Source organism: Sorghum bicolor, unplaced genomic scaffold (genome assembly GCF_000003195.3).
Source record: "Sorghum bicolor cultivar BTx623 unplaced genomic scaffold, Sorghum_bicolor_NCBIv3 super_16, whole genome shotgun sequence".
NCBI lineage: Eukaryota > Viridiplantae > Streptophyta > Magnoliopsida > Poales > Poaceae > Sorghum > Sorghum bicolor.
Window position 1 is genome coordinate 989,864 of NW_018396397.1, and position 72,089 is coordinate 1,061,952.

Below are 72,089 nucleotides of genomic sequence, written 5' to 3' on the forward strand. Positions count from 1 at the left end.
ACCATATGCTTGGAAATCAATTTGGATGCACCCGATGGAACTCCTTGATGACGTGTGTCATATGGAATCTTACTTTGGTCTGTTTAGAAATAGTGTTAGTTTTGATGCAAGATATGTGCATGGTTTGCGCCTATTGCACCATAGTCTAAGAAACCATTTTGGAAGCACCTGTTGGTACTTCGGTGAAGAGGCTCAAGTGGAAGCTCGGTTTGATCTGTTTGGAGATAGTGCTAGTCTTGATGCAACATAGGTGTATGATTTGCAAGGAACATACCATATTCATAGAAATCAATTTGGACGCACCCAATGGAACTCCTAGATGACGTGTGTCATATGGAATCTCGCTTCGGTCTGTTTGGAGACAATGTTTGTTTAAGTGCAAGATAGGTGCATAGTTTGTGCCTAATGCACCATAGTCTAAGAAACCATTTTTGACACACCTGTTTGTACTCCTAGATTAAGAGGCTTAAGTGGAAGCTCGGTTCGGCTGTTTGGAGATAGTGCTAATCTTGATTCAAGATAGGTGCACTGTTTGCATGGAAAATACCATATACTTGGAAATCAATTTGGACACACCAAATGGAACTCCTTGATGACGTGTGTCATATGGAATCTCACTTTGGTCTGTTTAGAAACAGTGTTAGTTTCGGTGCAAGATATGTGCATGGTTTGTGCCTAATGCACCATAGTCTAAGAAACCATTTTGGACGCACTATTTGGTACTCCTAGGTGAAGAGGCTCAAGTGGAAGCTTGGTTCGGTCAGTTTGGAGATAGTGCTAATCCTTATGCAAGGTAGGTGCATGGTTTGCATGGAACATACCATATGCTAGGAAATCAATTTGGATACACCCGATGGAACTCCTTGATGACGTGTGTCATATGGAATCTCGCTTCGGTCCATTTGGAGACATTGTTAGTTTCAGTGCAAGATAGGTGCATAGTTTGCACCTAATGCACCATAGTCTAAGAAACCATTTTGGACACACCTGTTGGTACTCCTAGGTGAAGGGGATCAAGTGGATGCTCGGTTCGGTCTGTTTGGAGATAGTATCTTGATGCAAGATAGGTGCACAGTTTGCATGCAACATACCAAATGCTTAGAAATCAATCTGGACGCACATGATGGAACTCCTAGATGACGTGTGTCATACAAAATCTAGCTTTGGTCTGTTTGGAGACAGTGTTAGTTTCGGTGCAAGATAGGTGCCAGGTTTGCACATAATGCAGCATAGGCTAAGAAACCATTTTGGACGCACTCGAGGGCACTCCTAGGTAAAAGGCTCAAGTGAAAGCTCGGTTTGGTCTATTTGGAGACAGTGCTAATCTTGATGCAAGATAGATGCACGGTCTGTATAGAACGTACCATATGTGTCGAGGGTATCGGTAAGGGGTACCCTCAGCGATGCGCATTATGAGATTACCCGTACGAAGGTCGAGACCCTTAATTCGACGCCCTAGTCTTACGCATGCGCCGCCATCGACAGTCGCAGCCTCGAAGACGGAAATAGCGTCGAGCGAACCGGTCAGGGCTCGAGCAACGACTACCGTCGAAGACGGAAGCGGGCTCGAGCGAACCAAGAGACGTCGAGCGTTAGGACACTGTCCGCCGCCTGACGCGCGCACGCGGGCGGGAGCATTAAATGCACCTGACGCTTCCCCACCTAACACACAGGTCATGGGAGGCGTGATAGGGAGCGGGCTTCTGTCCCATCGTTCTTTTTGCAGCCTTCCCACCGAACGACCCAGGGCGTGTCAGGACGCGGGAAACAAGGATGGAACGTCTAATCGGGACCCCCTCGAGACACCCAAGGTCAGCGCTCCAGATATCAGCATATTACGCGGCGCCCGACCCTCGACCGAACAAGGTCCCTCCCCAGGGACAAGTCGGGCGTCGACTGACAACACCACAGCTGCTCCGCCGGATCCGCCACCATGCCATACGAGCATGCGACCTCAGAACCAGCACGAGACGGCTGGCAGGGCAGCTCGCAGGAGCACGCGTAATCATCACCAAGCTATCAGGATGGGACGGCTCGAGGCCATGCCGCACGGAAGCCTCGAGTAGGTCAGCGCTTCATGCAGCTATCGATCCCTACTCTAACATCTACGCATGTACCCTGTGTCTCTCCTTGGAGCTATAAAAGGAGGGACTCAGGAATAGAAGAGGGACATCCGAACACAAGAACACACTCGTGGTAGAGCTACACACTTCATATCACGCTTGTATTCGCCCCTGTACAAGCACTTAGGTGCAAGATAATACAAACTCTCTCCCCCCGCTGGACGTAGGGCCTTCTCTTGCCCGAACCAGGATAAATCTCTGTGTCTTCTTGCATCATCATCCGGAAAGGGGAGCACGCATACAAATTTACTCGTTGGTGTGACCCCCCCGGGGGAAAAACACCGACAGTTGGCGCGCCAGGTAGGGGTCCTGCGTGTTTTTCACCGATTTCCCACCACTTTCCGGATGACTACTCCTGCCTCGCCGCTTCCGCGCTCCACGGTGATTTGGTTTGGGAGTCTCGAGTTCATGTCTACGGGCTCCGGCTACGACATGATCTTGCTCTCAGTCAAAGGACTAGGAGAAGTCCGCGTTACGCCAGCACGGTCGAAGGCCCCAAGACGCCCTCACCACCACGCCTCTCCACCTAAGAAGAGGCGCGGGCTCAACCATTGCGGCCCCTCTGCTTCAGCGCGACCAGCAACTCGCGCAAGGCAGGACGTGGGCCACAAGGCAGCGACACCGCGTGACCAAGCAACGAGCACAACGACTCAGCACCACGCGACGACAGGAGGAGACGCGTCTCACGCGCCCTCCCCCACCGCAGCTAGGCTACTTCCACGCGGGTTGTTCTCTCCAAGGGCGGCATTGCCGTTCGGGTTGGACAACGCCGCGGCGTCGCTCGCCAAGACGATACGCCCAAATGCTCAGACGCACGTGGAAAGACCAATGGTCATCCCACGTAGCTCTGAAGAGCAGCGGCCGACGTCCGAACTGCCGGACCTTTCCCGAGTACGAGGCCTCCGCCGTCTAGGTCCCGGGCGATACTCGATCACCTCACTCAGGCAACGATGGTCGGAGGAAGGTCGTGAGTATTCCCACACTGCCGAACCAGACTCCGATTCCGAGACAGACAGCTACGACCCTACGAGGGAATGCTATCACCTCGACGGGGCGGCAGAAACCACCGACGAAACACGGGATGCCGCTGCGGGTGGTCGAGCCCCCGCGACGCAAGAAGACCCCAGGACGCCTGGGAATGACGGACGGCTCGACCCTCTTCCTCAGGAAGACAGAACTGCGTAGCTCGCGCAGCTGCGGGAGCTCAAGATGAAGCTCGACGAAGATCGCGAGCGCCTCGTCCTGCTCGAGCAGATCCTCGAACAAGACCTGCCCTACCCGCCGGGCGGAAGTGTCCGCAGACGCGCTCGAGATGTACATCGACAGATCGTCGGTGACACAGAGGCGGAGCAACCTCTCGGCCGTTTCCCTCGAGCGGGCCAGAATGTAGTAGCAGCAACGATGCTGCTACGTAACATGCCAGAGCCATCAAATTCCCAGGCCCGACGAATTCGAGATGAGGTTCAGACATTGCTCCAGGTGGCAGCAGTTCAACAAGCCGAAAGTTCGGCATCTCGACGACGAGGAGCTGCCACAGAGAAGCGCGGCGAACAGCCTCTAATCGAAGAGGAGGTGTCTGTCCAGCAACAACCTCCCCCTCGAGGTAGAAAGACCGCTCTCATCCTCCCTGCCGACAACCAACGACGACACGACGCGCGACACGACGTTAAAGAAAATAGACGCCGCCGGCACGGAGACGCGGAAGAACGTGGTTATAGCGCGCATCGCGGCGGGAGGTACGACAGCGATGAGGACCGGGTGGCCCCCGAGCCACCAGGCCCACGGGTGTTCAGCAGGGCGATCCGCAGCACGCCCCTGCCTAGTCCATTCCGACCCCCAACCAGCATCGCAAAGTACAATGGAGAAACCAAGCCAGAACTATGGCTGGCCGATTTCAGGCTGGCTTGTCAGCTAGGTGGCGCCCGGGGGGACGATCGAGCCATCATCAGACAGCTACCCCTTTTCCTCTCCGACACCGCCCGTCGATGGCTCGAGGAACTCCCAGCCAATCAGATTCACAACTGGGATGACCTGGTCAGAGTCTTCGAGGGCAATTTCAAGGGGACCTATGTACGGCCAGGGAACTCGTGGGACCTCAGCAAATGCAAGCAGAAGTCGGGAGAGACTCTTCGGGAGTACGCTCGACGCTTCTCGAAGCAGCGCACTGAGTTGCCACACATCCCCGACCACGACGTCATCTTGGCGTTTGTCTCGGGCACCACCAGTCGAGACTTGGTGCGGGAATTAGGCCGCAATCGACCTCAGACCGTCGACGAGCTGATGGACGTAGTAGCTAACTACGCGGCAGGGGAGGAGGCAGTCGGCGCTTTCTTCAGCTCAGAAGGAAGAAAGGGCAAGCAGCCCATCGACGAAGAAGGGACTTCCAGTCGAGGCCTCAAGAAAAATAAAAAGAAGCAGAAAGTACGGCAGTTCCACCAGGGAGACTCGGGTGACGACCTTGTCGCCACGATGGATCGAAAGAAGCCGCGAGGCCCTCCGGAGGGAGGCATCTTCGACAAGATGTTGGAGGAGCCGTGCCCTTACCATAAGGGAGGCGCTAACCACAAACTCAAGGATTGTCGCATGCTGAAAAAGCATTTCGATGGTCAGGGTCCCAAAAAAGATGCGCGTGATGACTCCAAGAAGGAGAAAGCTGGCGGCAAGGAGGACAACAAAGATGACGACGGCTTCCCCGCCGTCCACGACTGCTACATGATCTATGGCGGGCCTTCGACTCAGTTGACCACGAGGCAACGCAAGAGGGAGCGTCGCGAAGTCTTTGCGGCAAGGATGGCGGTGCCCCAGTATCTTAGCTGGTCAAGCACTCCCATCACCTTCGACCGAGAGGATCACCCCGACAAAGTGGTCGCCCCAGGCGTCTACCCGCTCGTCGTCGACCCCATCATCGTCAACACCCGACTCTCGAAAGTGCTAATGGACGGCGGTAGCAGCCTCAACATCATCTACCTCGAGACCCTCGATCTCCTCGGCATCGATAGAGAACGCCTCCAGCCAAGCGCCGGCGGTTTCCACGGCGTCGTACCCGGGAAAAAGGCACTGCCAGTAGGTCGAATCGACCTACCGGTTTGCTTCGGCACGGCGGCCAACTTCAGGAAGGAGACCCTCACTTTTGAGGTGGTTGGTTTCCGAGGCACGTACCACGCCATCATCGGGCGCCCGGGCTACGCTAAGTTCATGGCTATACCCAACTACACATACTTGAAGCTGAAGATGCCTGGTCCCAAAGGCGTCATCACCGTCAGTTCCTCCTTCGAGCACGCGTACGAGTGCGACGTCGAGTGCGTCGAGTACGGGGAGGCGGTCGAGAGCTCCACCGAGCTCGTTGCGAAGCTCGAAGCCATGGCCGCTGAGGCCCCAGAACCTAAACGACATGCGGGCAGCTTCGAGGCGGCGGAAGGAACTAAGAAGATTCCGCTCGACCCCAACAACTCCGACGGCAAGGTGCTGACGATCAGCACCGACCTCGACCCCAAATAGGAAGCCGTGCTCGTCGACTTTCTCCGTGCGAATGCTGATATGTTTGCATGGAGTCCCTCGGATATGCCGGGCATACCAAGGGAAGTCGCCGAGCACTCCTTGGAGATTCGAGCCGGTTCCAAGCCAGTGAAGCAGCGGTTGCGCCGATTCGACGAGGAAAAGCGCAAGATCATTGGCGAGGAAGTCCAAAAGCTTTTGACGGCCGGATTCATCAAGGAGGTTCATCATCCTGACTGGTTAGCGAACCCTGTATTAGTTAAGAAAAAGAATGGGAAAATGAGGATGTGTGTTGATTATACTAGTTTGAATAAAGCATGTCCAAAAGTTCCCTTTCCATTGCCACGCATTGATCAGATTGTCGATTCTACCGCGGGATGTGAAACCCTTTCTTTCCTTGATGCATATTCTGGTTATCACCAAATAAAAATGAAAGAGTCCGACCAGCTCGCGACCTCTTTCATCACGCCTTTCGGGATGTATTGCTACGTGACCATGCCATTTGGGCTTCGAAACGCGGGAGCCACGTATCAACGCTGCATGCTCCACGTATTTGGCGAACATATAGGTTCAACGGTCGAGGCCTACGTCGACGACATTGTTGTTAAGTCAAAGCAACGAGGAGACCTGATCCAGGACCTCGAGGTTGCTTTCAGCTGTTTACGCACCAGCCGGATCAAGCTTAATCCCGAGAAGTGCGTTTTCGGCGTGCCTCGAGGCATGCTCTTAGGATACATTGTTTCACAGCGCGGTATCGAGGCCAACCCCGAGAAAGTCTCGGCCATCACAAAAATGGGGCCAATCCGAGACATCAAGGGTGTCCAGAGAGTCACAGGATGCCTGGCGGCTCTGAGCCGTTTCATCTCGAGACTAGGAGAAAAGGCATTACCATTATATCGACTCCTGAAGAAGGTCGAGCGCTTTTCTTGGACCCCCGAGGCCGAGGAAGCGCTCGAAAAATTGAAAAAGACGCTGACCTCGGCACCAGTCCTGGTTCCACCTCAACCTGCGGAGCCGCTACTCCTCTACGTCGCGTCGACGACCCAGGTCGTCAGCGCGGCGGTGGTGGTCGAAAGACAAGAGGAGGGTCACGCGCTGCCGGTCCAAAGGCCAGTCTATTTCGTCAGCGAGGTGCTCTCGGAGACCAAGGCGCGTTACCCCCAAATCCAGAAGCTGATCTACGCCGTGATCCTCGCCCGCCGCAAACTGCAACATTACTTCCTTGGTCATCCTATCACGGTGGTCTCTTCTTTCCCCTTGGGCGAAATAATCCAGAGCAAGGAAGCCATGGGAAGAATAGCGAAGTGGTCGGTCGAGCTCATGAGCGAGACTCTCACTTATGCGCCTCGAAAGGCTATCAAATCGCAAGCCCTGGTAGACTTCGTCGCAGAATGGACGGACTCCCAGCTTCCCCCGACTCAGGTCCAGGCGGAGCTGTGGACGATGTATTTCGACGGGTCACTCATGAAAACTGGGGCCGAGGCCGGCCTATTGTTCATCTCACCCTTGGGCGTCCACATGAGGTACATAATCAGAATTCATTTCGCCGCGTCTAACAATGTCGCAGAATATGAGGCCCTCGTCAACGGCCTCAAGATCGCTATTGAGTTAGGAGTCCGACGCCTCGACGTCCGAGGCGACTCCCAACTCGTCATCGACCAGGTAATGAAAGCCTCAAGCTGCCATGACCCAAAAATGGAAGCATACTGCAAGGAGGTACGTCGACTCGAAGACAAATTCCACGGCCTCGAGCTCGTCCATGTCGCTCGACGCTACAACGAGGCAGCCGACGAACTCGCCAAGATTGCGTCTACCAGAGGCACAGTGCCGCCTGACGCATTCTCAAAGGATCTACACGAGCCGTCCGTCGACCTAGGCACGGGGGCTGGTGTCGACACCACCATCGCCCAACCAGCCAATGCTGTCGATGCGCTCTTGATGGAGGAAGAGGTGATGGAGATAGAACGACGACCGGGTCGACCATTCGATTGGCGCACACCGTTCCTCGACTGCCTCATCCGCGGTGAGTTGCCAGAAGACAGGACGGAAGCTCGCCGTATCGCTCGACGGGCCAAATCATATGTAATCTATGGTGAAGACGACGAGCTATATCGACGGAGCCCGACGGGAATCTTACAGCGTTGCGTCACCATAGAGGAAGGCCGAAAACTCCTCGACGACCTGCACTCGGGGGCTTGTGGCCACCACGCCGCCTCACGGACCCTTGTAGGAAACGCTTTTCGGCAAGGCTTTTACTGGCCAACAGCCGTGGCGGATGCCGTCGAGCTCGTACGCTCGTGTCACGGGTGCCAATTCTACGCCAAACAGACGCACCTGCCCGCGCATGCTCTTCAGATGATCCCCATCACCTGGCCGTTTGCGGTGTGGGGGCTCGACTTAGTAGGACCTCTACAAAAGGCGAAAGGAGGATATACACATTTGCTGGTGGCTATTGACAAGTTCTCTAAATGGATCGAGGCTCGACCCATCACTAACATTCGCTCCGAGCAGGCCGTCCTCTTCTTCTCCGACATCATCCATCGATTTGGGATCCCCAACGTCATCATCACCGACAACGGCACCCAGTTTACTGGCAGAAAATTCTTGGATTTCTGTGATCAGCACCACATCCGTGTGAATTGGTCCGCGGTTGCCCATCCTCGAACTAACGGCCAGGTCGAGCGTGCCAACGGCATGATTTTACAAGGACTCAAGCCAAGGATCTACAATCGATTGAAGAAATTCGGCAAGAGATGGGTCGAGGAGCTTTCCTCGGTCCTATGGAGCCTAAGGACAACGCCAAGCAGGGCCACCAAATACACCCCGTTCTTCATGGTCTACGGCTCTGAGGCTATCCTCCCCACAGACCTCGAGTATGGGTCACCTCGACTCAAGGCTTACAACGAGCAATCGAACAAAGAAGCTCAAGAAAACGCGGTCGACCAACTCGAGGAGGCTCGAGACATGGCCCTCCTCAACTCTGCTAGATATCAGCAGAGACTCCGACGCTACCACGACAAGCACGTGCGCAAGAGGGACCTCAACGTAGGCGACCTTGTCCTACGACGCCGGCAAAGCAACCAAGGACGCCACAAGTTAACCCCACCTTGGGAAGGCCCGTATGTGGTGGCCGAGGTCCTTAAGCCAGGAACGTACAAATTGGCGGACGAAAAGGGGGCAGTCTTCACCAACGCATGGAACATCGAACAGCTACGTCGATTCTACCCCTAGAAATCCTAGATTTACGATCCTACTTTTTGTACGAAGACTTTGTAAATGAACGCATGAATAAATAAAGTCTTTCCCTCGAGCGGCTTCTTTCTGTACCAAAAATAGTTACGAGTTATAGTCTCGACGTCAAAAGGGGATGCCGACCATGACCCATCATAGTCCGCACCCCCTCGGGGGCTACCAGAGGGACGACCCCTCCCCAAGCGTCGAAAAAGCCAAAAAGCCTCTCTCTTTCCTACTTAGTAAACCTTAAACGATCGAGTAGTCGAGGCGCCTCGAGCCCCTCAAGGACCGAAGGATAGCGAGCCTGAGAACACCTACGCCCCCGGGCTACGGAAACTCTACTCACTCCCTCATCCTCGAGGCGATCGAAGCTGCCTTTTACGAAAAATCGAACAAGGAACACGTGTGTAGGCGCAAAAAGAAATAAAAGAACCTCGAGTGGAAAGACAAACAAACATTTAACAACCACAAAAATACTGTATCACTTAAAAACAGGATTAACAGAGTCTTATACAAGGGGCCCCAGGCACCCCGAGCAGGCTCGCAGGCCTCAGTCCATGGTACGACCCTCGCCACCTTCACCTCCGCCCGAGCCAGTCTCAGGAGGAAGCACCTCAGGCTCGAAGAGCTTGGCCAACCTTTCCCCAGGGGCCTCCGCGTCGTCGATCAAGGCATGGAGCCTCTCCTCGTTCTCCGCGTCGGTCTTAGAGATGTCGGTGACGAAGCCGTGGGATACTACCTCCATGTCGTAGGAGAAGCCCGAGCAGACAACCGCCATCGCCCGCTTCACCCCGATGTGGAGGGCATCCCGCACCCGATCTCGCAGCGTCGCACCTAAGTAGCACAGCTGGTCGACCAGTGCGTCACCTCGAGAGTCCTCCCTCGACTCATCCATAGGCTCGACCTCCCAAGAGGTCGAGAGATCGCTTATCGCCGTCCGCACTCGACGGTTCAAAGCAACCTCAGCCTCGAGTTGAGCCTTGGCGTCGCGAGCCTCGACTTGGGCGGCCAGGAGTTCGTCCTTGAGCCCTACAAATACCAATACGAAGGAGCTTTAGAAAAAACACACCTCGAAAAGGAAATTCGACAAAGGGAACATACCTTTGATACTCTCCTCTAGAGCCGTGTTCTCGCCAACCAACCTGGTATTGGCACGCTCGATCTCTCTGTTGGAGCGCGTCAGCTCAGTATTGGCAACGCGGAGATCTTCGATCACCCTGCCAGCCTGAGCGACGGCTCCACTCTTCTCTAGCAGTTCTCCCTTCAGACGCTCAACGTCGTCAGAGAGACTGCGGGATCGAGCTCGCTCCATCTCGAGGTCTTCGAGGGCTTTCTTCTTTGCGTCCTTGGCGGCACCCCTGGCGACCTCACTGTCCACGAACGCCACCTTCATCTTCTGGAAGGTATCGCGGAGGGAGTCCAGGTCGGTATGGAGAAGGCCCTTCTCTTTATCCAGGTCCGCAATGATGCCCTTGTGGGACAGGACCTCCTCCCGAGCTCTGGACGCGGCCTCCTCGACCGTAAGAGCCCGCTCCCGTAACCGCACCGCCTCCTCCTCCGCCTTCTTCGAGACCTCTCGGGCCTCGGCCAAAGCAGCCTCCCTCACCTTCTTCTCCTCCTCGAGTGCTATAAGATCTTTATAAGCTTTAAGCAGCTTTTCCTGTGACTCGAGGAGTTGATCCTTGAGGAGGGGAAGCTGCTCCCATCCGCCCCTCGTGGCATGAATGAAGCTAGATTTGATGCGGGAGGTCTCTTTCATATCCTGCCAATCAGAGGTCAGGGGGGTTAGAACACAGAAACCCAAAAGCACCACCAAGATTGGAGCTCGAGAAACACTTACAAAATAAGCGGGCCCGAGCCCGTTGTTGATGACGTCCGATAGGAGCCCCACCACGTGTTTCATCCAAAGGCGGAGCTCCTCGACGTGTTCCCACTTCTCGACTTCCTTCTTGTCATCGAGGAAGATATTGGGCTCGGACGGGTCGCTGGAAGCTCGGATACGAATCCGATCGGGGCACCAGTTCTCCATCTCCCGATCGGCCCGCACCTTGACGCCGCGGAGGAAGTTCTCGACGGTCTCGAGGGAACCCCCGTGGCGCAAGAACAGATCGGCGAGGCAAGGGAACCGGCCGTCGTCGTCCACCGTTTTCCACGTACCGTCCTTACTCCCAGACGACCCGATCTCGTCCTCCTCAGAGGGGAAGCGGTCCTCCCACGCTCGACGTTCCCGGAGGAACCCTGGGGCGATCCCGTCCATGCCGTAGAGTGTCCTCTTGATCTCGGACTCAGGGTCGGTGGGGGTGCGCATCATGCAGGCGAGCGCCACCACTCCGTCCGCTCGCCCCGATTCTGCCCGGATCGCGGCAGGCGCCCCCGGGAGAAGCCACGCTGGGGTGGGAGGCCCGTACACCGGCAAGTCTCCCTCTTGATCGCCGGGCTCTTGCGACGCCTGTGGCGCCGGTCCGGCCAAAATCTGAGGCGGGGGCTCGAGTGGCTCGTTCTCTTGGCCCCCCAGCTGCTGTTGCCGCCCCAGCTGCTGATGCTGCTCGTCATGCTGAAGCTGCGGTTGCTTCTCCGGCTGGGGTTGCTGCTGCTGCTGCTCCAGTGACGGCTGTTCCGCCTCGCGATCCCGCGCCTCCTCCTCCTCCATCTTCCTCTGCGTCTCGAGGGCTCGAAGGCTTGCGGGCCAGGGGGTCCGTCCTGCGACGTTGGGAGTCGACGCCTCTTCCTCCATGGGTCGAACGCCCCCAGATGCGTCGTTACCATCAGACGTATCGCTGATGGTGATAGGCTCCCCCTCGACCCCCAATCGAGGGGGCTCGGGGGCTCCCTCCGACGCTCGTATCTGGGGGGTCGCATCATGAGTTGGTGGCGGCGGAGTAGGCGCGGGACGAGGCGAAGCTATCTCGACGCCGGCTGAAGGTCGGGTGCTTGACGGGCCTGCGAAACAAAGAGTAAGAGTCAGACGTTATGATAACCGACATAATAATATCGCGACACCCGGGAATTAACTACAAACCTGGTTCCGTCGAGGCGGCACCCGTTCTGAGCCTCTTGGCCATCGATGGTTGGGCCTGCTCGAGGGTCCGTTTCAGCCTGAGAAAAGGTCAGCATGTGAGGAAAGGCGAGAGAGTGAGGGGACAGAGACCACAATAACAAAAGGGTTTACCCCACGGGCAGAACGGCTCGCCTTCCGCCACCCCGACCAGCGGGCCTCGAGCCACCCCGCGTCGGGGCGCTAGGCCTCTCAAGGGCAGAAATTGGCCTAGGAACGTCGGATCCCGCTTGGCGGGCGCCGGGACTCGTGCTCCTACGACCGGCGTCTCCTTTCTCAGAGGCCGCAGCGCGACCGCGGGTCAGCGGCCCCGACGCCTGGGACCTCGCCGGACCGCTCTCCTTGGACGCCGGAGGAGGGCGCGGTGCGTCCTGGCCCGCCTTGAGCACGGGAGGAGCGTCGGGCCGGGGACGACGAGACCCACTCGGACCCTCCTCCGGCACCCCCGTACGGGGGGCGTCGACGTCATCTCGAGGCGGCCCCTCGAGGATCCGATCGAGACGCGACGCCATCCCCTCGGAGTCGTCGCTACTCTCGTCGTCATCGTCGTCGTCGTTAGGGGATTCCTCCTCAGGCTCCCCCCTCTGCCTGGATTTGGCTCGACGCGCCTCTAATGCTTGGCGGTCGAGATTCTTCTTCTTCTCCCCCTTTTTTGCGGAGTCCTTGGCAGACTTCGACTTCTCGGCGGATTGGCGCCGTTTGTCGCGGTCGGCCTCGTCCTCCTTTACTGGAGGCCTCGAGGACCGGACATCAATCCGACCCTGCCAAAACTAAGGTAGGCTTAGAGGAGGAACCTAGAATCGAGGATGCGCGCAAGAAGAAAGCGTACCAGATCGATCGAGCCTGTGTCGGGTCGCATGGGGAAGCCGTTGACGTGCTCCGGCTTAAAATCACCGGCAATTGCGGCCCTGACTCGGGCCGCGACTTCGTCGTCCGTCGGAGGCTCGCTGGACATCCGACATGCCTCGAGGTCCCGAGACGAGACGCCAGGGCCCATCTCGTCCATCCTCAGCGGTCGTGACATCAGAGGGAGAACTCTCCGATGATGGACGGCCGAGAGGACGAGGGCGGCGGTCAAACCTTCCTGGCGAAGCTTCTTCAGGGCGTCGAGGAGAGGGTCGAGCCGAGGCTGATGAGCTTGGACGACGCCGTACGTCCAGTCCGCTGGGCGCTCCAAGATCAGACGGCCCGAGTAGGGAGGTAGGAGGTTGTCGTCGTTCCGCAAGTAGAACCATTGAGAGTCCCAACCGGCATGGTTGGTCGACAACCCTACCGGTATGTACTCCCGCGGCCGGTCCGTCTTCCCCGTCTTCTGCACCAGATTGAGGCAACCCGCTCGCACGGGTTTCCTCACGCCCGTGGTTCCGGTGGAAGCGTGAAACAGCTCGCCCCTGTAGAGGTGGAGCCACAGCTCCCAGTGCGGCATCATCCCTAGGAAGCCCTCACAGACGGCGGCGAAGACCGCCGCCACGGTGATGGCGTTTGGGGAGAAGTGCTGCAGCTCCACCCCATAGTGGAAGCAGAGGGCCCGCATGAAGCGGCTTGGAGGCGCGCCCAGACCGTGGCGGTGGAACTTGGCGAACGACACCACGTAGCCCTCAGGTGGCTGAGGCGTCCTGTGGCTCGCTGGCGGCGCGATCCACTCTGGCGACGACAGCGAGGTGCGGCGGCGCAGCAGTCCCTCCTTCTCGAGCTCCAACAGCCGGCGCTCCGTCATCGACGACGGGCGCCAGTCATCGGCGGCGACGAGTCTTACAGGCATCTTGGCTAACGGGGCGGTGGGTTCGCTACGGCTCGAGGGGGCGTGTGCGCGTGAGATAACGAGAAAGCAAAGGCAGCGAAAGAACGAGAGCGAGAAGGCGGAAGGGAGAGGAACGGCGGTGACGCGACGACATATTTATAGGCAGCTGACCGCCAACGGACAGATCCGAGAAGTAAGGTAACTCCCCCCATAAATGCGCCGCCTGACAGCTCTCTCTCTCTCCTCACAGGCCGGACTCTCCGAATTCCTCGCCGATACGGTGTCACAACGTCATCCGCCTAAAAAGACGCGCCCAACGGGCAGAAAGGCGAACCGCCACGACCATTTCCTTCCCTCGTAAGCCAGGGGACATAACCGCAAAAGTCTCGAGAGGTCGATGGCTGGCCCGCCGAAAGGGTTCGACAGCCGATCTCGAGCGCCAGAGTCAGGGATCCCCAGCGAGCGGTCGAAGATCGAGGCCCGCCTCGAGGACTCGCTGGTGATGTTCAAGGTAGGGTCGAGACAGTCGAGAGGAATCCCCCCGAAGGGAGGCATCGAGCCGCTGGACTCTATCGAATGAGACCAGTATCTCCGACCACGTCGACCCTGCTTTATGAGGACGCCTCCGGGCTACAGCTGACCCCCTCGAAAGGGGCACAGGTTCTCACTTGGACTACCCGCTAGGAACTCAATTTGGGATGAAAGACGCTCGCTCTATCGAGAGTACGTCGAAACCCACAGGCAAAAACGAGCCGGTCAGAACCTTCCACCACTGGTGTCGAAAGCGTTTCTGCGAATTAGATAACATAACCCTCGAAGGAGTCAAAAACTCCTCCGAGGGCTCGGGGGCTACCCCGCGGGGTCGCTCGCGCGCCCCCACGAAAATTCGACCGAAAATCAAAACCTCCATTCGAGCGCTAGCGCTCAAATGAAGGCTCGGGGGCTACTGTCGAGGGTATCGGTAAGGGGTACCCTCAGCGATGCGCATTATGAGATTACCCGTACGAAGGTCGAGACCCTTAATTCGACGCCCTAGTCTTACGCATGCGCCGCCATCGACAGTCGCAGCCTCGAAGACGGAAATAGCGTCGAGCGAACCGGTCAGGGCTCGAGCAACGACTACCGTCGAAGACGGAAGCGGGCTCGAGCGAACCAAGAGACGTCGAGCGTTAGGACACTGTCCGCCGCCTGACGCGCGCACGCGGGCGGGAGCATTAAATGCACCTGACGCTTCCCCACCTAACACACAGGTCATGGGAGGCGTGATAGGGAGCGGGCTTCTGTCCCATCGTTCTTTTTGCAGCCTTCCCACCGAACGACCCAGGGCGTGTCAGGACGCGGGAAACAAGGATGGAACGTCTAATCGGGACCCCCTCGAGACACCCAAGGTCAGCGCTCCAGATATCAGCATATTACGCGGCGCCCGACCCTCGACCGAACAAGGTCCCTCCCCAGGGACAAGTCGGGCGTCGACTGACAACACCACAGCTGCTCCGCCGGATCCGCCACCATGCCATACGAGCATGCGACCTCAGAACCAGCACGAGACGGCTGGCAGGGCAGCTCGCAGGAGCACGCGTAATCATCACCAAGCTATCAGGATGGGACGGCTCGAGGCCATGCCGCACGGAAGCCTCGAGTAGGTCAGCGCTTCATGCAGCTATCGATCCCTACTCTAACATCTACGCATGTACCCTGTGTCTCTCCTTGGAGCTATAAAAGGAGGGACTCAGGAATAGAAGAGGGACATCCGAACATAAGAACACACTCGTGGTAGAGCTACACACTTCATATCACGCTTGTATTCGCCCCTGTACAAGCACTTAGGTGCAAGATAATACAAACTCTCTCCCCCCGCTGGACGTAGGGCCTTCTCTTGCCCGAACCAGGATAAATCTCTGTGTCTTCTTGCATCATCATCCGGAAAGGGGAGCACGCATACAAATTTACTCGTTGGTGTGACCCCCCCCCGGGGGAAAAACACCGACAATATGCTTAGAAATTAATTTAGACACACCCGATAGAACTCCTTGATGACGTGTGTCATATGGAATCTCGCTTTGGTGTGCTTAGAGACAGTATTAGTTTTGGTGCAAGATATGTGCTTGGTTTGCGCCTAATGCACCAAAGTCTAAAAAACCATTTTGGAGGCACCTGTTGGTACTCTTAGGTGAAGAGGCTCAAGTGGAGGCTTGGTTCGGTCTGTTTAGAGATAGTGCTAATCTAGATGCAAGATAGGTGCACGATTTTCATGGAAAGTACTATATGCTAAGAAATCAATTTGGACACACCAAATGGAACTCCTAGATGACATGTGTCGTATGGAATCTCACTTCAGTCCGTTTGGAGACATTGTTAGTTTCGGTGCAAGATAGGTAACCGGTTTGCACCTAATGCACCATAGGATAAGAAACCATTTTGGACGCACACGATGGTACTCCTAGGTCAAAGGGCTCAAGTGAAAGGTCGCTTTGGTCTATTTGGAGATAGTGCTAATCTTGATGCAAGATAGATGCACGGTTTTGCATGGAACATACGATATGCTTAGAAATCAATTAGGACGCACCTGATATAACTCCTTGATGATGTGTGTCATATGGAATCTTGCTTCAGTTCGTTTAGAGATAGTGTTAGTGTTGGTAGAAGATATGTGCACGGTTTACGCCTAATGCACCATAGGCTAAGAAACCATTTTAGACGCACCCGATGGTACTCGTAGTTGAAAAGGCTCAAGTAGAGGCTTGATTTGGTCTATTCGAATATAGTGCTAATCTTGATTCAAGATAGTTGCACAGTTTGCATTGAACGTACCATATGAAAGAAATCAATTTGGACGCACCCAATGGAACTCCTAGATGACGTGTGTCATATGGAATCTCGCTTCGGTCTGTTTGGAGATAATGTTAGTTTCGGTGCAAGATAGGTGCATAGTTTGTGCCTAATGCACCATAGTCTAAGAAACCATTTTTGACACACCTGTTTGTACTCCTAGATGAAGAGGCTCAAGTGGAAGCTCGGTTCGGTCTATTTGGAGATAGTGTTAATCTTGATGCAAGATAGGTGCACGGTTTGCATGGAACATACCATATGCTTGGAAATCAATTTGGATGCATCCGTTGGAACTCCTTGATGACGTGTGTCATATGGAATCTCACTTTGGTGTGTTTAGAAATAGTGTTAGTTTTGGTGCAAGATATGTGCATGGTTTGCGCCTAATGCACCATAGTCTAAGAAACCATTTTGGAAGCACGTGTTGGTACTTCGGTGAAGAGGCTCATGTGGAAGCTCGGTTTGATCTGTTTGGAGATAGTGCTAATCTTGGTGCAAGATACGTGTATGATTTGCAAGGAACATACCATATGCTTAGAAAATCAATTCGGACGCACCCAATGGAACTCCTAGATGACTTGTTTCATAAGGAATCTCGCTTCGGTCTGTTTGGAGACAATGTTAGTTTCGATGCAAGATAGGTGCATAGTTTGTGCCTAATGCACCATAGTTTAAGAAACCATTTTGACACACCTATTTGTACTCCTAGATGAAGAGGCTCAAGTGGAAGCTCGGTTCGGTCAGTTTGGAGATAGTGCTAATCTTCATGCAAGATAGGTGCTTGGTGCACGGTTTGCTTGGAACATACCATATGCTTGAAAATCAATTTGGATGCACCCGATGGAACTCCTTGATGACGTGTGTCATATGGAATCTCACTTTGGTCTGTTTAGAAACAGTGTTAGTTTCAGTGCAAGATATGTGCATGGTTTGCGCCTAATGCACCATAGTCTAAGAAACTATTTTGGACGCACTATTTGGTACTCCTAGGTGAAGAGGCTCAAGTGGAAGCTAGGTTCGGTCAGTTTGGAGATAGTGCTAATCCTTATGCAAGGTAGGTGCATGGTTTGCATGGAACATACCATATGCTTGGAAATCAATTTGGATACACCCGATGGAACTCCTTGATGACGTGTGTCATATGGAATCTCGCTTCGGTCCATTTGGAGACATTGTTAGTTTCAGTGTAAGATAGGTGCATAGTTTGCACCTAATGCACCATAGTCTAAGAAACCATTTTGGACGCACTTGTTGGTACTCCTAGGTGAAGGGGATCAAGTGGATGCTCGGTTCGGTCTGTTTAGAGATAGTGCTAATCTTGATGCAAGATAGGTGCACAGTTTGCATGCAACATACCAAATGCTTAGAAATCAATCTGGACGCACATAATGGAACTCCTAAATGACGTGTGTCATACAAAATCTTGCTTTGGTCTGTTTGGAGACAGTGTTAGTTTCGGTGCAAGATAGGTGCCAGGTTTGCACATAATGCAGCATAGGCTAAGAAACCATTTTGGACGCACCCGATGGTACTCCTAGGTAAAAGGCTCAAGTGAAAGCTCGGTTTGGCCTATTTGGAGACAGTGCTAATCTTGATGCAAGATAGATGCACGGTCTGTATGGAACGTACCATATGCTTAGAAATTAATTTGGACACACCCGATAGAACTCTTTGATGACGTGTGTCATATGGAATCTCGCTTTGGTGTGCTTAGAGACAATATTAGTTTTGGTGCAAGATATGTGCTTGGTTTGTGCCTAATGCACCAAAGTCTAAGAAACCATTTTGGAGGCACCTGTTGGTACTCCTAGGTGAAGAGGCTCAAGTGGAGGCTTGGTTCGGTCTGTTTAGAGATAGTGCTAATCTAGATGCAAGATAGGTGCACGATTTGCATGGAACATACCATATGCTAAGAAATCAATTTGGACACACCAAATGGAACTCCTAGATGACATGTGTCGTATGGAATCTCACTTCAGTCCGTTTAGAGACATTGTTAGTTTCGGTGCAAGATAGGTAACCGGTTTGCACCTAATGCACCAAAGGATAAGAAACCATTTTGGATGCACATGATGGTACTCCTAGGTCAAAGGGCTCAAGTGAAAGCTCGCTTTGGTCTGTTTGGAGATAGTGCAAATCTTGATGCAAGATAGATGCACGGTTTTGCATGGAACATACGATATGCTCAGAAATCAATTAGGACGCACCTGATATAACTCCTTGATGATGTGTGTCATATGGAATCTTGCTTCAGTTCGTTTAGAGATAGTGTTAGTGTTGGTAGAAGATATGTGCACGGTTTACGCCTAATGCACCATAGGCTAAGAAACCATTTTGGACGCACTTGTTGGTACTCCTAGGTGAAGGGGCTCAAGTGGATGCTCAGTTCGGTCTGTTTGGAGATAGTGCTAATCTTGATGCAAGATAGGTGCACGATTTGCATGGAACATACCAAATACTTGGAAAACAATCTCGACGCACATGATGGAACTCCTAGATGACATGTGTCATACGAAATCTTGCTTCGGTCTGTTTGGAGACAATGTTAGTTTCAGTGCAGGATAGGTGCAAGGTTTGCACATAATGCAACATAGTCTAAGAAACCATTTTTGACGCACCAGTTTGTACTCCTAGATGAAGAGGCTCAAGTGGAAGCTCGGTTCGGTCTGTTTGGTGATAGTGCTAATCTTGATGCAAGATAGGTGCACGGTTTGCATGGAATATACCATATGCATGGAAATCAATTTGGATGCACCCGATGGAACTCCTCGATGACGTGTGTCATATGGAATCTCGCTTTGGTCTATTTAGAAGCAGTGTTAGTTTCGGTGCAAGATATGTGCATGGTTTGAGCGTAATGCACCATAGTCTAAGAAACCATTTTGGAAGCACCTATTGGTACTTCGGTGAAGAGGCTCAAGTGGAAGCTCGGTTTGATCTATTTGGAGATAGTGCTAATCTTGATGCAAGATAGGTGCATGATTTGCAAGTAACATACCATATGCTTAGAAATCAATTTGGATGCACCCAATGGAACCCTAGATGACGTGTGTCATATGGAATCTTACTTCGGTCCGTTTGTAGAGATTGTAAGGTTTAGTGCAAGATATGTGCTTGGTTTGAGCCTAATGCACCATAGTCTAAGAAACCATTTGGGACGCACTATTTGGTTCTTCTGGGTGAAGAGGCTTAAGTGGAAGCTTGGTTCGGTCAGTTTGGAGATAGTGCTAATCCTTACGCAAGGTAGGTGCAAGGTTTGCATGGAACATACCATATGCTTGGAAATCAATTTGGATGCACCCGATGGAACTCCTTGATGACGTGTGTTATATGGAATCTCGCTTCGGTCCATTTAGAGACATGTTAGTTTCAGTGCAAGATAGATGCACAGTTTGCACCTAATGCACCGTAGTCTAAGAAACCATTTCGGACGCACCCGATGGTACTCCTAGGTCAAGGGGCTCAAGTGAAAGCTCGGTTTGGTCTGTTTGGAGATAATGCTAATCTTGATGCAAGATAGATGCACGGTTTTGCATGGAACATACGATATGCTCAGAAATCAATTAGGACGCACCTGATATAACTCCTTGATGATGTTTGTCATATGGAATCTTGCTTCGGTTCATTTAGAGACAGTGTTAGTTTTGGTAGAAGACATGTGCACAGTTTACGCCTAATGCACCATAGGCTAAGAAACCATTTTAGACGCACCCGATGGTACTCATAGTTGAAGAGGCTCAAGTGGAGGCTCGATTTGGTCTGTTCGGATATAGTGCTAATCTTGATGCAAGATAGTTGCACAGTTTGCATGGAACGTACCATATGTTAAGAAATCAATTTGGACGCACCCAATGGAACTCCTAGATGACGTGTGTCATATGGAATCTCGCTTCGGTCTGATTGGAGACAATGTTAGTTTCGGTGCAAGATAGGTGCATAGATTGTGCCTAATGCACCATAGTCTAAGAAACCATTTTGGACACACCTGTTTGTACTCCTAGATGAAGAGGCTCAAGTGAAAGCTCGGTTTGGTCTGTTTGGAGATAGTGCTAATTTGATGCAAGATAGGTGCACGGTTTGCATGGAACATACCATATGCTTGGAAATCAATTTGGATGCACCCGATGGAACTCCTTGATGACGTGTGTCATATGGAATCTTACTTTGGTCTGTTTAGAAATAGTGTTAGTTTTGATGCAAGATATGTGCATGGTTTGCGCCTATTGCACCATAGTCTAAGAAACCATTTTGGAAGCACCTGTTGGTACTTCGGTGAAGAGGCTCAAGTGGAAGCTCGGTTTGATCTGTTTGGAGATAGTGCTAGTCTTGATGCAACATAGGTGTATGATTTGCAAGGAACATACCATATTCATAGAAATCAATTTGGACGCACCCAATGGAACTCCTAGATGACGTGTGTCATATGGAATCTCGCTTCGGTCTGTTTGGAGACAATGTTTGTTTAAGTGCAAGATAGGTGCATAGTTTGTGCCTAATGCACCATAGTCTAAGAAACAATTTTTGACACACCTGTTTGTACTCCTAGATTAAGAGGCTTAAGTGGAAGCTCGGTTCGGCTGTTTGGAGATAGTGCTAATCTTGATTCAAGATAGGTGCACTGTTTGCATGGAAAATACCATATACTTGGAAATCAATTTGGACACACCAAATGGAACTCCTTGATGACGTGTGTCATATGGAATCTCACTTTGGTCTGTTTAGAAACAGTGTTAGTTTCGGTGCAAGATATGTGCATGGTTTGTGCCTAATGCACCATAGTCTAAGAAACCATTTTGGACGCACTATTTGGTACTCCTAGGTGAAGAGGCTCAAGTGGAAGCTTGGTTCGGTCAGTTTGGAGATAGTGCTAATCCTTATGCAAGGTAGGAGCATGGTTTGCATGGAACATACCATATGCTAGGAAATCAATTTGGATACACCCGATGGAACTCCTTGATGACGTGTGTCATATGGAATCTCGCTTCGGTCCATTTGGAGACATTGTTAGTTTCAGTGCAAGATAGGTACATAGTTTTCACCTAATGCACCATAGTCTAAGAAACCATTTTGGACACACTTGTTGGTACTCCTAGGTGAAGGGGATCAAGTGGATGCTCGGTTCGGTCTGTTTGGAGATAGTATCTTGATGCAAGATAGGTGCACAGTTTGCATGCAACATACCAAATGCTTAGAAATCAATCTGGACGCACATGATGGAACTCCTAGATGACGTGTGTCATACAAAATCTAGCTTTGGTCTGTTTGGAGACAGTGTTAGTTTCGGTGCAAGATAGGTGCCAGGTTTGCACATAATGCAGCATAGGCTAAGAAACCATTTTGGACGCAGCCGATGGTACTCCTAGGTAAAAGGCTCAAGTGAAAGCTCGGTTTGGCCTATTTGGAGACAGTGCTAATCTTGATGCAAGATAGATGCACGGTCTGTATGGAACGTACCATATGCTTAGAAATTAATTTGGACACACCCGATAGAACTCTTTGATGACGTGTGTCATATGGAATCTCGCTTTGGTGTGCTTAGAGACAATATTAGTTTTGGTGCAAGATATGTTCTTGGTTTGTGCCTAATGCACCAAAGTCTAAGCAACCATTTTGGAGGCACCTGTTGGTACTCCTAGGTGAAGAGGCTCAAGTGGAGGCTTGGTTCGGTCTGTTTAGAGATAGTGCTAATCTAGATGCAAGATAGGTGCACGATTTGCATGGAACATACCATATGCTAAGAAATCAATTTGGACACACCAAATGGAACTCCTAGATGACATGTGTCGTATGGAATCTCACTTCAGTCCGTTCGGAGACATTGTTAGTTTCGGTGCAAGATAGGTAACCGGTTGGCACCTAATGCACCAAAGGATAAGAAACCATTTTGGACGCACACGATGGTACTCCTAGGTCAAAGGGCTCAAGTGAAAGCTCGCTTTGGTCTATTTGGAGATAGTGCAAATCTTGATTGAAGATAGATGCACGGTTTTGCATGGAACATACGATATGCTCAGAAATCAATTAGGACGCACCTGATATAACTCTTTGATGATGTGTGTCATATGGAATCTTGCTTCAGTTCGTTTAGAGATAGTGTTAGTGTTGGTAGAAGATATGTGCACGGTTTACGCCTAATGCACCATAGGCTAAGAAACCATTTTAGACGCACCCGATGGTACTCGTAGTTGAAAAGGCTCAAGTAGAGGCTTGATTTGGTCTATTCGAATATAGTGCTAATCTTGATTCAAGATAGTTGCACAGTTTGCATGGAACGTACCATATGAAAGAAATCAATTTGGACGCACCCAATGGAACTCCTAGATGACGTGTGTCATATGGAATCTCGCTTCGGTCTGTTTGGAGATAATGTTAGTTTCGGTGCAAGATAGGTGCATAGTTTGTGCCTAATGCACCATAGTCTAAGAAACCATTTTTGACACACCTGTTTGTACTCCTAGATGAAGAGGCTCAAGTGGAAGCTCGGTTCGGTCTATTTGGAGATAGTGTTAATCTTGATGCAAGATAGGTGCACGGTTTGTATGGAACATACCATATGCTTGAAAATCAATTTGGATGCATCCGTTGGAACTCCTTGATGACGTGTCATATGGAATCTCACTTTGGTCTGTTTAGAAACAGTGTTAGTTTTGATGCAAGATATGTGCATGGTTTGCGCCTAATGCACCATAGTCTAAGAAACCATTTTGGAAGCCCGTGTTGGTACTTCGGTGAAGAGGCTCATGTGGAAGCTTGGTTTGATCTGTTTGGAGATAGTGCTAATCTTGATGCAAGATACGTGTATGATTTGCAAGGAACATACCATATGCTTAGAAAATCAATTCGGACGCACCCAATGGAACTCCTAGATGACTTGTTTCATAAGGAATCTCACTTCGGTCTGTTTGGAGACAATGTTAGTTTCGATGCAAGATAGGTGCATAGTTTGTGCCTATTGCACCATAGTCTAAGAAACCATTTTTGACACACCTGTTTGTACTCCTAAATGAAAAAGGCTCAAGTGGAAGCTCGGTTCGGTCAGTTTGGAGATAGTGCTAATCTTCATGCAAGATAGGTGCTTGGTGCACGGTTTGCATGGAACATACCATATGCTTGAAAATCAATTTGGATGCACCCGATGGAACTCCTTGATGACGTGTGTCATATGGAATCTCACTTTGGTCTGTTTAGAAACAGTGTTAGTTTCAGTGCAAGATATGTGCATGGTTTGCACCTAATGCACCATAGTCTAAGAAACCATTTTGGATGCACTATTTGGTACTCCTGGGTGAAGAGGCTCAAGTGGAAGCTTGGTTCGGTCAGTTTGGAGATAGTGCTAATCCTTATGCAAGGTAGGTGCATGGTTTGCATGGAACATACCATATGCTTGGAAATCAATTTGGATACACCCGATGGAACTCCTTGATGACGTGTGTCATATGGAATCTCGCTTCGGTCCATTTGGAGACATTGTTAGTTTCAGTGCAAGATAGGTGCATAGTTTGCACCTAATGCACCATAGTCTAAGAAACCATTTTGGACACACCTGTTGGTACTCCTAGGTGAAGGGGATCAAGTGGATGCTCGGTTCGGTTTGTTTGGAGATAGTGCTAATCTTGATGCAAGATAGGTGCACAGTTTGCATGCAACATACCAAATGCTTAGAAATCAATCTGGACGCACATGATGGAACTCCTAGATGACGTGTGTCATACAAAATCTTGCTTTGGTTTGTTTGGAGACAGTGTTAGTTTCGGTGCAAGATAGGTGCCAGGTTTGCACATAATGCAGCATAGGCTAAGAAACCATTTTGGACGCACCCGATGGTACTCCTAGGTAAAAGGCTCAAGTGAAAGCTCAGTTTGGTCTATTTGGAGATAGTGCTAATCTTGATGCAAGATAGGTGCACAGTTTGCATGCAACATACCAAATGCTTAGAAATCAATCTGGACGCACATAATGGAACTCCTAAATGACGTGTGTCATACGAAATCTTGCTTTGGTCTGTTTGGAGACAGTGTTAGTTTCGGTGCAAGATAGGTGCCAGGTTTGCACATAATGCAGCATAGGCTAAGAAACCATTTTGGACGCACCCGATGGTACTCCTAGGTAAAAGGCTCAAGTGAAAGCTCGGTTTGGCCTATTTGGAGACAGTGCTAATCTTGATGCAAGATAGATGCACGGTCTGTATGGAACGTACCATATGCTTAGAAATTAATTTGGACACACCCGATAGAACTCCTTGATGATGTGTGTCATATGGAATCTCGCTTTGGTGTGCTTAGAGACAGCATTAGTTTTGGTGCAAGATATGTGCTTGGTTTGCGCCTAATGCACCAAAGTCTAAAAAACCATTTTGGAGGCACCTGTTGGTACTCTTAGGTGAAGAGGCTCAAGTGGAGGCTTGGTTCGGTCTGTTTAGAGATAGTGCTAATCTAGATGCAAGATAGGTGCACGATTTTCATGGAAAGTACCATATGCTAAGAAATCAATTTGGACACACCAAATGGAACTCCTAGATGACATGTGTCGTATGGAATCTCACTTCAGTCCGTTTGGAGACATTGTTAGTTTCGGTGCAAGATAGGTAACCGGTTTGCACCTAATGCACCAAAGAATAAGAAACCATTTTGGACGCACACGATGGTACTCCTAGGTCAAAGGGCTCAAGTGAAAGCTCGCTTTGGTCTATTTGGAGATAGTGCTAATCTTGATGCAAGATAGATGCACGGTTTTGCATGGAACATACGATATGCTCAGAAATCAATTAGGACGCACCTGATATAACTCCTTGATGATGTGTGTCATATGGAATCTCGCTTCGGTCCATTTGGAGACATTGTTAGTTTCAGTGCAAGATAGGTGCATAGTTTGCACCTAATGCACCGTAGTCTAAGAAACCATTTTGGACACACCTGTTGGTACTCCTAGGTGAAGGGGATCAAGTGGATGCTCGGTTCGGTTTGTTTGGAGATAGTGCTAATCTTGATGCAAGATAGGTGCACAGTTTGCATGCAACATACCAAATGCTTAGAAATCAATCTGGACGCACATGATGGAACTCCTAGATGACGTGTGTCATACAAAATCTTGCTTTGGTCTGTTTGGAGACAGTGTTAGTTTCGGTACAAGATAGGTGCCAGGTTTGCACATAATGCAGCATAGGCTAAGAAACCATTTTGGACGCACCCGATGGTACTCCTAGGTAAAAGGCTCAAGTGAAAGCTCGGTTTGGCCTATTTGGAGACAGTGCTAATCTTGATGCAAGATAGATGCACGGTCTGTATGGAACGTACCATATGCTTAGAAATTAATTTGGACACACCCGATAGAACTCCTTGATGGCGTGTGTCATATGGAATCTCGCTTTGGTGTGCTTAGAGACAATATTAGTTTTGGTGCAAGATATGTGCTTGGTTTGCGCCTAATGCACCAAAGTCTAAGAAACCATTTTGGAGGCACCTGTTGGTACTCCTAGGTGAAGAGGCTCAAGTGGAGGCTTGGTTCGGTCTGTTTAGAGATAGTGCTAATCTAGATGCAAGATAGGTGCACGATTTGCATGGAACATACCATATGCTAAGAAATCAATTTGGACACACCAAATGGAACTCCTAGATAACATGTGTCGTATGGAATCTCACTTCAGTCCGTTTAGAGACATTGTTAGTTTCCGTGCAAGATAGGTAACCGGTTTGCACCTAATGCACCAAAGGATAAGAAACCATTTTGGATGCACATGATGGTACTCCTAGGTCAAAGGGCTCAAGTGAAAGCTCGCTTTGGTCTGTTTGGAGATAGTGCAAATCTTGATGCAAGATAGATGCACGGTTTTGCATGGAACATACGATATGCTCAGAAATCAATCAGGACGCACCTGATATAACTCCTTGATGATGTGTGTCATATGGAATCTTGCTTCAGTTCGTTTAGAGATAGTGTTAGTGTTGGTAGAAGATATGTGCACGGTTTACGCCTAATGCACCATAGGCTAAGAAACCATTTTAGACGCACCCGATGGTACTCGTAGTTGAAGAGGCTCAAGTGGAGGCTTGATTTGGTCTATTCGAATATAGTGCTAATCTTGATGCAAGATAGTTGCACAGTTTGCATGGAACGTACCATATGAAAGAAATCAATTTGGACGCACCCAATGGAACTCCTAGATGACGTGTGTCATATGGAATCTCGCTTCGGTCTGTTTGGAGATAATGTTAGTTTCGGTGCAAGATAGGTGCATAGTTTGTGCCTAATGCACCATAGTCTAAGAAACTATTTTTGACACACCTGTTTGTACTCCTAGATGAAGAGGCTCAAGTGGAAGCTCGGTTCGGTCTGTTTGGAGATATTGCTAATCTTGATGCAAGATAGGTGCACGGTTTGTATGGAACATACCATATGCTTGGAAATCAATTTGGATGCATCCGTTAGAACTCCTCGATGACGTGTGTCATATGGAATCTCACTTTTGTCTATTTAGAAACAGTGTTAGTTTTGGTGCAAGATATGTGCATGGTTTGCGCCTAATGCACCATAGTCTAAGAAACCGTTTTGGAAGCACCTGTTGGTACTTCGGTGAAGAGGCTCAAGTGGAAGCTCGGTTTGATCTGTTTGGAGATAGTGCTAATCTTGATGCAAGATACGTGTAAGATTTGCAAGGAACATACCATATGCTTAGAAAATGAATTCGGACGCACCCAATGGAACTCCTAGATGACTTGTTTCATATGGAATCACGCTTCGGTCTGTTTGGAGACAATGTTAGTTTCAGTGCAAGATAGGTGCATAGTTTGTGCCTAATGCACCATAGTCTAAGAAACCATTTTTGACACACCTGTTTGTACTCCTAGATGAAGAGGCTCAAGTGGAAGCTCGGTTCGGTCAGTTTGGAGATAGTGCTAATCTTCATGCAAGATAGGTGCTTGGTGCACGGTTTGCATGGAACATACCATATGCTTGGAAATCAATTTGGATGCACCCGATGGAACTCCTTGATGACGTGTGTCATATGGAATCTCACTTTGGTCTGTTTAGAAACAGTGTTAGTTTCAGTGCAAGATATGTGCATGGTTTGCACCTAATGCACCATAGTCTAAGAAACTATTTTGGACGCACTATTTGGTACTCCTGGGTGAAGAGGCTCAAGTGGAAGCTTGGTTCGGTCAGTTTGGAGATAGTGCTAATCCTTATGCAAGGTAGGTGCATGGTTTGCATGGAACATACCATATGCTTGGAAATCAATTTGGATACACCCGATGGAACTCCTTGATGACGTGTGTCATATGGAATCTCGCTTCGGTCCATTTGGAGACATTGTTAGTTTCAGTGCAAGATAGGTGCATAGTTTGCACCTAATGCACCATAGTCTAAGAAACCATTTTGGACACACCTGTTGGTACTCCTAGGTGAAGGGGATCAAGTGGATGCCCGGTTCGGTTTGTTTGGAGATAGTGCTAATCTTGATGCAAGATAGGTGCACAGTTTGCATGCAACATACCAAATGCTTAGAAATCAATCTGGACGCACATGATGGAACTCCTAGATGACGTGTGTCATACAAAATCTTGCTTTGGTCTGTTTGGAGACAGTGTTAGTTTCGGTGCAAGATAGGTGCCAGGTTTGCACATAATGCAGCATAGGCTAAGAAACCATTTTGGACGCACCCGATGGTACTCCTAGGTAAAAGGCTCAAGTGAAAGCTCGGTTTGGCCTATTTGGAGACAGTGCTAATCTTGATGCAAGATAGATGCACGGTCTGTATGGAACGTACCATATGCTTAGAAATTACTTTGGACACACCCGATAGAACTCTTTGATGACGTGTGTCATATGGAATCTCGCTTTGGTGTGCTTAGAGACAGTATTAGTTTTGGTGCAAGATATGTGCTTGGTTTGCGCCTAATGCACCAAAGTCTAAGAAACCATTTTGGAGGCACCTGTTGGTACTCCTAGGTGAAGAGGCTCAAGTGGAGGCTTGGTTCGGTCTGTTTAGAGATAGTGCTAATCTAGATGCAAGATAGGTGCACGATTTGCATGGAAAATACCATATGCTAAGAAATCAATTTGGACACACCAAATGGAACTCCTAGATGACATGTGTCGTATGGATCTCACTTCAGTCCGTTTAGAGACATTGTTAGTTTCCGTGCAAGATAGGTAACCGGTTTGCACCTAATGCACCAAAGGATAAGAAACCATTTTGGATGCACATGATGGTACTCCTAGGTCAAAGGGCTCAAGTGAAAGCTCGCTTTGGTCTGTTTGGAGATAGTGCAAATCTTGATGCCAGATAGATGCACGGTTTTGCATGGAACATACGATATGCTCAGAAATCAATCAGGACGCACCTGATATAACTCCTTGATGATGTGTGTCATATGGAATCTTGCTTCAGTTCGTTTAGAGATAGTGTTAGTGTTGGTAGAAGATATGTGCACGGTTTACGCCTAATGCACCGTAGTCCAAGAAACCATTTTAGACGCACCCGATGGTACTCGTAGTTGAAGAGGCTCAAGTGGAGGCTTGATTTGGTCTATTCGAATATAGTGCTAATCTTGATGCAAGATAGTTGCACAGTTTGCATGGAACGTACCATATGAAAGAAATCAATTTGGACGCACCCAATGGAACTCATAGATGACGTGTGTCATATGGAATCTCGCTTCGGTCTGTTTGGAGATAATGTTAGTTTCGGTGCAAGATAGGTGCATAGTTTGTGCCTAATGCACCATAGTCTAAGAAACCATTTTTGACACACCTGTTTGTACTCCTAGATGAAGAGGCTCAAGTGGAAGCTCGGTTCGGTCTGTTTGGAGATATTGCTAATCTTCATGCAAGATAGGTGCACGGTTTGTATGGAACATACCATATGCTTGAAAATCAATTTGGATGCATCCGTTGGAACTCCTCGATGACGTGTGTCATATGGAATCTCACTTTTGTCTATTTAGAAATAGTGTTAGTTTTGGTGCAAGATATGTGCATGGTTTGCGCCTAATGCACCATAGTCTAAGAAACCGTTTTGGAAGCACCTTTGGTACTTCGGTGAAGAGGCTCAAGTGGAAGCTCGGTTTGATCTGTTTGGAGATAGTGCTAATCTTGATGCAAGATACGTGTAAGATTTGCAAGGAACATACCATATGCTTAGAAAATCAATTCGGAGGCACCCAATGGAACTCCTAGATGACTTGTTTCATATGGAATCTCGCTTCGGTCTGTTTGGAGACAATGTTAGTTTCAGTGCAAGATAGGTGCATAGTTTGTGCCTAATGCACCATAGTCTAAGAAACCATTTTTGACACACCTGTTTGTACTCCTAGATGAAGAGGCTCAAGTGGAAGCTCGGTTCGGTCAGTTTGGAGATAGTGCTAATCTTCTTGCAAGATAGGTGCTTGGTGCACGGTTTGCATGGAACATACCATATGCTTGGAAATCAATTTGGATGCACCCGATGGAACTCCTTGATGACGTGTGTCATATGGAATCTCACTTTGGTCTGTTTAGAAACAGTGTTAGTTTCAGTGCAAGATATGTGCATGGTTTGCACCTAATGCACCATAGTCTAAGAAACCATTTTGGACGCACTATTTGGTACTCCTAGGTGAAGAGGCTCAAGTGGAAGCTTGGTTCGGTCAGTTTGGAGATAGTGCTAATCCTTATGCAAGGTAGGAGCATGGTTTGCATGGAACATACCATATGCTTGGAAATCAATTTGGATACACCCGATGGAACTCCTTGATGACGTGTGTCATATGGAATCTCGCTTCGGTCCATTTGGAGACATTGTTAGTTTCAGTGCAAGATAGGTGCATAGTTTGCACCTAATGCACCATAGTCTAAGAAACCATTTTGTACACACCTGTTGGTACTCCTAGGTGAAGGGGATCAAGTGGATGCTCGGTTCGGTTTGTTTGGAGATAGTGCTAATCTTGATGCAAGATAGGTGCACAGTTTGCATGCAACATACCAAATGCTTAGAAATCAATCTGGACGCACATGATGGAACTCCTAGATGACGTGTGTCATACAAAATCTAGCTTTGGTCTGTTTGGAGACAGTGTTAGTTTCGGTGCAAGATAGGTGCCAGGTTTGCACATAATGCAGCATAGGCTAAGAAACCATTTTGGACGCAGCCGATGGTACTCCTAGGTAAAAGGCTCAAGTGAAAGCTCGGTTTGGCCTATTTGGAGACAGTGCTAATCTTGATACAAGATAGATGCACGGTCTGTATGGAACGTACCATATGCTTAGAAATTAATTTGGACACACCCGATAGAACTCCTTGATGACGTGTGTCATATGGAATCTCACTTTGGTGTGCTTAGAGACAGTATTAGTTTTGGTGCAAGATATGTTCTTGGTTTGTGCCTAATGCACCAAAGTCTAAGAAACCATTTTGGAGGCACCTGTTGGTACTCCTAGGTGAAGAGGCTCAAGTGGAGGCTTGGTTCAGTCTGTTTAGAGATAGTGCTAATCTAGATGCAAGATAGGTGCACGATTTGCATGGAACGTACCATATGCTAAGAAATCAATTTGGACACACCAAATGGAACTCCTAGATGACATGTGTCATATGGAATCTCACTTCAGTCCGTTTAGAGACATTGTTAGTTTCGGTGCAAGATAGGTAACCGGTTTGCACCTAATGCACCATAGGATAAGAAACCATTTTGGACGCACACGATGGTACTCCTAGGTCAAAGGGCTCAAGTGAAAGCTCGCTTTGGTCTGTTTGGAGATAGTGCTAATCTTGATGCAAGATAGATGCACGGTTTTGCATGGAACATACGATGTGCTCAGAAATCAATTAGGACGCACCTAATATAACTCCTTGATGATGTGTGTCATATGGAATCTTGCTTCAGTTCGTTTAGAGATAGTGTTAGATTTGGTAGAAGATATGTGCACGGTTTACGCCTAATGCACCTGATGAGGACATCCCTAACATTCATTCATCTTCAAATGAAACTCCACTTGATATAAGTGGTCCAATTACAAGAAGTAGAGCTAAACAATTGGAGAAGGAAATTCATTCTCAGGTGAACGCTAACCTTATGTTTAATAATCAGTTTATGTTGAATGATCCTATACTTTTGAGTTCTTGTTTCAATGTCCTTAGGAATGATGGAGGGTATGAACCAGCATGGGATGAAGATGGATTCAAGCCTTTGGACATCTGAACCAAGAAGCCTATCGTGTGCATAAATAAAATGGTGGTTCATTACTTCTGCATGAGAAGGCAACCAGAAGCTAGATGGCTGACCCATGGTACAAATTCCAAGCATCACCACGGACAGAATACAAGGAGTTACGTGGCATTCTACAGATGGATGAAAGCATCTTTAAGTCTATGTTGCAGCCCATCAAACGGTTCATTATTTAGACTTCCCAATAAAGAGTTATGCTCATTTTAGTAACTGCTGCCAGAAGCTGAGAAGACGCGCGAACCAGCCACGAAATCCACTAGTGGATGTGCATGCTGTCATGTATTCAAAGCTGAACGCCCCTATCTATATATATCTCTTGTACTAGACAATGAAAGGACACATCTTGCTTGGTTAAAATTCAGAATACACAAACTCGTGGAGTTTTGTTTATGCGTGAGTCTTGAGAGGCTTGCAAAACTTGTTCTTTCGATTCCTGAGGGAGTTGTAGAACGCCGAACTGCGGTTCATCCAGTTTGTGCCTTCACGTCTATACGGCGTGATTGCGTGGGCTGTTCGTCGGTACGTGGAAGGGTGATTGTCTCGGTAGTTCGTCGCGTGGACAGCCTCGCGGTGCACTGCCTCTTCACCAGGTCACGCAGCGACAAGTTATCAAGTTCGCGAATCCTACGAGAAGATCGGGCCACAACGACTTGTCTCACGCTATCCCTAGGCGTGAGCATATCATCTGGTACCAAAGCCTTCGTTTCCTCGGTAGGATTGTTCTTGATTTTGGTAGGATAGAGTTTAAATACCTACTGTCCACTGAGAGCCAAAAAGAAAACCTACAGCCCAAATTCATATGTGCTACTGATTTTGTAGTTTGCTTTATCGAGTTTTAATCCTTTAATATTTGTCTAGTTGCTGAATTTTTCTTTTCCACATTGTTCTAGTTATTATCTTTGTTCTAATCATCAAATTGCTTGCTGCATGTACCCATCCATCCCACCCTTGATCTGATCATCATTGCTTGCTGCGTATATATAAACAAAAAAAATACCCACCCATCCCACCTTTGTTTTCTAACCGCCACATATTCTCCACCGCAGTTTCTTGTTTTTGTGCTGCACCATCCATCTTAGTGATCCCCTTTAGTTGAAAGTTATGCTGCGTTTGACACAGAGGTTAAAAGAAAAGATGTCTATGGGTCAAAAGAAGGACTGAAAACGAGTTTTTGTTCCAAAAAAAAAGAGAAAAAAAAAGAAAAGCAAGAAAAAAAAAGAAAAACAAAAAGAGAACTGTGTGCAGCACACCAAAAAGGGGTTTGGGCAGCAACAAGTTTTCGGTTGGTGCAAATTGGTGATCATCTATCCACTTACTACATCTCATTCCTTTCTTTGTGCATCCTTTCCTTTATATTCAGCAACTTAGACTTCTGTTCTTGGATTATTATTTGGTTTTGCATCACTACATTTCAGTGCATTCCACTAACATATTACCCCACCAAGCTCCACTTAAAGCACCGTGAGTTGTTGCACCGTCGTCGCTGTTACAATCACTCTTCCCTACAGATCGCAGCCCCGGTTCTTGCTCTTTTCAGGGAGAGAAAGAACTTGTTTTGTAAGTGGTGAGGGAGTGATTCCACATATATATTGTCCTTTTTTTTTCTCCTCTACTAACATGGCAGGACGTGGAGATGGTGCCGCTGTTTCGGTGGAGGAATTTCAGGAGTTGCGTACACAAATGAATGATTTGGTGCAGCAGCTCCAAACTCTCCAATTGAACATACCACGTCGAGAACCGCCACCAAATGAGGATGATGATATTGACGAGGAGGATGAGCCACCGCATCGTCCCGCTGGTCGTGGACGTGGCGGGCGTGGTCATGGTCTTCTTAATTTTGGTCGTGCTCGGCGCATTCCTGTTCGAGGTGGACGAGATTATGATGGTGATGATGATATGTTGTCTGACATGGATGATCATCGCCATGGTGGCCATCGTGGTTATCGTGACCGCCACCGTCGCCTTGATGATGATGGTTTAAGAAAAGTGAAAGTGTCTATTCCAAAATTTAATGGAAAAGAAAGTGCTGATGATTATTTTGAGTGGGAGACTAAGGTTGAACAGATCTTTGATTTGTATCCTTATCCTCCTGTCAAGAAAGCAAAGCTTGCTGCAATTGAGTTTTCAGGCTATGCAATCACTTGGTGGAATCAAGTGTGTACTGAACTCCGACGCGCTGGACATGATCGTATTACTTGGGAAGACATGAAGAGGGAAATGCGACGTCGTTTTGTTCCTGCATATTACTCTCGTGATCTACATTTGAAGCTAAAACGTCTTGTGCAAGGTACTCGTACTGTTGATGAATATTTTCAAGAATTGGAAATGTGTTTACTTCGTACAGGGATAACTGAAGATGAGGAATCCACAATGGCTCGATTTCTGGTTGGCCTCAATAAGCCCATTGCTGATAAAGTGGATATGACAAACTACACATGTCTCACTGAGTTGGTACATTTTGCAAAAAGGGCAGAACAACAACTTGCTGGATCTTATAAAGATCGTGCTTCATTTTCAGCTCATAATAGTGCTACTTCATGGCGCCAGTCACAGCAGCACGGGTCAGGGGTGCACACACCTACATCTCGTGCAACTTCTTCCAAACATTTTGATTCCAAAGGCAAAGCTGTAAGCTCTACTCAGTCCAGCTCCTCTGCTACTGCAGCCCCAAGGCATACAAGCAAGATTGAGTGTTTTAAGTGTGGTGGTCATGGGCATAAGCAAGCTGAATGTCCCAATCGTCGTACGATTATTGCCCTTGCTGATGGTTCATATGATTCACAAAGTGAAGAGGAGGACGAGTTTCACAATGTCTTTGCAGATCATACTCTTGACACTTGTGAGTATTCAGCTGAGGATGGTACTTTTGAGCTAGGTCTGAATTGTTTAGCTATTCAACCTATTCTAACTTTTGCTCCCAGTGACATGATAGAAGATGTTATTTCTCCATATTCTAATGAGATTACTAGTGCTGATTTTGATGAGTTGCTTGCTGATTTTCCTGATTTGGAGCCTTCTAAAATGAATAGATCATCTCCTTATCTGGTGGTTAGAAGAGTTCTTTCCACTCAGTTTGTTGCTGCTGAACAAGGACAACGTCATAATTTGTTTCAGTCCCGATGCAAAGTGAAAGGTCAAGTGTGTCGTTTCATCATAGATGGTGGGAGCTGCAATAATATTGTTAGTGCCTTGCTTGTTGAGAAGCTTGGCCTACCAACACGCCGCCATCCACACCCTTACCATATGCAGTGGCTGAATAATTCAGGGACAGTGAAGGTCTCATCCATGGTTCGTTTGTCTTTCTCCATTGGTGACTATCATGGTGAGGTTGATTGTGATATTGTACCCATGCAAGCATGTCATTTGCTGTTGGGTCGTCCATGGCAGTTTGATGTGGATTCGGTGCACTTTGGGCGGTCTAACAAGTATACTTTCATCCACAACGACAAGAAGGTGGTTCTTGTTCCATTATCTCCAGAAGAGATCTATGCTTCAGATGTGGCTCGCATGAAAAAAGAAGAATCTGACAAAAGAAAATTGAGTGAGGCTGCCAACACTAGTAAGGGAGAGACTTCTAACCAATCTAGCCACATAAAGCCTCTTTCCACTACAAAACAACACCACCAAAATGAGTGCTTATTTGTGAGCAGGAGTGATTTGAGAGAAGTGAGGAGCACCACAGCCCCATTCTTTGTGCTCTTGCACAAGGAGGTCCTACTTTCAACTAACGATTTACCTTCATCGCTGCCTAGTGCTGTTCTTGATCTCTTACAGGACTTTGAAGATGTTTTTCCTGATGAGGTACCAGCTGGCCTTCCTCCACTCCGTGGTATTGAGCATCAAATCGATTTGGTACCTGGAGCTTCTCTTCCCAATCGTCCAGCCTACCGTGCTAATCCTGAAGAAACCAAAGAAATTCAGCGACAGGTAAAAGAGCTTTTGGACAAAGGGTATGTTCGTGAATCTCTATCACCTTGTGCTGTTCCAGTACTTTTGGTCCCTAAGAAAGATGGATCTTGGCGCATGTGTGTCGATTGTCGTGCCATTAATGCTATAACTGTACGATATCGCCATCCCATTCCTAGGCTTGATGACATGTTAGATGAATTGAGCGGCTCAACTATTTTCACCAAGATTGATTTACGCAGTGGCTATCACCAAATTCGCATGAAAATTGGTGATGAATGGAAGACAGCATTTACAACCAAATTTGGCTTGTATGAATGGCTTGTGATGCCCTTTGGCTTGACAAATGCTCCTTCAACTTTTATGCGCTTAATGAATCATGTTTTACGAGCTTTCATTGGCAAGTTTGTAGTTGTTTATTTTGATGATATTCTGATCTATAGCAAATCATTTGATGAACATCTTGATCATATCCATCAAGTACTTGCTGTTTTGAGGGAAGAGAAATTGTATGCCAACATTGCTAAGTGCACATTTTGCACAGATCGTGTTGTTTTTCTTGGTTTTGTTGTGACTGCAGATGGCATCCAGGTTGATGAAGAGAAGGTTAAGGCAATAAAGGATTGGACTACTCCTACAAATGTGAGCCAAATTCGAAGTTTCCATGGTCTTGCAGGTTTCTATCGACGATTTGTTAAAGATTTCAGCACGATCGCTGCACCACTTAACAACTTGACAAAGAAGGATGTTCCATTCAAATGGGGAGATGACCAAGAGCAAGCCTTTGTAGAGTTAAAAAGAAAGCTTTGTGAAGCACCACTGCTGCAGCTACCTAACTTCGGTAAGACTTTTGAGATTGAATGTGATGCAAGTGGTATTGGCATTGGAGGTGTGCTACTTCAAGAAGGTAAACCTATTGCCTACTTTTCTGAAAAGTTAAATGGTCCACATCTGAATTATTCTGTCTATGATAAAGAGCTTTATGCCTTAGTTCGAGTTTTGGAAGTTTGGCAACATTATTTGTTACCTAAAGAACTTGTCATCCATTCTGATCATGAAGCTTTGAAATATTTAAAAAGTCAAGGCAAACTGAATCGTAGACATGCTAAATGGATCGAGTTCATAGAAACATTTCCGTATGTTGTTAAACATAAGCGTGGTAAAGATAACATTGTTGCAGATGCTTTGTCAAGAAGGTGTGGTTTGGTTACACAATTAGATACAAAAGTGCTTGGTTTGGAATCCATTAAAACACTCTATGCAACTGATTCTGATTTTAAAGAACCTTTCTCTCATTGCATTGCTGGAAAAGGCTGGGACAAGTATTATGTACATGATGATTTTTTATTTCGAACTAACAAACTATGCATTCCAGCCTGCTCGATTCGTCAAGTTCTTTTACAGGAAGCACATGCTGGTGGCTTAGCTGGTCATTTTGGCATCAAAAAGACATTGGACATGCTCTCTGATCATTTCTTTTGGCCACATATGCGACGTGATGTTCAACGACATGTCGAGCGCTGCATAATCTGCTTGAAAGCTAAGTCCCGCCTTAATCCCCATGGTCTCTATACTCCATTACCAATCCCAACTGTACCTTGGGAAGATATATCCATGGATTTTATTCTGGGATTACCAAGGTCTCAGAGGGGGAGGGACTCTATCTTCGTTATTGTTGATCGCTTCTCAAAAATGGCACATTTTATTCCATGTCACAAGAGCGATGATGCTTCACACGTTGCTGATTTGTTTTTCAGGGAGATTGTTCGTTTACATGGAGTGCCAAAGACTATTGTTTCAGACCGAGATACAAAATTCCTGAGCTATTTTTGGAAGACATTATGGGCTAAACTTGGCACGAAGTTGTTATTTTCCACCACTTGTCACCCACAAACGGATGGGCAAACTGAAGTTGTCAACCGTACCCTGTCCACCATGCTGCGTGCCGTGCTAAAAAAGAATTTGAAGCAGTGGGAAGAATGTCTTCCACATGTCGAATTTGCTTATAATAGGGCACTACATTCCACAACAAATTTTTGTCCATTTGAAATTGTTTATGGTTTTAAGCCACATACTCCCATGGATCTTTTGCCTTTACCATTACAGGAACAAGTTAACTTGGATGCAGCGAAGAGATCCAACTTTATCAAGAAGCTACATGATGAGACAAGAAGAAATATTGAGAAGAAATCAGCACAATATGCAAAGCAAGCGAACAAAGGTAAGAAGAAGGTTACATTTCAGCCCGGTGACCTCGTGTGGTTGCATCTACGCAAGGATCGATTTCCCCAACAACGTAAGAGTAAGTTATCACCTAGAGGTGATGGTCCATTCAAGGTTCTAAAAAAGATAAATGATAATGCATACAAAATTGAGCTGCCACCTGAATATTCCAATGTTAGTCAAACATTCAATGTCAAAGACTTGCTTCCATTTGTTGGTGAGCCTGAGTCGAGGACGACTCCTTCTCAAGAGGGGGAGGCTGATGAGGACATCCCTAGCATTCATTCATCTTCAAATGAAACTCCACTTGATATAAGTGGTCCAATTACAAGAAGTAGAGCTAAACAATTGGAGAAGGAAATTCATTCTCAGGTGAACGCTAACCTTATGTTTAATAATCAGTTTATGTTGAATGATCCTATACTTTTGAGTTCTTGTTTCAATGTCCTTAGGAATGATGGAGGGTATGAACCAGCATGGGATGAAGATGGATTCAAGCCTTTGGACATCTGAACCAAGAAGCCTATCGTGTGCATAAATAAAATGGTGGTTCATTACTTCTGCATGAGAAGGCAACCAGAAGCTAGATGGCTGACCCATGGTACAAATTCCAAGCATCACCACGGACAGAATACAAGGAGTTACGTGGCATTCTACAGATGGATGAAAGCATCTTTAAGTCTATGTTGTAGCCCATCAAACGGTTCATTATTTAGACTTCCCAATAAAGAGTTATGCTCGTTTTAGTAACTGCTGCCAGAAGCTGAGAAGACGCGCGAACCAGCCACGAAATCCACTAGTGGATGTGCATGCTGTCATGTATTCAAAGCTGAACGCCCCTATCTATATATATCTCTTGTACTAGACAATGAAAGGACACATCTTGCTTGGTTAAAATTCAGAATACACAAACTCGTGGAGTTTTGTTTATGCGTGAGTCTTGAGAGGCTTGCAAAACTTGTTCTTTCGATTCCTGAGGGAGTTGTAGAACGCCGAACTGCGGTTCATCCAGTTTGTGCCTTCACGTCTATACGGCGTGATTGCGTGGGCTGTTCGTCGGTACGTGGAAGGGTGATTGTCTCGGTAGTTCGTCGCGTGGACAGCCTCGCGGTGCACTGCCTCTTCACCAGGTCACGCAGCGACAAGTTATCAAGTTCGCGAATCCTACGAGAAGATCGGGCCACAACGACTTGTCTCACGCTATCCCTAGGCGTGAGCATATCAGCACCATAGGCTAAGAAACCATTTTAGACGCACCTGATGGTACTCGTAGTTGAAGAGGCTCAAGTGGAGGCTTGATTTGGTCTATTCGAATATAGTGCTAATCTTGATGTAAGATAGTTGCACAGTTTGCATGGAACGTACCATATGTTAAGAAATCAATTTGGACGCACCCAATGGAACTCCTAGATGACGTGTGTCATATGGAATCTCGCTTCGGTCTGTTTGGAGACAATGTTAGTTTCGGTGCAAGATAGGTGCATAGTTTGTGCCTAATGCACCATAGTCTAAGAAACCATTTTTGACACACCTGTTTGTACTCCTAGATGAAGAGGCTCAAGTGGAAGCTCGGTTCGGTCTGTTTGGAGATAGTGCTAATCTTGATGCAAGATAGGTGCACGGTTTGCATGGAACATACCATATGCTTGGAAATCAATTTGGATGCATCCGTTGGAACTCCTTGATGACGTGTGTCATATGGAATCTCACTTTGGTCTGTTTAGAAACAGTGTTAGTTTTGGTGCAAGATATGTGCATGGTTTGCGCCTAATGCACCAAAGTCTAAGAAACTATTTTGGAAGCACCTGTTGGTACCTCGGTGAAGAGGCTCAAGTGGAAGCTCGGTTTGATCTGTTTGGAGATAGTGCTAATCTTGATGCAAGATACGTGTATGATTTGCAAGGAACATACCATATGCTTAGAAAATCAATTCGGACGCACCCAATGGAACTTCTAGATGACTTGTTTCATATGGAATCTCGCTTCGGTCTATTTGGAGACAATGTTAGTTTTGGTGCAAGATAGGTGCATAGTTTGTGCCTAATGCACCATAGTCTAAGAAACCATTTTGACACACCTGTTTGTACTCCTAGATGAAGAGGCTCAAGTGGAAGCTCGGTTCGGTCAGTTTGGAGATAGTGCTAATCTTCATGCAAGACAGGTGCTTGGTGCACGGTTTGCATGGAACATACCATATGCTTGGAAATCAATTTGGATGCACCCGATGGAACTCCTTGATGACGTGTGTCATATGGAATCTCACTTTGGTCTGTTTAGAAACAGTGTTAGTTTTAGTGCAAGATATGTGCATGGTTTGCGCCTAATGCACCATAGTCTAAGAAACCATTTTGGACGCACTATTTGGTACTCCTAGGTGAAGAGGATCAAGTGGAAGCTTGGTTCGGTCAGTTTGGAGATAGTGCTAATCCTTATGCAAGGTAGGTGCATGGTTTGCATGGAACATACCATATGCTTGGAAATCAATTTGGATACACCCGATGGAACTCCTTGATGACGTGTGTGAGATGGAATCTCGCTTCGGTCCATTTGGAGACTTTGTTAGTTTTAGTGCAAGATAGGTGCATAGTTTGCACCTAATGCACCATAGTCTAAGAAACCATTTTGGACGCACTTGTTGGTACTCCTAGGTGAAGGGGATCAAGTGGATGCTCGGTTCGGTCTGTTTGGAGATAGTGCTAATCTTGATGCATGATAGGTGCACGGTTTGCATGCAACATACCAAATTCTTAGAAATCAATCTGGACGCACATGATGGAACTCCTAGATGACGTGTGTCATACAAAATCTTGCTTTGGTCTGTTTGGAGACAGTGTTAGTTTCGGTGCAAGATAGGTGCCAGGTTTGCACATAATGCAGCATAGGCTAAGAAACCATTTTGGATGCACCCAATGGTACTCCTACGTAAAAGGCTCAAGTGAAAGCTCGGTTTGGCCTATTTGGAGATAGTGCTAATCTTGATGCAAGATAGATGCACGGTCTGTATGGAACGTACCATATGCTTAGAAATTAATTTGGACACACCCGATAGAACTCCTTGATGACGTGTGTCATATGGAATCTCGCTTTGGTGTGCTTAGAGACAGTATCAGTTTTGGTGCAAGATATGTTCTTGGTTTGTGCCTAATGCACCAAAGTCGAAGAAACCATTTTGGAGGCACCTGTTGGTACTCCTAGGTGAAGAGGCTCAAGTGGAGGCTTGGTTCGGTCTGTTTAGAGATAGTGCTAATCTAGATGCAAGATAGGTGCACGATTTGCATGGAACATACCATATGCTAAGAAATGAATTTGGACACACCAAATGGAACTCCTAGATGACATGTGTCATATGGAATCTCACTTCAGTCCGTTTAGAGACATTGTTAGTTTCGGTGCAAGATAGGTAACCGGTTTGCGCCTAATGCACCATAGGATAAGAAACCATTTTGGACGCACACGATGGTAGTCCTAGGTCAAAGGGCTCAAGTGAAAGCTCGGTTTGGTCTGTTTGGAGATAGTGCTAATCTTGATGCAAGATAGATGCACGGTTTTGCATGGAACATACGATATGCTCAGAAATCAATTAGGACGCACCTAATATAACTCCTTGATGATGTGTGTCATATGGAATCTTGCTTCAGTTCGTTTAGAGATAGTGTTAGATTTGGTAGAAGATATGTGCACGGTTTACGCCTAATGCACCATAGGCTAAGAAACCATTTTAGACGCACCTGATGGTACTCGTAGTTGAAGAGGCTCAAGTGGAGGCTTTATTTGGTCTATTCGAATATAGTGCTAATCTTGTTGCAAGATAGTTGCACAGTTTGCATGGAACGTACCATATGTTAAGAAATCAATTTGGACGCACCCAATGGAACTCCTAGATGACGTGTGTCATATGGAATCTCGCTTCGGTCTGTTTGGAGACAATGTTAGTTTCGGTGCAAGATAGGTGCATAGTTTGTGCCTAATGCACCATAGTCTAAGAAACCATTTTTGACACACCTGTTTGTACTCCTAGATGAAGAGGCTCAAGTGGAAGCTCGGTTCGGTCTGTTTGGAGATAGTGCTAATCTTGATGCAAGATAGGTGCACGGTTTGCATGGAACATACCATATGCTTGGAAATCAATTTGGATGCATCCGTTGGAACTCCTTGATGACGTGTGTCATATGGAATCTCACTTTGGTCTGTTTAGAAACAGTGTTAGTTTCGGTGCACGATAGGTGCATAGTTTATGCCTAATGCACCATAGTCTAAGAAACCATTTTTGACACACCTGTTTGTACTCCTAGATGAAGAGGCTCAAGTGGAAGCTCGGTTCGGTCTGTTTGGAGATAGTGCTAATCTTGATGCAAGATAGGTGCACGGTTTGCATGGAACATACCATATGCTTGGAAATCAATTTGGATGCACCTGATGGAACTCCTTGATGACGTGTGTCTTATGGAATCTCGCTTTGGTCTGTTTAGAAATAGTGTTAGTTTCAATGTAAGATATGGGCATGGTTTGCGCCTAATGCACCATAGTCTAAGAAACCATTTTGGAAGCACCTGTTGGTACTCCTAGGTGAAGGGGATCAAGTGGATGCTCGGTTCGGTCTGTTTGGAGATAGTGCTAATCTTGATGCAAGATAGGTGCACAGTTTGCATGCAACATACCAAATGCTTAGAAATCAATCTGGACACACATGATGGAACTCCTAGATGACGTGTGTCATACAAAATCTAGCTTTGGTCTATTTGGAGACAGTGTTATTTTCGGTGCAAGATAGGTGCCAGGTTTGCACATAATGCAGCATAGGCTAAGAAACCATTTTGGACGCACCCGATGGTACTCCTAGGTAAAAGGCTCAAGTGAAAGCTCGGTTTGGTCTATTTGGAGTAGTGCTAATCTTGATGCAAAATAGATGCACAGTCTGCATGGAACGTACCATATGCTTAGAAATTAATTTGGACACACCCGATAGAACTCCTTGATGACGTGTGTCATATGGAATCTCGCTTTGGTGTGCTTAGAGACATTATTAGTTTCGGTGCAAGATATGTGCATGGTTTGCGCCTAATGCACCAAAGTCTAAGAAACTATTTTGGAAGCACCTGTTGGTACTCCTAGGTGAAGAGGCTCAAGTGGAGGCGTGGTTCGGTCTGTTTAGAGATAGTGCTAATCTTGATGCAAGATAGGTGCACGATTTGCATGGAACATACCATATGCTAAGACATCAATTTGGACACACCAGATGGAACTCCTAGATGACATATGTCATATGGAATCTCACTTCAGTCCGTTTAGAGACAGTGTTAGTTTCGGTGCAAGATAGGTAACCGGTTTGCACCTAATGCACCATAGGATAAGAAACCATTTTGGACGCACCCGATGGTACTCCTAGGTCAAGGGGCTCAAGTGAAAGCTCGGTTTGGTCTGTTTGGAGATAGTGCTAATCTTGATGCAAGATAGATGCACGGTTTTGCATGGAACATACGATATGCTCAGAAATCAATTAGGACGCACCTGATATAACTCCTTGATGATGTGTGTCATATGGAATCTTGCTTCGGTTTGTTTAGAGATAGTGTTAGTTTTGGTAGAAGATATGTACACGGTTTACGCCTAATGCACCATAGGCTAAGAAACCATTTTAGACACACCCGATGGTACTCGTAGTTGAAGAGGCTCAAGTGGAGGCTCGATTTAGTCTGTTCGGATATAGTGCTAATCTTGATGCAAGATAGTTGCACAGTTTGCATGGAACGTACCATATGTTAAGAAATCAATTTGGACGCACCCAATGGAACTCCTAGATGACTCGTGTCATATGGAATCTCACTTCGGTCTGATTGGAGACAATGTTAGTTTCGGTGCAAGATAGGTGCATAGATTGTGCCTAATGCACCATAGTCTAAGAAACCATTTTGGACGCACTATTTGGTACTCCTGGGTGAAGAGGCTCAAGTGGAAGCTTGGTTTGGTCAGTTTTGAGATAGTGCTAATCCTTATGCAAGGTAGGTGCATGGTTTGCATGGAACAAACCATATGCTTGGAAATCAATTTGGATGCACCCGATGGAACTCCTTGATAACGTGTGTCATATGGAATCTCGATTTGGTCCATATGGAGACATTGTTAGTTTCGGTGCAAGATAGGTGCACAGTTTGCACCTTATGCACCACAGTCTAAGAAACCATTTTGGACGCACGTGTTGGTACTCCTAGGTGAAGGGGCTCAAGTGGATGCTCGGTTCGGTCTGTTTGGAGATAGTGCTAATCTTGATGTAAGATAGGTGCACGGTTTGCATGGAACATACCATATGCTTGGAAATCAATTTGGATGCACCCGATGGAACTCCTTGATGACGTGTGTCTTATGGAATCTCGCTTTGGTCTGTTTAGAAATAGTGTTAGTTTCAATGCAAGATATGGGCATGGTTTGCGCCTAATGCACCATAGTCTAAGAAACCATTTTGGAAGCACCTGTTGGTACTCCTAGGTGAAGGGGATCAAGTGGATGCTCGGTTCGGTCTGTTTGGAGATAGTGCTAATCTTGATGCAAGATAGGTGCACAGTTTGCATGCAACATACCAAATGCTTAGAAATCAATCTGGACACACATGATGGAACTCCTAGATGACGTGTGTCATACAAAATCTTGCTTTGGTCTATTTGGAGACAGTGTTATTTTCGGTGCAAGATAGGTGCCAGGTTTGCACATAATGCAGCATAGGCTAAGAAACCATTTTGGACGCACCCGATGGTACTCCTAGGTAAAAGGCTCAAGTGAAAGCTCGATTTGGTCTATTTGGAGTAGTGCTAATCTTGATGCAAAATAGATGCACAGTCTGCATGGAACGTACCATATGATTAGAAATTAATTTGGACACACCCGATAGAACTCCTTGATGACGTGTGTCATATGGAATCTCGCTTTGGTGTGCTTAGAGACATTATTAGTTTCGGTGCAAGATATGTGCATGGTTTGCGCCTAATGCACCAAAGTCTAAGAAACTATTTTGGAAGCACCTGTTGGTACTCCTAGGTGAAGAGGCTCAAGTGGAGGCGTGGTTCGGTCTGTTTAGAGATAGTGCTAATCTTGATGCAAGATAGGTGCACGATTTGCATGGAACATACCATATGCTAAGACATCAATTTGGACACACCAGATGGAACTCCTAGATGACATATGTCATATGGAATCTCACATCAGTCCGTTTAGAGACAGTGTTAGTTTCGGTGCAAGATAGGTAACCGGTTTGCACCTAATGCACCATAGGATAAGAAACCATTTTGGACGCACCCGATGGTACTCCTAGGTCAAGGGGCTCAAGTGAAAGCTCGGTTTGGTCTGTTTGGAGATAGTGCTAATCTTGATGCAAGATAGATGCACGGTTTTGCATGGAACATACGATATGCTCAGAAATCAATTAGGACGCACCTGATATAACTCCTTGATGATGTGTGTCATATGGAATCTTGCTTCGGTTTGTTTAGAGATAGTGTTAGTTTTGGTAGAAGATATGTACACGGTTTACGCCTAATGCACCATAGGCTAAGAAACCATTTTAGACACACCCGATGGTACTCGTAGTTGAAGAGGCTCAAGTGGAGGCTCGATTTAGTCTGTTCAGATATAGTGCTAATCTTGATGCAAGATAGTTGCACAGTTTGCATGGAACGTACCATATGTTAAGAAATCAATTTGGACGCACCCAATGGAACTCCTAGATGACTCGTGTCATATGGAATCTCGCTTCGGTCTGATTAGAGACAATGTTAGTTTCGGTGCAAGATAGGTGCATAGATTGTGCCTAATGCACCATAGTCTAAGAAACCATTTTGGACGCACTATTTGGTACTCCTGGGTGAAGAGGCTCAAGTGGAAGCTTGGTTTGGTCAGTTTTGAGATAGTGCTAATCATTATGCAAGGTAGGTTCATGGTTTGCATGGAACAAACCATATGCTTGGAAATCAATTTGGATGCACCTGATGGAACTCCTTGATAACGTGTGTCATATGGAATCTCGATTTGGTCCATTTGGAGACATTGTTAGTTTCGGTGCAAGATAGGTGCACAGTTTGCACCTTATGCACCACAGTCTAAGAAACCATTTTGGACGCACTTGTTGGTACTCCTAGGTGAAGGGGCTCAAGTGGATGCTCGGTTCGGTCTGTTTGGAGATAGTGCTAATCTTGATGTAAGATAGGTGCACGGTTTGCTTGGAACATACCAAATGCTTGGAAATCATTCTGGACGCACATGATGGAACTCCTAGATGACGTGTGTCATACAAAATCTTGCTTCGATCTGTTTGGAGACAGTGTTAGTTTCGGTGCAAGATAGGTGCAAGGTTTGCACATAATGCAACATAGGCTAAGAAACCATTTTGGACGCTCCCGATGGTAGTCCTAGGTAAAAGGCTCAAGTGAAAGCTTGGTTTGGTCTATTTTGAGATAGTGCTAATCTTGATGCAAGATAGATGCACGGTCTGCATGGAACGTACCATATGCTTAGAAATTAATTTGGACACACCCGATAGAACTCCTTGATGACATGTGTCATATGGAATCTCGCTTTGGTGTGCTTAGAGACATCATGCAAACCATGGACCTGTCTTGCATAAGGATTAGCACTATCTCCAAACTAACCGAACCAAGCTTTACTTGAGCCTCTTCACCTAGGAGTACCAATTAGTGAGTCCAAAATGGTTTCTTAGACTATGGTGCATTAGGCGCAAACTGTGCACCTATCTTGCACTGAAACTAACAATGTCTCCAAATGGAACGAAGCGAGATTCCATATGACACACGTCATCATGGAATTCCATCGGGTGCAACCAAATTGATTTCCAAGCATATGGTATGTTCCATGCAAACCATGCACCTACCTTGCATAAGGATTAGCACTATCGCCAAACTGACCGAACCAAGCTTCCACTTGAGCCTCTTCACCCAGGAGTACCAAATAGTGCGTCCAAAATGGTTTCTTAGACTATGGTGCATTAGGCGCAAACTGTGCACCTATCTTGCACTAAAACTTACAATGTCTACAAGCACACCAAAGCGAGATTCCATATGACACACATCATCTAGGAGTTCTATCGGGTGTGTCCAAATTAATTGCTAAGCATATGGTACGTTCCATGTAGACCGTGCATCTATCTTGCATCAAGATTAGCACTTTCTCCAAATAGACCAAACCGAGCTTTCACTTAAGCCTTTTACCTAGGAGTACCATCGGGTGCGTCCAAAATGATTTCTTAGCCTATGCTGCATTATGTGCAAACCTTGCACCTATCTTGCACCAAAACTAACACTGTAACCAAACAGACCGATGCAAGATTTCATATGACACACGTCATCTAGGAGTTCCATCATGTGCGTCCAGATTGATTTCCAAGCATTTGGTATGTTCCATGCAAACCGTGCACCTATCTTGCATCAAGATTAGCACTATCTCGAAACAGACCGAACCGAACTTCCACTTGAGCCTCTTCATCTTGGAGTACAAACAGGTGCGTCAAAATGGTTTCTTAGTCTATGGTGCATTAGGCACAAACTATGCACCTATCTTGCACCGAAACTAACATTGTCTCTAAACAGACCGAAGCGAGATTCCATATCATACATGCCATCTAGGAGTTCCATTGGGTGCGTCCAAATTGATTTCTTAACATATGGTATGTTCCATGCAAACTATGCAACTATCTTGTATCAAGATTAGCACTATATCCGAACAGACCAAATCGAGGCTCCACTTGAGCCTCTTCAACTACGAGTACCATCAGGTGCGTCTAAAATGGTTTCTTAGCCTGGTGCATTAGGCATAAACCGTGCACATATCTTCTACTAAAACTAACACTATCTCTAAACGAATCGAAGCAAGATTCCATATGACACACATCATCAAGGAGTTATATCAGGTGCGTCCTAATTGATTTCTGAGCATATCGTATGTTCCATGCAAACCGTGCATCTATCTTGCGTCAATATTTACACTATCTCCAAACAGACCAAACTGAGCTTTCACTTGAGCCCCTTGACCTAGGTGTACCGTCGGGTGCGTCTAAAATGGTTTCTTATCCTATGGTGCATTAGGTGCAAACCGTGCACCTATCTTGCACCGAAATGAATACTGTCTCTAAACGGACCGCAGTGAGATTCCATATGACACATGTCATCTAAGAGTTCCAACTGGTGTATCCAATTTGACTTTTGAGCATATGGTATGTTCCATGCAAATCGTGCACCTATCCTGCATCAAGATTAGCGCTATCTCCAAACAGACCGAACTGAGCCTCCACTTGAGCCTCTTCACCTAGGAGTACCAACAGGTGCTTCCAAAATGGTTTCTTAGACTTTGGTGCATTAGGCACAAACCGTGCACATATCTTGCACCGAAACTAATACTGTCTCTAAGCACACCAAAGCGTGATTCCATATGACACATGTCATTAAGGAGTTCTATCGGGTGTGTACAAATTAATTTCTATGCATATGGTACGTTCCATGCAGACCGTGCATCTATCTTGCATCAAGATTAACACTATCTCCAAATAGACCAAACTGAGCTTTCACTTGAGCCTTTTACCTAGGAGTACCATCGGGTGCGTCCAAAATGGTTTCTTAGCCTATGCTGCAATATGGGCAAACCTTGCACCTATCTTGCACCGAAACTAACACTGTCTCCAAATAGACTGAAGCGAGATTTCGTATGACACACGTCATCTGGGAGTTCCATCATGTGCGTCCAGATTGATTTCCAAGCATTTGGTATGTTCCATGCAAACCGTGCACCTATCTTACATCAAGATTAGCACTATCTCCAAACAGACCGAACCGAGCATCCACTTGAGCCCCTTCACCTAGGAGGACCAACAAGTGTGTCCAAATTGGTTTCTTAGGCCCTGTTTGGTTGAGCTGTAGATTTTGAAAAAGCTGCTGTGAACTGTGGGCTGTGGAAAAGCTGCTGTGAGCTGAGAGCTGTGGGAAAAGCTGAAAACCGTTTGGTTAGAGCAGCTGTGAAACTGTAGGATGTGTAGAAATGTCTGTAATGCCCTTGAAGGCCTGAGAGACTATTTATATGCAAATTGGTCATAAATAAATATTGTACTCACTTATTTGTATGTAAATGACTATTTTGGAAAGAAAAAATAAATTTGTTCCAAGTTTTTTAGAAGATAACGTGATAATGTCCATACAAATATAATATTAGCATTTTACAAAAGATAAGGGCTCCTCCAATCATGTCATCGCTCAACATAACTATCTCACACTAAACAAAGCATCGGCTATTCTACTACGAATAATATTCATGGCATCCTCATTCTCCGCATCTTCAGTCTCATCTTCCGGTGTCGTGTCATCCTCTTCTACCAAGTATTCATCATCAGCATCACATCTTTCGAACTCCTTATCATGTAAATTGCTATCACGAATAAAATTATGCAATGCCAAACAAGCAAGAATGATGTGCTTCTGAGTACGAGTTGAGAAACTTGGTATGCCCTTCAAAATATGCCACTTCTCCTTCAATACTCCAAAGGCCCGCTCAATGACATTTCGAAGGGATGAATGATTGAAATTGAAGACCACATACTTCCCTTGGGGTGGTCCAGAACGGTTACGAAATTCTGGAATATGATATGTGCTTCCTTTGAAAGGGGCCAGATACCCTGTTCGGTTTGGAAATCCAGAGTCTACAAGATAATACTTCCCTACAAAGTAAAATCAGTGTAAGCAAATAAATAGTACAAGTACTTCACTACCGGGCCAACTATTAGGAAGCAAATAAATAATACGTAGGTCATGCGTATACCATTAGGTGGCACAGGAAAATCATCAAAATTTGCCAAAGCATGATTGAGGATACGTGTGTCATGGGCACAACCGGGCCAACCAGCAACCGCATAGATAAACCTCATGTCAAAGTCACAAACAGCTAGCATATTCTGAGATGTATATCCATGACGACATGTGTGGTTAACCGTATCCTCAGCTGGCACAATCACTGGAACATGTGAACCGTCTATTGCTCTAACAGCACCTTTGAAGTATGGCCAGAAACGGTCTTCTTTGATTCTTTCATGTTCCGAAGAAAAAGTAGCAGCTCTTGGCTTAATATTGTCTTTACCTAACTTGCGTAAACACTTAAGTACCTCATGAAACTTAGTGTGAACTGTCCATAGTGATCGAGTGAAGCGATTTTCAACTTGTGAAAATGATTGTGGTCCTCCGACAATCCACAAGAACATCGCCAATGACTCAAGGATGAAACATTGTTAGTGCTGGTCAAACCATACTTCGAGAGTAGCAAATCATGCAGTGCCATGAAGACCTCGGTGCTCATTCGAAACATCTTATAGAAGTACCTTGGACGAGAAAAGCACCTCATCACCCATTGAAGTCCAGTTTCTGGTGTTTCCCTGTACTCTCCTTTGTTCCAATAACGATCAGTGTATTGTGCACCCATTTGACCAAGAATGGCAGCATGCTGGGAAAGCTCAGCTAGGAGTACTAGTCTGTTCTGTCCTTCTTGGGCTACACCTTCCAGATTCTCATCCATAGATAGTAATCTGATACAATGATAATAAGCAAATTGCTCTCAGTACAAGCAAATTGTTCTCAGTACAAGCAAATTATTCTCATAGTACAAGCAAATGGAAATAAAATAGGTTCAGACAGCCATACAAGCAAATAGTTGTCATAATACAAAATAATATTGGTTCACACAGCAACAATGGGAATAAAAATTGGTTCACTAGCGCCTCATCTCCTTTTCATGCTCCCTCTCAAGGACATCCAGCCTTCCTTTATTTGTTTTCAGATGGCTGAAGACCTCTCTAAATTCAGGCTTCATAATCAACATGGTGGCAGTATGCATTAGAGGAGTTCCTTCTTCCACCCCACACTCTTCAACCAGCTTCATAGCCTCTCCAATGGTGGGGACAACATTAGTGGGAGAAGCTGAGGTGGCAGATACACTTGAGATCCTATCTGCTGCACTTTCTATTTTCAAACATGTGTTTTTGTACATTCGATAAAATGGACTCTTCTCTTCTTTGGTTTCAGCAACAGTACAGGAGCTCTTGCGTTTCTTTTTCCCTTTTTTCTTCAAATCAGCCAGCTTCACATCATCCTTAGGTGGAGGTTTTGGCACCTCGGCCACGTCCTCATCACTCTCATCAGAAGATATATCACCAGGACCAGCTGCAGTGGCCCCAGTCACATGTACCTTGCCGAAAATCAGATCAAGATCATCAAGGTACTTCGGTCCTTGTTTTCTGAACCTCACATGGTTACATTTAAGGCCTTTTTCACGATTATTACACCTCTGAAATTGAATGAAAAATTTTAGCATGACTAACCATATCATACTATGGACAAAATATCAATAGAGATGCTTACAGCAAGGTGTTCATCCCACCATTCCTTGGGGCAATCAACAGTCCCCTTTGCTGCATCCCATCCAAGTCCAGTAGCATAATTCTTTAACTCCATGAACCAAACATATTCTTTTTTTTAAGTTGTCTAATTTGTTCTTCAATTGTATCTTTGTTCGCTTGTCACTAGTTTTGGCTTCAAACTTGGCTACAATATTTTTCCAACCAGTGCTAGTCCAAAGCCCTTGGGGCCTATTCCCAGCTTCTATCTCCCCTTTGCATACATCAATCAAATGCTTCAAAAAGAAGTCACCCCAATCTGCTTTGTCACCCATTCTTGAATCAAACAAAATATAATTTTCAGAAATTCCATACCATCACTTCTATCATACACACAGTATACTAAACTGAATAAATAAAAATTTATTGGAGATTATGGTACCTACGTTGCAGATCTTATCACTGGAGTCGTAGATCAATGAAGTCGAGGACGAATGGGGCGCCGACTGGAGCTGCAGTGTTGGCCAGTGACTCCAGGGTCGACGAGCAGCTGGGGAAGAGCCGACGAGGAGCCGGGGCAACACCGCGGACGAGCTAGGGCAGGGCGCGCAGGACCAGAGAGGCAAGGGTGGGGCGGAGGGGGACCGGGGCGGCGCCGGAGATGACCGGGTGGCGCCGGGGAGGAGCGAGGAGCGGCCGGCGAGGTGCGCCGCCGCCGAACCCTAGCTTCGCCTTCTGGTCGCTCGATGCGGAGGGACTCGTGCGTACGGGGACTGGGGAGGGGAGAAGAAGAAAAGAACGAAACGTTTTCTTCCATAAACGATGGCAGTGCGGGTAATTTTATCCAAAGTGACTCCCCCAAAGCTGGTGAAAGCTGCCTCTACCCTGCTGTAGAAAATGAACTACGTAAAAGCTGGATTTTGGAGAATCTCATGGTCTATGGAATGCCCTTTGGTTGGCTTCTAAGCTTTTGGGAGCAAAAGCTGAACCAAAGAGGGCCTTAGACTATGGTACATTAGGTGCAAATTGTGCACCTATCTTGCACCGAAACTAACAATGTCTCTAAATGGACCGAAGCGAGATTCCATATGAGACACGTCATCAAGGAGTTCCATCAGGTGCATCCAAATAGATTTCCAAGCATATGGTATGTTCCATGCAAACCATGCACCTACCTTGCATAAGGATTAGCACTATCTCCAAACTGACCGAACCAAGCTTCCACTAGAGCCTCTTCACCCAGGAATACCAAATAGTGCGTCCAAAATGGTTTCTTAGACTATGGTGCATTAGGCGCAAACTGTGCACCTATCTTGCACTAAAACTTACAATAGTTTTATCAATGTTAGTTTTGGTGCAAGATAGGTGCATAGTTTGTACCTAATGCACCATAGTCTAAGAAACCATTTTTGACGCACCTGCTTGTACTCCTAGATGAAGAGGCTCAAGTGGAAGCTCGGTTCGGTCTGTTTGGAGGTAGTGCTAATCTTGATGCAAGATAGGTGCACGGTATGCATGGAACATACCATTTGCTTGGAAATCAATTTGGATGCACCTGTTGGAACTCCTTGATGACGTGTGTCATATGGAATCTTGCTTTGGTCTGTTTAGAAACAGTGTTAGTTTTGGTGCAAGATAAGTGCATGGTTTGCGTCTAATGCATCATAGTCTAAGAAACCATTTTGGAAGCACCTGTTGGTACTTCGGTGAAGAGACTCAAGTGGAAGCTCGGTTTGATGTGTTTGGAGATAGTGCTAATCTTGGTGCAAGACAGGTGCATGATTTGCAAGGAACGTACCATATGCTTAGAAATCAATTTGGACGCACCCACTAGAACTCCTAGATGACGTGTGTCATATGGAATCTTGCTTCGGTCCGTTTGTAGACATTGTAAGTTTTAGTGCAAGATAGGTGCACAGTTTGCGCCTAATGCACCATAGTATAAGAAACCATTTTAGATGCACTATTTGGTACTCCTGTGTGAAGAGGCTCAAGTGGAAGCTTGGTTCGGTCAGTTTGGAGATAGTGCTAATCCTTATTGAAGGTAGGTGCATGGTTTGCATGGAACATACCATGTGCTTGGAAATCAATTTGGATCCACCCGATGGAACTCCTTGATGATGTGTGTCATATGGAATCTCGCTTCGGTCCATTTGGAGACATTGTTTGTTTCGGTGCAAGATAGGTGCACAGTTTGCACCTAATGCACCATAGTCTAAGAAACCATTTTGGACACACTTGTTGGTACTCCTAGGTGAAGGGGCTCAAGTGGATGCTTGGTTCGGTCTAATTGGAGATAGTGCTAATCTAGATGCAAGATAGGTGCACAGTTTGCATGGAACATACCATATGCTTAGAAAATCAATTTGTATGCACCCAATGGATCTCCTAGATGACGTGTGTTATATGGAATCTTGCTTCGGTCCATTTGTAGACATTGTAAGTTTTAGTGCAAGATAGGTGCACAGTTTGCACCTAATGCACCATAGTCTAAGAAACCATTTTGGATGCACCTGTTGGTACTTCGGTGAAGAGGCTCAAGTGGAAGCTCGGTTTGATCTGTTTGGAGATAGTGCTAATCTTGATGCAAGATAGGTGCATGATTTGCAAGGAACATACCATATGCTTAGAAAATCAATTTGTATGCACCCAATGGATCTCCTAGATGACGTGTGTTATATGGAATCTTGCTTCGGTCCATTTGTAGACATTGTAAGTTTTAGTGCAAGATAGGTGCACAGTTTGCGCCTAATGCACCATAGTCTAAGAAACAATTTTGGACGCACTATTTGGTACTCCTAGGTGAAGAGGCTCAAGTGGAAGCTTGGTTTGGTCAGTTTGGAGATAGTGCTAATCCTTATGCAAGGTAGGTGCATGGTTTGCATGGAACATTGGAAATCAATTTGGATGCACCCGATGGAACTCCTTGATGACGTGTGTCATATGGAATCTCGCTTCGGTTCATTTGGAGACATTGTTAGTTTCGGTGTAAGATAGGTGCACAGTTTGCACCAAATGCACCATAGTCTAAGAAACCATTTTGGACACACTTGTTGGTACTCCTAGGTGAAGGGGCTCAAGTGGATGCTTGGTTCGGTCTGTTTGGAGATAGTGCTAATCTTGATGCAAGATAGGTGCACGGTTTGCATGGAACATACCAAATGCTTGGAAATCAATCTGGACGCACATGATGGAACCCGAGATGACGTGTGTCATACAAAATCTTGGTTCGGTCTGTTTGGAGACATTGTTACTTTCGGTGCAAGATAGGTGCACAGTTTGCACCTAATGCACCATAGTCTAAGAAACCATTTTGGATGCACCTGTTGGTACTTCGGTGAAGAGGCTCAAGTGGAAGCTCGGTTTGATCTGTTTGGAGATAGTGCTAATCTTGATGCAAGATAGGTGCATGATTTGCAAGGAACATACCATATGCTTAGAAATTCAATTTGTACGCACCGAATGGAACTCCTAGATGACGTGTGTTATATGGAATCTTGCTTCGGTCCATTTGTAGACATTGTAAGTTTTAGTGCAAGATAGGTGCATAGTTTGCGCCTAATGCACCATAGTCTAAGAAACCATTTTGGACGCACTATTTGGTACTCCTAGGTTAAGAGGCTCAAGTGGAAGCTTGGTTTGGTCTGTTTAGAGATAGTCCTCATCTTGATGCAAGATAGGTGCACGATTTGCATGGAACATACCATATGCTCAGAAATCAATTTGGACACACCAAATGGAACTCCTAGATGACATGTGTCATATGGAATCTCACTTCAGTCTGTTTAGAAACAGCGTTAGTTTCAGTGCAAGATTGGTGCACGGTTTGCACCTAATGCACCATAGGATAATAAACCATTTTGGACGCACCCGATGGTACTCCTAGGTCAAGGGACTCAAGTGAAAGCTCCATTTCGTCTGTTTGGAGATAGTGCTAATCTTGATGCAAGATAGATGCACGGTTTGCATGGAACATATGATATGCTCAGAAATCAATTAGGACGCACCTGATATAACTCCTTGATGATGTGTGTCATATGGAATTTTGCTTCAGTTCGTTTCTAGACAGTATTAGTTTTGGTAGAAGATATGTGCACGGTTTACGCCTAATGCACCATAGGCTATGAAACCATTTTATACGCACCCGATGGTACTCATAGTTGAAGAGGCTCAAGTGGAGGCTCGATTTGGCCTGTTTAGATATAGTGCGAATCTTGATGCAAGATAGTTGCACAGTTTGTATGGAACGTACCATATGTTAAGAAATCAATTTGGACGCACCCAATGGAACTCCTAGATGATGTGTGTCATATGGAATCTCGCTTCGGTCTAGTTGGAGATAATGTTAGTTTCGGTGCAAGATAGTGATGTGAACCCACTAGGGTTTTCGCCTGATCTTTCGATGAGAGGCGCTGGATAACTCGATTAGTGAATGGAGATGACGTTCACGGCCCGACTACAGCCTTCTAAGGCCGCGCCTTAGCAACCGATACACCGCCTCCAATGGCTGTCACGATCTTGTGGAGCGCAACACCCGGCCACTAGGGCACTCGTCCTGCAAGCAATCGAAGAACCAGCAAGAACAAGTAGAACAAGTACTAAATTACTAGATGTAAATGAAGGTTTCAAACTCAATCTCTAATGAAGTGGGGTTTCGAAAACAAGAAGACGGGCGGCTGGATCAGCACGCGCGTTTACAAGCAAGTAGCGAAGGCTAAACTTTATCTAATCAAAACCCAGTTGTTCATGGCGGCTCTAGATGTAAATAAATAGAGGGGAGGACGACCAAAGGGGTACTAGAGTTGTCCTCCAACCCTAGGACGCGTCCCTAATGGACTCAACTTGATACATGGGCCATTGGTCCAAAATAGGGTGACGCAGCACCAAAACAGAAAAAGGTGTCGGCACAAAAACAAAGACTGCGCCCGACTCATAAGCTGCATAGATATGTGGTTGGACCCATTGGAAAGTAGACTTCATGAGCTTTCCAACAAGTATAGGAACGTCCCAGTTGGAGTCCATATGACGCCGTGGTGATCCATACAAGTTAGAGTTATTTTCCAGTCCGAATCCAACTCCCAAAACGTGTTGGGTTTGGACTCTTTGTTTCCTTGCTTTAGAAGCGACGTGGTAACTTGATAGAGGATGTTGTGGAGGCTTGGACCTGATCTCCAATCACCTTTGTTAAGTTATCACTCTTCCCATATGCAATCAGCCCTTGAAGCAATGGTGCTGAAATCCTTCACAAAACGGCGATAAAACCCAGCAAGTCCTAAGAAACTCCGCACCTGGGTGATTGTCTTTGGTACAGGCCATCCCTGTATAGCTTCTACCTTGGCTTGATCAACCTCAATTCCATAACCTTTGTCGAGGAGTTCTTGCACTTGCCGCTGGATCTCTTTTGTTTCCTCTGGATTTGTCCTGTATGGCGCGCGGTTTGGCAAAGATGCACCAGGAATAAGATCAATTTGGTGCTCAATCCCACGTATAGGTGGCAGCCCTGCCGGTATCTCACTTGGAAAAACATCAGCATACTCCTGCAAAATGTTATGAACAGCAGGGGGCAAAGAATGCAGCATATCTTCAATTGAAATCAAAACACCCTTACATACCAAAGCATAAGCAATAGATGTGGAAGCAATTAGTTCATTAACTTCAAATTTAGTAGCAAGCATGCAATGTCCATTTAATCTTATCTCATCTTTGTTATTTCCATTGGTATCTGCATTGTTCTTAATTTTAGGCTTGGTAATTTTAGCAACTTCATCACGTACGATAGCTTCGGGAGACATAGGTAGCAAAACAATTTTCATATCATGGTGCATAAACGAATACTGATTTGATCTACCATGATGTATACATTCCTTATCAAATTGCCATGGTCTACCTAGCAGAATATTACAAGCTTCCATAGGTACAACATCACATTCAACAACATCATGGTATGAACCAATAGTAAAATTAATTCGCACTAGTTTTGTTACCTTGGCCTTACCACTGTTGTTCAGCCACCAAATGTGATATGGATGTGGATGTGGTTTGGTGGTAAGTGCAAGCTTCTCCACCATGTTGCTGCTAGCCAAGTTGTTGCAGCTACCTCCATCAATAATCAAACGACAAGAACACTCTTTAATAACATACTTTGTTTGGAACAATGTATGCCGCTGATTCTGCTCTACCTTCTCCGCTTGAGCACTAAGCACACGCTGCACAATAAGACTCTCATAATGCTCTACATTCTCTGCACCTATCTGCTCTTCTATTGCTTCATCCCTACCTGTATCATCAGCAGCAAGCAAAGCACGTGTATCGTCATCAAAATCACTAGCAGAGGAATACCCACCATCAGCGTTAACCACCAAAACACGCTTGTTTGGACAATCTCGCTGTACGTGCCCATAACCCTTGCATCGATGACACTGAACATCTCTTGTTCTTCCCGTGGAATTAACCGAGGTGGCACTAGCGATTGGTCTCTGGGCTGATTTAGTTGCTGTATTTGTGGAAGAATCATGTGGTTTGTCGCTGTAGGAAGGTGGTGGAGCTATTGATCGGCTTGATGGAAGAGGTACACCACCCGACAATGTAGCAGATGTGCGTTGTTGCCAGGATTTCCCTGCAGAATTGTTAGATTTGGCACTAGAACGTCGTCCCTGCACTTCCCTTTCAACTTTACAAGCAAGACGAAACAAACGGGTTACGTTAGTATAATCTTTATAAGCAAGAATGTCCTGGATTTCACGATTTAACCCGCCCAAAAATCTAGCCATAGCAGGTTCTTCTTCCTCCTCTAAATTACATCGCAGCATACCCATTTGTAATTCCTGATAATATTCTTCTACACTTTTAGCACCTTGTCTCAATTGCTGCAACTTATTAATCATGTCACGTGCATAGTAAGAAGGAACAAATCTAGCCCTCATGACTTGTTTCAACGCATTCCAAGTTCTAGGTATGTTATTAGGATTTTTCTTGCCATGTTCTATCCACCAAACGGAAGCAAAATCGGTGAACTCACTAGTAGCAGCCCTAACACGTGTATCCTCAGGGAATTCATGACATGTAAACTTTTGGTCAACAACAATCTCCCAAGTAATGTATGCATCAGGGTCATATTTACCATCAAAAGGAGGTATTTTAAATTTAATCTTACTGAAAGCATCATTATTATTGTGTACCTCGCGTCGGTGGTGGCCACCCATACCTCTATGGGTGTGACGTAGGCGACGTCGATGATGAGTGTCTTGATCATCTCGTTCCGTATCAGCAGTGTAATCATCATCATAATTGCCATCCACTCGGTCTTCCTCCTTGTTTTCTTCCTTATGCTTCTCTTTGTCCATTGTGTGGAAGTCATCAAAGCGTTTGAGAAGAGCAGCAAGACTTTTATCCATACTAGTAATAGATGCCTCCATCTTTGTAATCTTGTTGTTTGTGGCAATCTGCGTGTCCTCCAACTGCCCAAGCTTGTCATTCGTCACCTTCAAGTCGTCATCAAGTCCCTCTGTGTGTAGCTTCACTTGCCTTTCAAAATGTTGTATGATGCCCTTAGTGCGAGGAGACTGTGGAATTTTGTTGGTATCCTCTGTCTCTGACATGGTTTAAAAAAACACACAGTGGAAACAAGAAAAATAGGTGAAGAAATAAAAACCCTACAGCTATTAGGATGTGGCTACTGTAAGACGCTCTCTATCAACCTGTCTAACAAGTTCTTACCAATACTTACCTTGCTCAACAGGAGGGATTGGCTACCAACAAATCCACAGCAATGGACGAAGTGTATCGGTGCCGCAGCAACAAAACCTATCAAGCTGTAGAATATGTGGAGCTATAGGTGGGCTGAAACAAGGATCGAACTAGCACCACGTTAGTTATAAAAAGCAAGTTGAATAAACGCTCAGCGGTGGTACTGTGCTGGTCCTAGCCTAGACCGTGCTAGAGACGCGAGCCTAGACACAAAGGGAAAATACAGCACACCACTAGAAACAAAATGAGCAGCCCTACTGGAAACAAAAGGAACAACAATCCCATTTTTTTGATTTTTTTCTCTTTTTTTCTTTCTTTCTTTCTTTTTTTTTCTTTATTTTTTTTTCTTTCTCTTTTCTTTTTTGGGGAACCTCAAAACCTGATTATATAAACAAAATAGTACAAAATATCACTTCACCACTCTCACCCTCTCACTAAAGTAAGGCTGAACCTCAAAATTCAATATATCTAGCACAAGTATGAAGTGCTATCTTTCCCTTTGGATCACGTTGATAGAAACGCAGAATAGACCAACAAGTGGCTGCACCTATTATCAAGATCTACTCAAATTCGAACCAACAATAGATTGGATGCAGTTGTGACTAGATGGTGACAAGAACTCAAAACTCTAAAGGACTAAACTAAAACCAGCACTGGACACGATCGAAGCAAACACTCATTCAACCAGCCCTAACTAAGTAGTACTAGCCACGGCACAAAGGATTTTATAGGATTATGGAAAACAAATCTGCTATATTTTTTTGTCTTTTTTTGGACTATAGGAAAAACAAACACGAAGAATTGGAAATCTCTCACCGATAAACCTTGCTCTGATTACCAACTGATGTGAACCCACTAGGGTTTTCGCCTGATCTTTCGATGAGAGGCGCTGGATAACTCGATTAGTGAATGGAGATGACGTTCACGGCCCGACTACAGCCTTCTAAGGCCGCGCCTTAGCAACCGATACACCGCCTCCAATGGCTGTCACGATCTTGTGGAGCGCAACACCCGGCCACTAGGGCACTCGTCCTGCAAGCAATCGAAGAACCAGCAAGAACAAGTAGAACAAGTACTAAATTACTAGATGTAAATGAAGGTTTCAAACTCAATCTCTAATGAAGTGGGGTTTCGAAAACAAGAAGACGGGCGGCTGGATCAGCACGCGCGTTTACAAGCAAGTAGCGAAGGCTAAACTTTATCTAATCAAAACCCAGTTGTTCATGGCGGCTCTAGATGTAAATAAATAGAGGGGAGGACAACCAAAGGGGTACTAGAGTCGTCCTCCAACCCTAGGACGCGTCCCTAATGGACTCAACTTGATACATGGGCCATTGGTCCAAAATAGGGTGACGCAGCACCAAAACAGAAAAAGGTGTCGGCACAAAAACAAGGACTGCGCCCGACTCATAAGCTGCATAGATATGTGGTTGGACCCATTGGAAAGTAGACTTCATGAGCTTTCCATCAAGTATAGGAATGTCCCAGTTGGAGCCCATATGACGCCGTGGTGATCCATACAAGTTAGAGTTATTTTCCAGTCCGAATCCAACTCCCAAAACGTGTTGGGTTTGGACTCTTTGTTTCCTTGCTTTAGAAGCGACGTGGTAACTTGATAGAGGATGTTGTGGAGGCTTGGACCTGATCTCCAATCACCTTTGTTAAGTTATCACTCTTCCCATATGCAATCAGCCCTTGAAGTTGGTGTTGCCTCAAATTCCGAATGCAGTTGAACCTTCCCTTGCTTATCTTGTCCATTATTCCTGAGCAACACGAAAGTGCACGTGTCTCCATTGTCTAAATATGATTGACAAGAGTTTAAAACTCAACTTACTTGAAGGTTGAGTTGACGGGAACGAGCATGAGTAAGAGGACCAACTGGTGTAGGTGCGGATATATCGATGGTGTTGATGTCCTCATCAGATAGGTGCATAGTTTGTGCCTAATGCACCATAGTCTAAGAAACCATTTTTGACGCACCTGTTTGTACTCCTAGATGAAGAGGCTCAAGTGGAAGCTCGAATAGGTCTGTTTGGAGATAGTGCTAATCTTGATGCAAGATAGGTGCACGGTATGCATGGAACATACCATAGGCTTGGAAATCAATTTGGATGCACCCGATGGAACTCCTTGATGACGTGTGTCATATAAAATCTCGCTTTGGTCTGTTTAGAAACAGTGTTAGTTTCGGTGCAAGAGATGTGCATGGTTTGTGCCTAATGCACCATAGTTTAAGAAACCATTTTGGAAGCACCTGTTGGTAGTTTGTTGAAGAGGCTCAAGTGGAAGCTCGGTTTGATCTGTTTGGAGATAGTGCTAATCTTGGTGCAAGATAGGTGCATGATTTGCAAGGAACAAACCATATGCTTAGAAATCAATTTGGACGCACCCAATGGAACTCCTAGGTGACGTGTGTCATACGGAATCTTGCTTCGGTCCGTTTGTAGACATTGTATGTTTTAGTGCAAGATAGGTGTAGAGTTTGCGCCTAATGCACCATAGTCTAAGAAACCATTTTAGACGCAATATTTGGTACTCCTGGGTGAAGAGGCTCAAGTGGAAGCTTGGTTCGGTTAGTTTGGAGATAGTGCTAATCCTTATGCATGGTAGGTGCATGGTTTGCATGGAACATACCATATGCGTGGAAATCAATTTGGATGCACTCGATGGAACTCCTTGATGATGTGTGTCATATGAAATCACGCTTTGGTCCATTTGGAGACATTGTTAGTTTCGGTGCAAGATAAGTGCACAGTTTGCACCTAATGCACCATAGTCTAAGAAACCATTTTCGACACACTTGTTGGTACGCCTAGGTGAGGGGCTCAAGTAGTTGCTCGGTTCGGTCTGTTTGAAGATAGTGCTAATCTTGATGCAAGATAGGTGCACGGTTTGCATGGAACATACCAAATGCTTGTAAATCAATCTGGAGGCACATGATGGAACTCCTAGATGACGTGTGTCAAATGAAATCTTGCTTCGGTCTGTTTGGAGACATTGTTAGTTTCGGTGCAAGATAGGTGCACAGTTTGCACCTAATGCACCGTAGTCTAAGAAACCATTTTGGATGCACTTGTTGGTACTTCAGTGAAGAGGCTCAAGTGGAAGCTTGGTTTGATCTGTTTGGAGATAGTGCTAATGTTGGAGCAAGATAGGTGCATGATTTGCAAGGAACATACCATATGCTTAGAAATCAATTTGGACGCACCCAATGGAACTCCTAGATGACGTGTGTCATATGGAATCTTGCTTCGGTCCGTTTGTAGACATTGTAAGTTTTAGTGTAAGATAGGTGCACAGTTTGCGCCTAATGCACCATAGTCTAAGATACCATTTTAGACGCACTATTTGGTACTCCTGGGTGAAGAGGCTCAAGTGGAAGCTTGGTTCTGTCAGTTTGGAGATAGTGCTAATCCTTATGCAAGGTAGGTGCATGGTTTGCATGGAACATACCATATGCTTGGAAATCTATTTGGATGCACCCGATGGAACTCCTTGATGACGTGTGTCATATGGAATCTCACTTCGGTCCATTTAGAGACACTGTTAGTATCGGTGCAAGATAGGTGCACAGTTTGCACCTAATGCACCATAGTCTAAGAAACCATTTTGGACGCACTTGTTGGTACTCCTAGGTGAAGGGGCTCAAGTGGATGCTCGGTTCGGTCTGTTTGGAGATAGTGCTAATCTTGATGCAAGATAGGTGCACGGTTTGCATGGAACATACTAAATACTTGAAAATCAATCTGGACGCACATGATGGAACTCCTAGATGACGTGTGTCATACGAAATCTTGCTTCGGTCTGTTTGGAGACAGTGTTAGTTTCGGTGCAAGATAGGTGCAAGGTTTGCACATAATGCGCCAAAGTCTAAGAAACCATTTTGGAAGCACCTGTTGGTATTCCTAGGTGAAGAGGCTCAAGTAGAGGCTCGGTTTGGTCTGTTTAGAGATAGTCCTAATCTTGATGAAAGATAGGTGCATGATTTGCATGGAACATACCATATGTTCAGAAATCAATTTGGACACACCAGATGGAACTCCTAGATGACATGTGTCATATGGAATCTTACTTCCGTCTGTTTAGAGACAGTGTTAGTTTTGGTGCATGATAGGTGCACGGTTTGCACCTAATGCACCATAGGATAAGAAACCGTTTTGGATGCACCCGATGGTACTCCTTGGTCAAGGGGCTCAAGTGAAGGCTCCGTTTCGTCTGTTTGGAGATAGTGCTAATCTTGATGCAAGATAGATGCACGGTTTGCATGGAACATATGATTTTCTCAGAAATCAATTAGGACGCACCTGATATAACACCTTGATGATGTGTGTCATATAGAATCTTGCTTCGGTTCGTTTAGAGACCGTGTTAGTTTTGGTAGAAGATATGTGCACGGTTTACGCCTAATGCACCATAGGCTAAGAAACCATTTTAGACGCACCCGATGGTACTCGTAGTTGAGGAGGCTCAAGTGGAGGCTCGATTTGGTCTGTTCGGATATAGTGCTAATCTTGATGCAAGATAGTTGCATAGTTTGCATGGAACGTACCATATGTTAAGAAATCAATTTGAACGCACCCAATGGAACTCCTAGATTACGTGTGTCATATGGAATCTCGATTTGGTCCATTTGGAGACAATGTTAGTTTCGATACAAGATAGGTGCATAGTTTGTACCTAATGCACCATAGTCTACAAAACCATTTTTGATGCACCTGTTTGTACTTCTAGATGAAGAGGCTCAAGTGGAAGCTCGGTTCGGTCTGTTTGGAGATAGTGCTAATCTTGATGCAAGATAGGTGCACGGTTTGCATGGAACATACCATTTGCTTGGAAATCAATTTGGATGCACCCGGTGGAACTCCTTGATGACGTGTGTCTTATGGAATCTCGCTTTGGTCTGCTTAGAAATAGTGTTAGTTTCAGTGCAAGATATGAGCAAGGTTTGCGCCAAATGCACCATAGTCTAAGAAACCATTTTGGAAGCACCTGTTGGTCCTTCGGTGAAGAGGCTCAAGTGGAAGCTTTGTTTGATATGTTTGGAGATAGTGCTAATCTTGTTGCAAGATAGGTGCATGATTAGCAAGGAACATACCATATGCTTAGAAATCAATTTGGACGCACCCAATGGAACTCCTAAATGAAGTGTGTCATATGGAATCTTGCTTCGGTCCATTTGTAGACATTGTAAGTTTTAGTGCAAGATAGGTGCACAGTTTGCGCCTAATGCATCGTAGTCTAAGAAATCATTTTGGACGCACTATTTGGTACTCCTGGGTGAAGAGGCTCAAGTGAAAGCTTGGTTCAGTCAGTTTGGAGATAGTGTTAATCCTTATGCAAGGTAGGTGCATGGTTTGCATGGAACATACCATATGTTTGGAAATCAATTTGGATGCACCCGATGGCACTCCTTGATGACGTGTGTCATATGGAATCTCGCTTCGGTCCATTTGGAGACATTGTTAGTTTCGGTGCAAGATAGGTGCACAGTTTGCATATAATGCACCATAGTCTAAGAAACCATTTTGGACGCACTTGTTGGTACTCCTAGGTGAAGGGGCTCAAGTGGATGCTCGGTTCGGTCTGTTTGGAGATAGTGCTAATCTTGATGCAAGGTAGGTGCACGGTTTGCATGGAACATACCAAATACTTGAATATCAATCTGGACGCACATGATGGAACTCCTAGATGACGTGTGTCATACGAAATCTTGCTTTGGTCTGTTTGGAGACAGTGTTAGTTTCGGTGCAAGATAGGTGCAAGGTTTGCACATAATGCAGCCTAGGCTAAGAAACCATTTTGGACGCACCCGATGGTACTCCTAGGTAAAAGGCTCAAGTGAAAGCTCGGTTCGGCCTGTTTAGAGATAGTGCTAATCTTGATACAAGATAGGTGCACGATTTGCATGGAACATACCATATGCTCAGAAATCAATTTGGACACACCAGATGGAACTCCTAGATGGGTGTCATATGGAATCTCTCTTCCGTTCGTTTAGAGACAGTGTTAGTTTTGGTGAAAGATAGGTGCACGGTTTGCACCTAATGCACCATAGGATAAGAAACCATTTTGGACGCACCCGATGGTACTCCTAGGTCAAGGGGCTCAAGTGACAGCTGGATTTGGTCTGTTTGGAGATAGTGCTAATCTTGATGCAAGATAGATGCACGGTTTGCATGGAACATATGATATGCTCGGAAATCAATTAGGACGCACCTGATATAACTCCTTGATGATGTGTGTCCTATGGAATTTTGCTTCGGTTCGTTTAGAGAACGTGTTAGTTTTGGTAGAAGATATGTGCACGGTTTACGCCTAATGCACCATAGGCTAAGAAACCATTTTAGACGCACCCGATGGTACTCGTGGTTGAAGAGGCTCAAGTGCAGGCTCGATTTGGTCTGTTCGGATATAGTGCTAATCTTGATGCAAGATAGTTGCACAGTTTGCATGGAACGTACCATATGTTAAGAAATCAATTTGAACGCACCCAATGGAACTCCTAGATGACGTGTGTCATATGGAATCTCGCTTTGGTCCATTTGGAGACAATGTTAGTTTCGGTACAAGATAGGTGCATAGTTTGTTCCTATTGCACCATAGTCTAAGAAACCATTTTTGATGCACCTGTTTGTAATCCTAGATGAAGAGGCTCAAGTGGAAGCTCGGTTTGGTCTGTTTGGAGATAGTGCTAATCTTGATGCAAGATAGGTGCACGGTTTGCATGGAACATACCATATGCTTGGAAATCAATTTGGATGCACCCGATGGAACTCCTTCATGACGTGTGTCTTATGGAATCTCGCTTTGGTCTGTTTAGAAATAGTGTTAGTTTCAATGCAAGATATGGGCATGGTTTGCGCCTAATGCACCATAGTCTAAGAAACCATTTTGGAAGCACCTGTTGGTACTTCGGTGAAGAGGCACAAGTGGAATCTCAGTTTGATCTGTTTGGATATAGTGCTAATTTTGATGCAAGATAGGTGCATGATTTGCAAGGAACATACCATACGCTTAGAAATCAATTTGGACGCACCCAATGGAACTCCTAGATGACGTGTGTCATATGGAATCTTGCTTCGGTCCATTTGTAGACATTGTAAGTTTTAGTGCAAGATAGGTGCACAGTTTGCGCCTAATGCACCGTAGTCTAAGAAACCATTTTGGATGCACTATTTGGTACTCTTAGGTGAAGAGGCTCAAGTGGAAGCTTGGTTCGGTCAGTTTCGAGATAATGCTAATCCTTATGCAAGGTAGGTGCATGGTTTGCATGGAACATACCATATGCTTGGAAATCAATTTGGATGCAACCGATGGAACTCCTTGATGACGTGTGTCAGATGGAATCTCACTTTGGTCTGTTTAAAAACAGTGTTAGTTTTGGTGCAAGATATGTGCATGGTTTGCGCCTATTGCACCATAGTCTAAGAAACCATTTTGGAAGCACCTGTTGGTACTTCGGTGAAGAGGCTCAAGTGGAAGCTCGGTTTGTTCTGTTTGGAGATAGTGCTAATCTTGATGCAACATAGGTGTATGATTGCAAGGGACATACCATATTCTTAGAAATCAATTTGGACGCACCTAATGGAACTCCTAGATGACGTGTGTCATATGGAATCTCACTTCGGTCTAATTGGAGACAATGTCAGTTTCGGTGCAAGATAGGTGCATAGATTGTGCCTAATGCACCATAGTCTAAGAAACCATTTTGGGCACACCTGTTTGTACTCCTAGATGAAGAGGCTCAAGTGGAAGCTCGGTTCGGTCTGATTGGAGATAGTGCTAATCTTGATGCTAGATAGGTGCACGGTTTGCATGGAACATACCATATGCTTGGAAATCAATTTGGATGCACCCGATGGAACTCCTTGATGACGTGTGTCTTATGGAATCTCGCTTTGGTCTGTTTAGAAATAGTGTTAGTTTCAATGCAAGATATGGGCATGGTTTGCGCCTAATGCACCATAGTCTAAGAAACCATTTTGGAAGCACCTGTTGGTACTTCGGTGAAGAGGCACAAATGGAATCTCAGTTTGATCTGTTTGGATATAGTGCTAATCTTGATGCAAGATAGGTGCATGATTTGCAAGGAACATACCATATGCTTAGAAATCAATTTGGAAGCACCCAATGGAAATCCTAGATGACGTGTGTCATATGGAATCTTGCTTCGGTCCCTTTGTAGACATTGTAAGTTTTAGTGCAAGATAGGTGCACAGTTTGCGCCTAATGCACCGTAGTCTAAGAAACCATTTTGGATGCACTATTTGGTACTCTTTGGTGAAGAGGCTCAAGTGGAAGCTTGGTTCGGTCAGTTTCGAGATAATGCTAATCCTTATGCAAGGTAGGTGCATGGTTTGCATGGAACATACCATATGCTTGGAAATCAATTTGGATGCAACCGATGGAACTCCTTGATGACGTGTGTCAGATGGAATCTCACTTTGGTCTGTTTAGAAACAGTGTTAGTTTGGGTGCAAGATATGTGCATGGTTTGCGCCTATTGCACCATAGTCTAAGAAACCATTTTGGAAGCACCTGTTGGTACTTCGGTGAAGAGGCTCAAGTGGAAGCTTGGTTTGTTTTGTTTGGAGATAGTGCTAATCTTGATGCAACATTGGTGTATGATTGCAAGGGACATACCATATTCTTAGAAATCAATTTGGACGCACCTAATGGAACTCCTAGATGACGTGTGTCATATGAAATCTCACTTCGGTCTAATTGGAGACAATGTTAGTTTCGGTGCAAGATAGGTGCATAGATTGTGCCTAATGCACCATAGTCTAAGAAACCATTTTTGGCACACCTGTTTGTACTCCTAGATGAAGAGGCTCAAGTGGAAGCTCGGTTCGGTCTGTTTGGAGATAGTGCTAATCTTGATGCAAGATAGGTGCACGGTTTGCATGGAACATACCATATGCTTGGAAATCAATTTGGATGCACCCGATGGAACTCCTTGATGACGTGTGTCTTATGGAATCTCGCTTTGGTCTGTTTAGAAATAGTGTTAGTTTCAGTGCAAGATATGGGCACGGTTTGCGCCTAATGCACCATAGTTTAAGAAACCATTTTGAAAGCACTTGTTGGTACTTCGGTGAAGAGGCACAAGTGGAATCTCGGTTTGATCTGTTTGGAGATAGTGCTAATCTTGATGCAAGATAGGTGCATGATTTGCAAGGAACATACCATATGCTTAGAAATCAATTTGGACGCATCCAATGGAACTCCTAGATGACGTGTGTCATATGGAATCTTGCTTCGGTCCATTTGTAGACATTGTAAGTTTTAGTGCAAGATAGGTGCATAGTTTGCGCCTAATGAACCGTAGTCTAAGAAACCATTTTGGATGCACTATTTGGTACTCTTAGGTGAAGAGGCTCAAGTGGAAGCTCGGTTCGGTCAGTTTCGAGATAGTGCTAATCTTAATGCAAGGTAGGTGCACGGTTTGCATGGAACATACCATATGCTTGGAAATCAATTTGGATGCACCCGATGGAACTCCTTGATGACGTGTGTCATATGGAATCTCACTTTGGTCTGTTTAGAAATAGTGTTAGTTTCAGTGCAAGATATGGGCACGGTTTGCGCCTAATGCACCATAGTTTAAGAAACCATTTTGGAAGCACCTGTTGGTACTTCGGTGAAGAGGCACAAGTGGAATCTCGGTTTGATCTGTTTGGAGATAGTGCTAATCCTGATTCTAGAGAGGTGCATGATTTGCAAGGAACATACCATATGCTTAGAAATCAATTTGGACGCACCCAATGGAACTCCTAGATGACGTGTGTCATATGGAATCTTGTTTCGGTCCATTTGTAGACATTGTAAGTTTTAGTGCAAGATAGGTGCACAGTTTGCGCCTAATGCACCGTAGTCTCAGAAACCATTTTGGACGCACTATTTGGTACTCCTGGGTGAAGAGGCTCAAGTGGAAGCTTTGTTCAGTCAGTTTGGAGATAGTGCTAATCCTTATGCAAGGTAGGTGCATGGTTTGCATGGAACATACCATATGCTTGGAAATCAATTTGGATGCACCCGATGGAACTCCTTGATGACATGTGTCATATGGAATCCCGCTTCGTTCCATTTGGAGACATTGTTAGTTTCAGTGCAAGATAGGTGCACAGTTTGCACCTAATGCTCCAAAGTCTAAGAAACCATTTTGGACGCACTTGTTGGTACTCCTATGTGAAGGGGCTCAAGTGGATGCTCGGTTCGGTCTGTTTGGAGATAGTGCTAATCTTGATGCAAGGTAGGTGCACGGTTTGCATGGAACATACCTAATACTTGAAAATCAATTTGGACGCACATGATGGAACTCCTAGATGACGTGTGTCATATGGAATCTCGCTTTGGTGTGCTTAGAGACAGTATTAGTTTTGGTGCAAGATATGTGCACGGTTTGCGCCTAATGCACCAAAGTCTAAGAAACCATTTTGGAAGCACCTGTTGGCACTCCTAGGTGAAGAGGCTCAAGTGGAGGTTCGGTTTGGTCTGTTTAGAGATAGTCCTAATCTTGATGCAAGATAGGTGCACGATTTGCATGGAACATACCATATGCTCAGAAATCAATTTGGACACACCAGATGGAACTCCTAGATGACATGTGTCATGGAATCTCACTTCAGTCCGTTTAGAGACAACGTTAGTTTCGGTGCAAGATAGGTGCACGGTTTGCACCTAGTGCACTAGGATAAGAAACCATTTTGGACGCACCCGATGGTACTCCTAGGTCAAGGGGCTCAAGTGAAAGCTCCGTTTTGTCTGTTTGGAGACAGTGCTAATCTTGATGCAAGATAGATGCACAGTTTACATGGAACATATGATATGCTCAGAAATCAATTAGGACGCACCTGATATAACTCCTTGATGATGTGTGTCATATGGAATCTTGCTTTGGTTCGTTTAGAGATAGTGTTAGATTTGGTAGAAGATATGTGCACAGTTTGCGCCTAATGCACCATAGGCTAAGAAACCATTTTAGACGCACCCAATGGTACTTGTAGTTGAAGAGGCTCAAGTGGAGGCTCGATTTGGTCTGTTCGGATATAGTGCTAATCTTGATGCAAGATAGTTGCACAGTTTGCATGCAACGTACCATATGTTAAGAAATCAATTTGGACGCACCCAATGGAACTCCTAGATGACGTGTGTCATATGGAATCTCGCTGCGGTCTATTTGGTGACAATGTTAGTTTCAGTGCAAGATAGGTGCATAGTTTGTGCCTAACGCACCATAGTCGAAGAAATCATTTTTGATTCACCTGTTTGTACTCCTAGGTGAAGAGGCTCAAGTGGAAGCTCGGTTCGGTCTGTTTGGAGATAGTGCTAATCTTCATGCAAGATAGGTGCACAGTTTGCATGGAACATACCATATGCTTGGAAATCAATTTGGATGCACTCGATGGAACTCCTTGATGACGTGTGTCATATGGAATCTCGCTTTGGTCTGTTTAGAAACAGTGTTAGTTTTGGTGCAAGATATGTGCATGGTTTGCGCCTAATGCACCATAGTCTAAGAAACCATTTTGGAAGCACCTGTTGGAACTTCGGTGAAGAGGCTCAAGTGGAAGCTCGGTTTGATCTGTTTGGAGATGGTGCAAGGAATATACCATATGCTTAGAAATCAATTTGGACGCACCCAATGGAACTCCTAGATGATGTGTGTCATATGGAATCTTGCTTCGGTCCGTTTGTAGACATTGTAAGTTTTAGTGCAGGATAGGTGCACAGTTTGCGCCTAATGCACCATAGTCTAAGAAACCATTTTAGACGCACTATTTGGTACTCCTGGGTGAACATGCTCAAGTGGAAGCTTGGTTCGGTCAGTTTGAACATAGTGCTAATCCTTATGCAAGGTAGGTGCATGGTTTGCATGGAACATACCATATGCTTGGAAATCAGTTTGGATGCAGCCGATGGAACTCCTTTGATGACGTGTGTCATATGGAATCTCGCTTCGGTCAATTTGGAGACATTGTTAGTTTCGGTGCAAGATAGGTGCACAGTTTGCACCGAATGCACCATAGTCTAAGAAACCATTTTGGACGCACTTGTTGGTACTCCTTGGTGAAGGGGCTCAAGTGGATGCTCAGTTCGGTCTGTTTGGAGATAGTGCTAATCTTGATGCAAGATAGGCGCACGGTTTGCATGGAACATACCAAATACTTGGAAATCAATCTGGACGCACATGATGGAACACGTAGATGACGTGTGTCATACGAAATCTTGCTTCGTTCTGTTTGGAGATAGTGTTAGTTTCGGTGCAAGATAGGTGCAAGGTTTACACATAATGCAGCCTAGGATAAGAAACCATTTTGAACGCACCCGATGGTACTCTTAGGTAAAAGGCTCAAGTGAAAGCTCGGTTCGGTCTGTTTAGAGATAGTGCTAATCTTGATACAGGATAGGTGCACGATTTGCATGGAACATACCATATGCTCGGAAATAAATTTGGACGCACCAGATGGAACTCCTAGATGGGTGTCATATGGAATCTCACTTCCGTCCGTTTAGAGACAGTGTTAGTTTTGGTGCAAGATAGGTGCACGGTTTGCACCTAATGCACCATAGCATAAGAAACAATTTTGGACGCACCCGATGGAACTCCTAGGTCAAGGGGCTCAAGTGACAGCTCGGTTTGGTCTGTTTGGAGATAGTGCTAATCTTGATGCAAGATAGATGCACGGTTTGCATGGAACATATGATATGCTCAGAAATCAATTAGGACGCACCTGATATAACTCCTTGATGATGTGTGTCATATGGAATCTTGCTTCGGTTCGTTTAGAGACAGCTTTAGTTTTGGTAGAAGATATGTGCACGGTTTACGCCTAATGCACCATAGGCTAAGAAACCATTTTAGACGCACTCGATGGTAGTCGTAGTTGAAGAGCCTCAAGTGGAGGCTCGATTTGGTCTGTTCGGCTATAGTGCTAATCTTGATGCAAGATAGTTGCACAGTTTGCATGGAACGTACCATATGTTAAGAAATCAATTTGGACGCACTATTTGGTACTCCTGGGTGATGAGGCTCAAGTGGAAGCTCGGTTCGGTCTGTTTGGAGATAGTGCTAATCTTAATGCAAGATAGGTGTATAGTTTGTGCCTAATGCAAAATAGTCTAAGAAACCATTTTGGACGCACTATTTGGTACTCCTGGGTGA

General features: G+C 45.9%; 2 protein-coding genes across 2 annotated transcripts; one reads left to right on the plus strand and one right to left on the minus strand.

Moving 5' to 3' along the window:
* Positions 1-33,294: 33,294 nt before the first annotated feature.
* On the plus strand, positions 33,295-50,304 carry LOC110431486. The gene is made up of 5 exons (XM_021450595.1): positions 33,295-36,232; positions 36,323-36,742; positions 36,977-37,015; positions 37,604-38,153; positions 50,250-50,304. The coding sequence occupies exons 1-5, from the start codon at positions 33,295-33,297 to the stop codon at positions 50,302-50,304; spliced, it is 4,002 nt and encodes a 1,333-aa protein (XP_021306270.1).
* A 249-nt stretch (positions 50,305-50,553) lies between these two features.
* LOC110431487 lies at positions 50,554-51,433 on the minus strand. The gene is made up of 2 exons (XM_021450596.1): positions 51,201-51,433; positions 50,554-51,126 (listed from the first exon to the last, which is right to left on the minus strand). Exons 1-2 carry the CDS (start codon positions 51,291-51,293, stop codon positions 50,554-50,556), a joined length of 666 nt encoding a protein of 221 aa, XP_021306271.1. The 5' UTR covers positions 51,294-51,433.
* Between the last annotated feature and the right edge of the window lie 20,656 nt (positions 51,434-72,089).

Bases quoted from the DNA above. Each gene is read 5' to 3' on its own strand.
- LOC110431486 (XM_021450595.1), top strand. From the start codon at position 33,295: ATGGCAGGACGTGGAGATGGTGCCGCTGTTTCGGTGGAGGAATTTCAG. The intron at 37,016-37,603 runs ATTTTGGCATCA...ATAGGGCACTAC, and splicing joins TGCTGGTGGCTTAGCTGGTC to ATTCCACAACAAATTTTTGT. The intron at 38,154-50,249 runs ATTGGAGAAGGA...AATAACGATCAG, and splicing joins ACAAGAAGTAGAGCTAAACA to TGTATTGTGCACCCATTTGA.
- LOC110431487 (XM_021450596.1), bottom strand. From the start codon at position 51,293: ATGGAGTTAAAGAATTATGCTACTGGACTTGGATGGGATGCAGCAAAG. The intron at 51,127-51,200 runs GTAAGCATCTCT...ATTCAATTTCAG, and splicing joins GGTGGGATGAACACCTTGCT to AGGTGTAATAATCGTGAAAA.